The 72,089-nt window shown below is 37.7% G+C and overlaps 2 protein-coding genes across 3 annotated transcripts; both read left to right on the top strand.

Moving 5' to 3' along the window:
* Positions 1-31,658: 31,658 nt before the first annotated feature.
* On the top strand, positions 31,659-50,796 carry LOC134636495 (lysophosphatidylcholine acyltransferase 1). The gene is made up of 14 exons (XM_063486499.1): positions 31,659-32,117; positions 36,409-36,548; positions 37,599-37,813; positions 41,599-41,711; positions 41,839-41,899; positions 42,057-42,115; positions 44,211-44,245; positions 44,658-44,712; positions 44,827-44,909; positions 45,472-45,597; positions 45,957-46,110; positions 46,522-46,620; positions 46,981-47,122; positions 47,328-50,796. The coding sequence occupies exons 1-14, from the start codon at positions 31,995-31,997 to the stop codon at positions 47,549-47,551; spliced, it is 1,629 nt and encodes a 542-aa protein (XP_063342569.1). The 5' UTR covers positions 31,659-31,994; the 3' UTR covers positions 47,552-50,796.
* A 3,532-nt stretch (positions 50,797-54,328) lies between these two features.
* On the top strand, positions 54,329-68,297 carry slc6a3 (solute carrier family 6 member 3). 2 transcript variants are annotated; one of them, XM_063487182.1, is made up of 16 exons: positions 54,329-54,649; positions 55,328-55,435; positions 55,745-55,955; positions 56,820-56,951; positions 58,416-58,632; positions 60,023-60,161; positions 60,364-60,498; positions 61,779-61,882; positions 62,543-62,667; positions 62,917-63,029; positions 63,236-63,364; positions 63,569-63,668; positions 65,258-65,358; positions 66,052-66,219; positions 66,367-66,438; positions 66,535-68,296. In XM_063487182.1, the coding sequence occupies exons 2-16, from the start codon at positions 55,379-55,381 to the stop codon at positions 66,556-66,558; spliced, it is 1,827 nt and encodes a 608-aa protein (XP_063343252.1). In that variant the 5' UTR covers positions 54,329-54,649; positions 55,328-55,378; the 3' UTR covers positions 66,559-68,296. The 2 variants fall into 2 exon arrangements, with proteins under 2 accessions (XP_063343252.1, XP_063343253.1); XM_063487183.1 differs by lacking the exon at positions 54,329-54,649 and having other exon boundaries at positions 55,331-55,435; positions 66,535-68,297.
* The last annotated feature ends 3,792 nt before the right edge of the window (positions 68,298-72,089 follow it).

Raw genomic sequence — 72,089 nt, 5'->3', positions numbered from 1 at the left:
GCAAATCTATGTCACTGATCTTCTAGAACTACATTTATCAAAGAGACACAAATGAACTTTACTTTCTGATGCGTCCTGCTCTACAGTTTTCAACCTTCTCAGTAAGAAATCATGGAATTATAGAAATCATGAATTTTGAGTAAACAAATGCTGAAAATATGATTTTTACATGTAGCACTTGTTGGAATTGCTCAACTTTACACTTTGGGTAAATAACTCATTGTGGCATAGTAAAGGATTACCGCTATTACAAGCTTTATTTGTGCCTTTTCCACTGACATAAGCACGCCGTCATTTGTCATCACCAAAGGTTAACGTTCAGTTTTTCCTTTGACATCTCATTAGAATTGTTTATTTGACAGGTGCGCATATGTGTCCAAGTTACAGTTAGAATATATCATTTCGGAAAGGATAAGAAAACCCTTTTCCTTTGGATCAAAGTCAGAGAAATCCTCTAATTATGATGAGGTTCAGACTAGGTGTCTCAAGCTTACTTTTCCTCCTGCTCCCTTGATCTCTCTGTCGCAGACTCTGCCATCTATCACAAAGTGTTCCTTTGATAATTACATGCCAAAATGACTTAAAACTCCCCTGCTAGGTGTAAGGCATTACAGCCTGAATGACATGCCAACTAACCCTAAGGATTTTTAACAAGGTAAGTCAGGAGTGTGCCATGCAGTCACTCACTCCTTTGCACAACTGCTCTGCAACTTCTAATTACAGACTTTTATAATCCTCTGACTCGTTATTTTGACTAAACAAGTTCACAATGAAAGCCACTGTGGCAGTCTGCCATCTCTTTTGCTTTCCTCCCTTTCTATGACACTGTTTCTGTGTGTGTCTGTGTGTGTTCTATGGGTCTGTGCATGAGCAAGGAAACGTGCAGACATAAAGTAAGGTAGAGACAGTCTGCCACTCAGTGAAACAGATAATTAATTGATGTACAGCAGACTGGAGATTTATTTATTTATATAAACAGATTCACTGGGCAGGGAGGATACTGCCTTTGTGTTTGTCAGGCGATGGAAATGAGACTTCAGGATAAAGGGGCAGAAAGGAAATAGAATGTTGATAGGCCGAATGCCAAGCCACAGAGTCTCTAGTGAGTTTCTCCATGAGACACTGTGTGTGTACACTTGTATGTGTGTGTGTGTGTGCGCGCGCATGTGGGCGCAAACCCCCAGAACAAGCCAGCAGAGCCTGAACATTTGGCACTAGCAGTTCATGTGTTAAATGTGGGCATGGTTGTCAGCGTGTATAGAGGTGTGTTGAACTTGCTTAGCATGTCCCATGGACACTTGCACACTTTGTATACTTTTAAACAGCATGTCTGAGTTATGGAGGCCTCGCACACAGACACACACACACACACACACCTACACACACACACTTGTGTGTCCCATTGCTTCAGTCTAAGCAAAGCATACTGGGAAGTGGTTTTGTGTTTATGTCTTTCAAAGGTTGTGTTTGATCTCACTGGATCAGCTCTTTTTTTTTCTTTTTGTTCAGCTAGGCAGTAGCAAAAAACAAAAAAAAAAGAAAAAACGTACAGTAAAAAATATATTTGTGAGCATGTTATATTTGTCAGCTAGACAGGTAAATATTTTATAATACCATGGTCCCTTTTATTTGATATCATTAAAGCAGCTTATGCATTTTTTGTACACATGATCTGATAATAGTTAATTGCAAGGGCTTCAGCAGTCTTTACTGAGTTTAAGCTACTCGCCATTTGCTGAAGTAGCTGCTACTGTAATATTTTTATTAAATCTATTTGCTTTGCCTGCTGTTTTGCAGTTTTTGTAATTTGGACTTCTTGCATTTAGCTGCAAAAGAAAATTAATGTTAAAACCTATATTTTTCTTTTTGATTAGTATTCCTGGAAAACAGCAGTATTCCTAGTAGTAGGTTGAACCACACAAAGTCAGTATAAAGTGGTTGGGTTTAGTTTAAGGTTAGGCTTTGAGTACTAATGCCACCTTGCAATTCAGTCTCTTTCCAGAGTGAATTTGAAACCCAGATACCTCAGATACCTCTAATGGGATGGGAAGAGGTTTACATTGAGCCTATCAAATCTAAGTAGTATATAAAGCAACAGTGACCTCTGTGGTTTGAAAATAGAATTACATAATTGGAAGTTGGACAATCTGAATTAAAACCTGGCATTAGGTGTCCAAGCTGGTCAAAGTGCCATAATTGTAGCATAATCTTTTTAACATCTACTATTATTTTATGGAATATTTGAATATCCAAACCATGTGACAAATGTATATGCAAACTGGTTTAATAGTACCCAGATATTTATATTGAAGTCTGTGCCTTAAAAGATAAAAAGTAGGAGGCATCTTAATTCTTGTGTCTCCCTGTTTGTGCATGTGCATGTGTGTGTCTCAAGGAAATCTGTGTCTTCGTGTCCATCTCCCATCCGACATTCAATCTATAGAATCTGCCTCTTTGTCAGTTTGACCATCTCTCTGTCAATCACCGTGCTTTATTTGTGCATGTTTCTGAGTGTCTATGAGGCACAGAGAGAGAAAGAAACTGCCTGTCAGACTGTCTATCTGTCACCAGTGATACTAGCAGTTTGCTGGAGGGGAAACATCTAGATATTTCTGCTTGACCGTACAGCTGCCCAGCCAGAGATGGCCTCTTTTCCGGCTTGGCCCCTGTGCGGACAGCTGTGTGTGTGTGTGTTTGTGTGAGTGTGTGTGTATAAGTTAGACAAAGCAAGACAATGTGTGTTGGGTTGGACAGTGATTTCAGAATCTGTTTCACCCTCAGGTGACTGTCAAGCTGTCAGAAAAGCAGGTTTGTTCCAGCTCAAGATGTACCTCAGCATGTTTATATTTGCAGTTATTTTCCCCTTTGAGTGCTAACATCTTGTTGACAACGCTGTACACAGAGAGGCTGAACAGGTAAATAAGTCACACAACTCTTCAGATCAGTTGGAGTGTTTCCAAAAAATGTGGGATTAACAAGACAAGAGGAAATATGTTTTATTGTTTGGGGGATTTTTCTGTGTGCCTGAAAGAATGTGTGCCCATTATTTGTGGTATTTTTTAAAAAAAAATAGGCAAAGTTTTAATAAGTGAAACACCATTATAGGTGTTAAAATAAAACATTTTAGGCACCATAGTGTAAAAGGAAGACAAAAATCAACCACAAGTCATAGGGGTAGGATAGTTTTTACTTTACCTTAAAAGGAATAAAAGACAAAAATGTTGCAAAGCTATATTAAAAGTCCTTTTTCTGCTTGTTATGTGTATACAATGAAAACAATTATAGTTCTTTCTGAAGAAAAGTTCATGTTTAATCCACCGGAATATGTTCAGACTGAAGGATGAGACCAAACCGCACTGCAGATGTATAAGCATTATATCTGAACTATCCATGTGGTTTATCACTCTGCAGATAATAATGAGCCTCTTAGTTTATCGTTGTACACAAGACAATCTACTCTGTTCATTGTCTCCTCTCCCTGGGTGAGTGCATCCTACAGATCATTTTACTGATCCCTCCAAGGGCAAAGTGAGAAAAGGCCCCTTTCTCACAACACCTATTACCTACTGTGCGGTGATAACCATACAGCAAACAGCAAAGAATGAACACCAAATTTTCTGGCACGAGAAAAGCACGAGTTCAGTCGAATAACAATGCAAAAATGTCCATTTTTATGATCCAGGATTGTAATGAATGAGAGCATGTGAGATTAGCGTGGGGTTTTGTTCAAGCCTGTTATCAAAGAAGAACAACAATGGTGGCGAAAGATGGGACAGGCTTGCATGAAACACAAGTTTTTGTTTTTTGGGGATTTTTCAAAGCCTTCCCTGAGTTGTTTTTTTTTTTTTTTGGGGGGGGGGGGGGGGGGGGGGGGTGAACAATCGCCCCGACGCAGGTCCTTTGTTTCTGGATGGGTATAAATTCAAGTGGCCGAATGTGTCTGTTGTTTGAGATTTCTGGCTCTCAGCACTCATCATTTCCCACAAGATAGGTGATCAAAGATAGAGACAACAGGATGCCAAAGACATATCACAGAGAATGCGAGGATTTACATCTGCACTCCTCAAAAAAACAGAACCATTTACAATGGAGCTCCAATGGGCCCCTTGTGGACTGAGCAGAAATATGTGAGTGTGTATGTGTGCGCGATGGATTTCCAGCTCCAAATCACTCTCCTGTTATTATTTGCTATGTGAGAAAAACCTATGGGAACATCAACAGAAAAGGCAATATCAACAATTTCACACAAAGGACCAAATAGCAGAATTACGTGCTCAAAAACCTCTGTGTTGGAGCTACACAAACTTGCACAAACACACAGCAGGCACATGCACATCACATGCAATCACAGAGCATGGAAGGGATTACAATATTTTTCCCCCTCAGCCAGATTAGACAAGATCAAATTATTTCCCTTCTGTGATGCCAGTTTTCTGCTGTCTAATGCCGGCTTTTCAAACAACACAAGGTTTATTGTGGGCAGTGCATAATACAGCAGATTTCAAATTCCTGTCAAATGCGGTGTGACAGAATACACTAGCTCTTCCTCGTATTCAGCAGGAGGAGGCCCGCGCAGGCCACTTACACTGGCTGCAGCTAAGCTGTTTATGTCCCCCATTCAGCAGTTACACAGGGCGGCGAGTGTAAACACAACAGTATCTTTTTAATTGTGCTGTTTCAAGCCTCGCTTCTCTGTTGAATTAGAGAGCAGACCACTCTGTTTCTCCCCGAGTCTAGCAGATTAGAGCCCTCGCTGTAAGGAAATGCCGGGGTGGCTCAGTTTGGGTTGTCACCGAATCAGCTTAAACTTCCCTCAGCGAGCATGGCGAAGAGCGATAACAACCATACGCTTGTTTGCGGTGCAGATGCGGCAGTAAGGGTGACTGGGTGAAGGCACTGTGCGCATATGTTTGTATGTCCTGCAGACTTTTCTGCTTGTTGTCCCTATATTTGTTAGAAAGCCAGAGATAAGGAGTAAGAAAAGGAAAGTGAGATACATAGGTAAGTGAGTATACCTGTGTATGCACAAGTGTGTGATACAAAGGGACTGAAAGACTATGAGAATGACAATGCCTATAGAAAACAGAGTAACATGTAGTATTATGGCATGCCCTAGAAAACCAAATCTGATGGCCTCAAGAAAATTTCTCTTTATTATTTCTTGGTCAACTACAATCCTCTCTGAGAACTAGTCAGGCACATGCAGTTACATGTAAAAATAGTGAGCATACAGGATACTACACTACATGTTCAATAACTTGCACATATACACATGCAGACAAATGTATGGAATATGGCACACTGCCAGACATAAACAGTAGCTGAATACATTTCACAAGTTTAAACACATGCAACTATTTGACCATTTTACTATTGGATTTAGAAACATTTCTAATGCAAAGATGTGTTAAGCAGGAAAAGAAATAACATCAATTACACCAGCTTTATATTTTGATTCCACTTATAATAGTTTATAACTATTATAAAAGTTTCTGCTTCCTCTCCTCCCACTCTCTTGGCTCTTCTGATTCTTTCATTCATTCTCTGGAAATTTAAAGAGATGATTGGCAGATTCTCACTGCGCATATCCAGTTTTCCTTTGTTAGGTTAATTGGTGATTCAGGGTGGATATAACACTGCACAGCACATAGAATATAGTGCTGTATGATGACGTAAAAATAAATAAATAAAGTTGGCAAAATTTAATGTGTATGTCCATATGATAGTCAAACTCTTCCCACACTGTCACAAACTTGTCTGGAGGCAACCACGTGAAACTCACGAATCCCCTCTTTCTAACAATATGTTTTGATTGTTTCTCATGAACAACTGTGGAATTAAAGCACTCTGAAACCAGATGATTTTTTTAGATACACCCTATCCTTAATTTTATATGTGTATAACTTGAGTCTACAACTACAGCCAAAACACAGCAAATGTCCCATAAACGATTTGTACATTTAATTGACAAAACCCTTGTTGTCAAAGCAAATTTGACAAGTGTTACCAGTGGTAATTATTCATTATGTCAATTTAACACCCAATTCTTACCTAAAAACCTAACTGGAGGTGTTTAAGGTGTTTAATGAAGCAATACTGTCAATACTGGCATCAGATAAAAGTCTCAAAGGCACTAACTCAACTGAAGGAGTGGAGACCCCACAAACAACTGATAGAGAACGCCTAGCTGAAAATGATCTGTCACAAAGAAAAGGCAATTTTAAGTGGAGGGTAAATGATTAGCACACTGCTTTGCAAGTTCACAAAGACAGCCTGGATATGTTACTTGACACAATTTTAACAAAATCTCAGAAGTTTTCTTAGACCCCAAATTTGTAAGTTCTCCTCATTACACATCTGCTCATCCAGCATCTGTTTCTCCCAACCATTAAAAACTTGGTTGCAATGCATTTTTCATTGCACCATGTGCTTTTGTAGAATGATTAGCTGGATTTAAATTGGTTAGGACGTGTAGGTTTTAAAAATTTAAATGTTGTCTTTAAAAGATGGGGGCAGGGATATAACCCTGGCAGTTGAAATGAGGTCTGTACACACTGAAGAAATTAACCTTTTCTCTATTTAAGACCTGTAAAGAAGTGAAACTTAAGTTGTTATCTGGCATTCAAGAAAGAAGAGAGGAAGAGAGAAGCTGAGGGGATCGAATAAAGGGCAGAAGAGCATTATGGAGCAAGTGCTTTTATGTTAATTGAGCTTTTTTTTATTCACAATTTAGGTTTTAGGGGAGGTTTGTGTATATAACACTATGACACTGTGTGAGCCATTAACATTTTGATTACCATTTATGTTACTCTCACTTGGGATCCAAACTAGAGGGCCTGAATACACACTATGACTGGCATTACAAGGAGTTTGATCTTGACTGGTCTACAACACAGTCAAGATCAAACAGAGCAAATAGAGTTAGTAAAGTAGGTTGCCACCGTTTCTGTCTAGCTATTGGTAGAATTTTTACAGCTTTTATCTGGGGTTTTTGAGAAGCAAATTATTATGTTATCCTCTTCAACTGACCTTTTCTATTAACGTTCTAGAGAGGCGAGACTGATAACATTTGCTGCCCATCTCCAAATTTAACGTTATTGTTTTATAACACTGGTCTTCAAAACATAATTTTTGTGTGCTACTGAGAACATATGAGCTCTTTATCTACTGCTTTACTGATTTCAGATAATGGAATCCAGTTTAAGCTATATGTTTGAGCTATATATCACTGATGTCTTGACATTTTTGAAAATAAATATAATATATATATATAACACAATGTCTGAAATTGTAACTGTTTTCTACTAAAATTGTTTTTAATGTTTATTCTGAAAACAAACCTAAGATGATGCCATAGATAGATTAAAGCACATTTCTGTCAATTTAGCTCAAAATAAAACAATTTTTTGAGGAACTTACTTTTACACTTGTGCTCCACATCCATCTCTCTTTGTAAGAACCAACAAAATTAAGTTGGTTTTCTGTCACTTTTATATCGTGATGAAATATTTTTAAATGTTCATCGCTGACATCGCAAAGATTTGGTGGAAAAAAAAGTCAAGATGAGAATGTAAAACGTGCTTCCTCAGGGACATTACTGTAATTATTAACTGATAAAATGTTGCTTTTAGCATGTTATCCACACGTTCAGCATAATTCTCTGTTCTTTCATTGCTAATACAATTTTGGAGAACCCACAGTAATGGTTCCCATGCTGATGATTCAGCTGGCTTCAGTTTTCCTTTTGAACTCACCGTCAAGCATGTATCGATGGATTCAGGGACCAACATAAACACCTTTTTTCTTAAATGATAAAACACATTGCCATTTCTGTCACATGATCCAATACTTAAAACTTCATAACTAAAAAATGAGACATGCCAGACGAAAATGTTTTTTTAGATTTGGAGTCAGCAAGTGAAATTTATTAGTACAGATGAAAGAATAGAAGAATGCCAGTAGCAAAATGGTTGTGAATTGAATTAAATTAACTATAGCTAGTCACTACCCTAACGATAGCTAAACAGACAGCTAACATAGCTATCTGGTTACCGCTAATAGCTAAAAGGCTTATGTTGACTTGTCCACCAGTCAGGTTGAGATATATGATAAATGATTAATACTGACCTCGCAAATTGACACTGAATGTTCAGTGTTGAGTGAACTCTTGTTCATGTGTTCATTTGCTAGTGAGGCAACAGACTGTGATTCTACCTGTGTGACAGCTGGAGGAGGCCAAGATGGCGCTGTTAATACTGATACTGCTGCAAATGAGTATCTATAGTAATTTTGGAATCTGCATTTTAAACTACATTATATAAACAATTTTTATAGACACCCCCACCCTGTTTTCATATTCTGACTATCACAGAACATGTATTCTACTGAAACATTAGCAGTATATGAAATTAGTTATGGATATTAAGATTTTCAGCTTGTCTGATTGCTGCTCTATTTTACATCAGTTGCACTGGGGAGAAAAAAGTTGTTGTAGATGAAAAGCAAAAACATTTGTGTCAAGCTCACCTGTGTAGTAAAAAGGAAAAAAAACAAAAAACCTTAGTTGCCTTGATTGTTAAATGTCATAGATAAGATATCCTGTCAGTTAGAAAAGATGTTTTAAAATACATATATTCCACAGAAAATTGAATTTTCTTTTAATAATTTCAAAGGCAAGGCAAAAATCCACTCTGAGGAGCACTGAGGTGATGCCTATTAATCCCCATCTATTCGACAGCAGCGTTGGAAAAGGTAGAATTGTGAAATGACAAGCCTTAAAAAACGCGAATGAGCACACTTGAACGATTTCAACTACAGCTCCCCTCAACCATGCCTGTGGTTTTGAAAAGGAGGCGAGTATGGTGAATTCTGTCTGCAGAGTGATGCAAAGTCAAGTGGACAGGCAGGTAATAGGAGGGAGAGGTGGGGAAAAAGAGACAGGCATGGAGCAATCATGAAAATGAATGCAAATGGAGGCAAAGGCAGCCATGGGAGGTCCAGGAGCATGGAGAAGGATGTACTTTAAAAAGATCTGTTCAAAGAGCAAAGAGCCCTAACCTTTACTTGAATCGAATGAATAATTGGAATAAGCATACCAACTTACTCTGTCGTTTTCATGAACATCAAATTTCTAAATACAAGGCGTGGTCACATCTTAATATGTCCTCCTTTATTTTAACAGATAAAACACATCAAACTTCCAGCAGAAGCTGAGTTCTACTATTAATTTATCCTGGAATTTATCACACAGATCAGATGATGCAGTGGAATCACTTCTGCAGTGAGTGGGCACATACATTTTCAATGCCCTATTAACAGTAGAGGCCTTTGAGAGATGAATCCAAAGTCATATCATATTATTATTATTATTATTATTAGCCATTATGTTTTTACCAAGCATGCAGTCTTTTTAAAACTTTTTCTTCACTTCCGTGGAAAAACGTGCTCCACCCTTCACTCCATCTTTGCTCCCTTCACATTGCTTTCTGTAGCCCACTTCTCCTCCTGCTTTCAATCCATGCCCACAGTTTCTTCCAATTCCTTTCCTCTCTATCATCCCATTGACATTTCCCCTTGGCTTTCTCACTTGTATGCCTGCCCATTCCCCTCCCTACACTCCCTCTTCCACACAGTGTGGATGTAGGGTAGCAGCTTTTCTGCTCAGTCGTCCCAGACTGACAAGTACCTTAAAAAACACTGTCAGTTTAAAAACATGACGTCCCGTGACCTTCCCGGCATCCCACACCCCTGCCCGATAAATTAATGGAAATATACATCAAAGCTGTGAGTGTGTCTATATACGTGCATGGATGGGCTGTTTTCATTCCTCAACGTGTGGGTGTGAAAAATGACGCTGATGAATATATATTACTCTTGGGCCATTCAATTGTGAAGAGCCTAAAACAGCACAAGGTGTGTCATTTGCATTAGATGTGCGTGTTATGGATGTACCTAAAGTATGTGTTACCTTTTATAGATCTTTTATCATTTTTTTTCGTTTACTACATTTTTAAATTAAAAAATTATGATTATTATTATATCTGATGCACAACTTTAAGTATTTTGCTGTTTATGAACATTTCCAGTCCAGGTTCTGTGTATTGTTTACACTTCTTTAGAGTTTGATGACTTTCCTAATAACTTTGAAGACTACGATGGTAGGAACCAATGTGCTGGGAAACATCATTTCTCTCCCTCTCTCTTATTTGCCCTCTTCCTCTGCACCACAGGTCCTGGATTTCCTGCAGCTTTGAACATCTCAGCTTGTGGTTTCAGATTAATAAAACAGGGAATTAATTAATTTTGGATGAAACCTTCACAGTTGGGGACAGGTTGTGCCTCATCAAGGCCTGTATTATTGACAAGACTAAAAAGCTGCAGTTCCCCAGGAACCAAACTGTTATAGCCAGACACCCTGAACATTTCTTCCATAAAGAATGATAACTGTACAAAAGTAAAGAATTGATAGTTAACTGAACATATTTTCAGTGGCTTAACATGAAAGGAAATATCTTTAATATCAGTAGGGCCTGTCATACACTGTTAGCCTTGTACTGTGGACGAGTTCAAGAAAGTTGTGATGAAATACTTCATAAGATATGAAGATTCACCAGGGAGGAAGTATACATTCACCAACTATTTTCAGAATATATTCTTTTAAAAATAAAATTAAGGTTTTTTTCATGAACTAGTCGAATTCTTATCTACAGAATTTTCCACAATATGGCTTCCATAAGTAGCAGTCAGCAGTAATGGAAAAAGGATGACAGCAGCAGTTTTTCGTAAAAGTTCCCAAGGAGAGAAATCTTAAATTTACTCTCCCCAAAGCTACTACAGATTTTCTGTTTTAGTCCAATAAAGAACATAAATGAATAGAAATTGTGACAAAGCACTGAATTCTTTCACGTTACTACAGTTGTCCTCCTTGATGTGTGACATATGTATGTAGAAGCATCATGTGGTTCCATTTAGTTGTTTTCTCTTTGGTGACTATATTTTGTCCTTCCAAGCAGCTTGCCATGAAAAATTAAATGGATGCTAAGTGACTAATGCACTTTTTCAGTTGTGTGTTGAGACAATAAAAAATTAACAACAGAAATAATTAATTTTGATTGGTGCCAACAGTACTGAGAAACTTATGTTGTGCCCTGATAAGTAATTTATACCTCATGCAAATTCTCCTCTTCACTTACATCCAAAATAATGTCACTTCTATGTTATATAAATTCTGAAAGACTTTTAACTTATGTTCCACCATGTTGTGATTACAATATGCCCCTGTGCACCTCAGCGTGGCTTTGAAATTTTATTTGCTTTTATTTTAAAGTTCTACCCAGTCATCTAATATGCATTTAACCAGAGGTAAACATGCATCCTAAGCAGGATTTCATTTTGTAGCTATTAATTCTTACCTTTCTCCCCGGCATGGCTCATTGTCACACAACTGTAAACATCTCTCCTTTTGTTTTGCTGTCTGCTACGTAGCATATCGCTACCAGCACTGCACGCCTTAAATTTAACTGTCATTTAGCCTAATGCGGCATCCAGTTCCTCTTGTTTACAGGATGTTTGCCTACAACTACCACTGTTTGTCTGTTTCCTAAAGTGATTCAACAAATAGAGCCAATGTTACAACAGTACCTACAGTACTTCTGTGTCTTTACAAGAAGAACAACACTGTATCCCATCTAACTGTGACTTTTGTTTTTAAAGGTTAATATGATCATGATTTCAGGCTATACACAAACTTTTTGCTGTGTTTCCCACAGGTTGCTTCACTTGTGTGCTTCAGTCTACAAAGCTTTCACATAAGATTAGCATTTCATTTATTTATTGTAAAGACATCAAAATGATATCCAGTTTGGATTTTAGGTATTAACTTTCATACTTTCCAGCAGCACGATGGCACGGTGGTTAGCACTGTTGCCTCACAGCAAGAAGGTCCAAATACATGCACTTAGGTTAATTGGAAACTCTAAATTTGCCCATAGGTGTGAATTTGAGTTCAATTGGTTCTCTTTGTCTATGTGTTAGCCCTGTGACAGACTGGCATCCTGTCCAGGGTGTACCCTGCCTCTCGCCCTAAGATAGCTGGGATAGGCTCCAGCGCCCCCCGCGACCCTGAAAAGGGTCCTGCAAATGGATGGACGTTCATACTTTCCATTGCTTTTCACTACTGGGCAAAAAGATACAAAGTAAATACAAACAAAATAGAATGAAAAAAAGAAGCAAACAATGTTATTGCAATACAATAATTTATATTTCAGTTTAGTCTCCAACAAACACATTCACTTACACATTCAAATATAAAAACTAAGTCAACCCATTTGAATTACTGAGTGTACTCATGCACACACAAACAGCCACAGATTCTTCTCTGCCCCTCGTGATCCTCTTGTTATCCCCGTATGGCATCTCGCTCAGTGAGTGAATCCATCCTGACAACAAATGGGATATGAGACAAAGAATATGTTTCCCTTCACTACACCCATATTACTAATAGATAGACTGTTGGGTTGCATAGCATAAATACTTTAACCACGTCGCCTCCATTTGTAACACTGTGGCCCAAACAGATTCAAACAGGAACATATTAAATATAAATTGGCATTTTATAATGGCCTTTTGTGTGTAAGTATGCGTGTGTGTGTGTGTGTGTGTGTGTGTGTGTGTGTGTGTGTGTGTGTGTGTGTGTGTGTGTGTGTGTGTGTGTGTGTGTGTGTGTATCTGAGAGTGTGTTGGTTGGACTCTGGTCATGTTCTGCAGGGACACTCCAGTCCTTGCAGACTAAGTAAATTGAGGAGGAAGACAGACAATGTTTTTCTGTGGGGATTTAAGTTGTGATGACAATAAGCTGAATCGGGTCAGTACAAGAGAGATGTCTGTTATCCAGACAAATTTCTCCCTAGTAAAACACTACACATCCACATAAATAAATAGCCATCCATCCACCCACATATGCACAAATGTGGTAATTTTATGGGGAAGTAGACATCAAAAAGTGCCATATCAGTTTAAATTAAAGGTCAATTAAAAGGCTTCATAATGAGAAGATTTTAAAACTTTATGAGATTATATTAGCACTGCACCAAGTCAGCGAAGACAGATTGTGATAGAAGCAAAAACAAATGAAGAGTCAGCACCAAAGAAAAACTTAGGAAGCATGCCAGGGAAAAAAACGAAACCTGCATAATGGTAGGAAGTAATGCTTACCACGAGAGAAGCACTAGTTAGCTGTGCAAATGCACAGAGCATGTAGACCAGAAGCAACGTGGTTTCTTGGAGCTTGTACTACACTCCTGTTGGACATCATGTCAACCCAGAGCTGATCCATCACGCTCAGACATGCACACACTCTAGCTGTGAAGCTCTGACCACAGATCTGTCATTGTAAAGGCTGTAGAACATCTTGTCTGTCTAACACACACACTACAGCTAAACTGCTGTACGACATCTTAAATCACAGGTCCATCATTGTACTGGGGGAAGAACATCTAGTCTGTCTTGTTACAAACCCAAGACAGCAAATTGAGGCAATTATGGCTTTGTGGATTACAACACGCAAGTATAGAGGCTTAGGAATTTTTTCTTTGGCTTGATTATATTGGCTTAATTTGTGTCACACACCGATGCTTAGTGACCTAATTACACAGATATGAAAGTATGTATATTGTAACACAGCTCACCACTCTTATTTACAGAAAACAGGTTTTTATACAGTACAGAAATACACATTCACTACTAGCACAATAATAGATGCATAAAAACTAACATGGAAGCAATTAAAAGCTCTTAAGCTGCTAATTTTTTTAAAAAAAAAATGGATGTGTACTCTTAGACATTTACTACTAATGCAGTCACTGTTCTATTATTGGTTCAATGCCAAGATTTGTATTATTTTAAAATACAAATTTTTGTGTTTTTGTTATTTGCTAAATGTCTTTTGAGCTCCTTCAAGTCCCTAAGGATTGGTGATTTTAACATCTGTTAGTAGGAAATAACCTCTTTCGTTCTCAGGAAGGATTGTTAACATATAAAAAACACTGAGGAAAAGAACACTGATTTTCTAAAGACACAAACCTTTGCTTACAGTGTTAACATCAATTTTGCTCACACCTTCCTGTATTGGCACTGAATCATATACTGTTGAAAACTTGTAAATCCTATTTTTAATCCCGAGAAGTTCTGTTTAACCCTATTGTTTAACCTAGGTTGCCTTTTTTAGTTATTTTTGAGTAGATACATTTATCATCAGAAAAACATCATACCACAGTCATAAAGTCCTAATCTCAACATTTCACTAAGTCCCATATTGAGCAAGCATTAACTTGATCCATTAAAACAAAGTTTCAGCTCATCATGAAGAATTCATATTTCTGAACATGATAATTATTTTAAAAACATCAAAACACTTGGGGGGAAAGAGACAAAAGTCAGGATGAGTGAAGAGACCAACAACAGACCTTAGGAGTATTAAAAATAAAAAGACTGACAGAAGGAAAAACTGCCAGTCCATCTCACTTCACCGGTTCAGATACTGTCAGCCTTTGATTTTTAGATAATCTTCTTATCTTCTTTGTGATAAGTGGACATTGACTTATTGTTGCTCTCTGTCTATTTGTGAGGTGCCTTGTGTGACACACACACACGCACACACACACACACACACACACACACACACACACACACTCATGTAGTGGGGTACACAAAGTTTGACCAAAAGCATATGTACAGATGCGCATACATAGCTGTCAAGATCACAAATTCGTCTTTGGGTTTTCACCATCAATGGACAATGTTCTACTTTCTCTTGCTTACAGACACAAACATTCTAACATGCATGTACACACATATATTCTGGAGGATAGCTGAGCACCCAGAGGATGGATAGCATCACATGTGAACAATTTACACACCAACTGACTGTTGTAAAGTATCTCAGATGCTTTCTCTCCATCCTAGAGCAGCTGTGAGAGATAGAAAGATATTCAAGACGGTTCTGCTAATGGATCAAGAGACAAATGGGGCTTTAAAGGGGATAGCCGCTTCGCAGGAGTGTGCACAGAGGAGATAATTATAGGACATATTCTTTGTCTAGCGATATTTATCCATTGCCATTTTTATTAGCTCCTTTGAAAATTTATTCTGAAACTGTAGGAGTGCAATGTATCACAGTGCATAGCACATGTTTTATGACATTTTCTTTACCGAGTGATTTTGTCATAGTTGGCTGTCATTGTAAACAGCCATAAAAAGAGTGCATCCACTCTGTAACTTATGTTAGCAATGCACATTCATTATTATACTTTAGTGACTTGCTAAATTTGAAAACTCTTCTTTTTCTCAGTAGGAAAGCATAAACCTGAAACTACAGTGAATCTCTCCCACATCACAGTCACAGAGTCTGAAAACACTATTTTATAAACGTTAAAGTTTGGAATTTTTAGAGTCCAAAAATCTTGGATTCTGAAAATTGGTTCAAATTCAGTGCATTACCATTTATAGAGGTTGTGTGTCACACATCACATGAACAAAAAACAAATGAAAAAAACCCTTACATTTACATATTATACATGACAGAAAAAGGCTCTTTTGTCTATTTGTATAGCAATCGAATGTATATTCATTCAATATATAGACATCGTGAGCTTCTCTATCTTTAAGCTGTGTCTGTGAGAGAGTGAAAAAGAATGGGCGAGAGAATTAAACCATTAATCAAATGTTATTAATGACTCACCCATATGCATGTGCTGGACAATTAACCATTCACAGGTGAATGCAGCTGATAGGCGCTTTGCTTTCTGTGGGACAAATTGAAAGAACTTTGATAACATCAGTGGCATCCCTCTTTTTTCTATACTCATTCATTCTCATCGGTTTTTGTTTTTTTGTTTTTGTTTTTGTTTTTTCTCCCTGTTGTCCACTGAGTGCTCTTGTTGCTTTGGTTATCAAACTATCACCAAAATTTGCTTGCCCATCTACCAAAGCAGAAAACAGGAAAGCGAGCAGACCAGAAAGAGAGACGGAAGAGCCTAATTACTTTAGACTCTTCCAGTGTCAGGTCATTAATAAATCCTAGTTATCTTCCCATGATGCCCAGCCAGGAGCCTCCCCCAGCCATATCTTCTTCTTATCTAGCATAAAATATTTGGGAATTTTTCCTCTAAAAATAATTCAAGATTTTTGTCTTGGCTGGATAATAAGAAAAAGGAAAAAAAAATATCCCAAATTCCATGTGCATGGCTACATGCACATGGGTGTTCCAGGTGGATAAATGTGCTAGAATTACACTTGCCTTAGCTTCATAAACATTGATGGATCTGGGCAACCTGCAAATGCAGATAAGGACTGTGGAAAAATCACTGGGGCAGTATTTTTCCTTCTTGGCCAATGTATATTTAAAAAGGTGTATATATGTGTGGGTTACATATGCATTACTTACTCTTTTGCCAACATACATCAATGACAAGCAAAGAAAAATGAATAGTCAATAATAGCATGGTGGGGTTGTCCCACGGAGTCCAGCCATGCATATTTTACACCTGCCTCTATCAAATAGAAATAGTAACGTGATATGCAGTTCATTTCCTGTAGTGTAACCTCTCTGGCCTGTTTGCTTGGGAGTCTGGTAGATGGAAAACAGAGCGGAGAATTTGTAAATCAGGTTGGGTACATGGGGCAACAATGTTTTTTACCAGCTATCATCTGTCTAGCTACAAGGCTGAAACTAAGTTTACATTTTTATCCATGGCCAACTATATCAACTATATCAGTGCCGACAACTGCTCTCTGTTCTTGCAAGGGTAAGAGAGAGCAGTTGCTTCATAGTGGTTATTCATGGCTGTCATGCAGAGTTAACTTGATTATTATATTTTTTGGTTTGTCTTAATGAAGTAATATTATACCAGTTCAGCCATCTGGCTTGTTTCCAAGCCATGGTCTTCAAGTATCACGGTTAAGCACACAGAATGTGCATGTGTTGAGCGTGTATGATGTCCCTAAGCTTTCAGATACATCCCATAATACCCAGTTATTATCTTCATCTCTCCCTTCTGATGACAGATCATTTCCAGCTGCTTTGAAACAGTAGCACCCTCTGCTGTGTACAGACCTCTGATCACACAAGAGCTGTATTCAGTGGGAAATTGAGAAACTGAAATACTGGATCACGAAAGACACAGTTCACTCAAAATGTCTCATGTCTGATCAAATACATACCATTAATGCACTCAGCAGAGAAAGAAGGAGGGCTGGCGAGTTCAGACAAAGTGTCCGAAGAGAAGGAGAACAGGTATCTCTTTGTGTTCAGTGAGCAGAAATATATTGAGTCTATTTGACTTAGAGGTAGCACATAATTGAACATTCAACTAATAATAGTATATTATTTCTTGCTTTTATATTCAGTTGTATTCATGTATAACCTTATACCTTCAGCGTAAACAAATATATCCTCTAAACTTTGGATGTAAACACTGTGTCCATCGGTCCATGACAAATTCTGGACTTCTATACGACGTCCAAACTACGTTAACAATTTGGACACCCAACCATGACCCAACTTGGGCGTCAATATGGCGTTCAACATTTTAATTTTGGAATTTTGGATAATTTTTTGGGACGTCATGTGGATGTCTATGACAGGTGCAGGAAATTTACACGATTAATAAATATTGTTTTTTATCTACAAATATCAACATTGTTGTTATCAACATGATTCATATGAATATGGATTATTTATAAACAAACACAATTTCTTATGTCTTTATAGATTATTGATTTATTCAGTACATCTGTGTGTGTGTGGGGGGGGGGGGGGGGGGGTATTTTAAATGTTTCACTTTTTCTTTTACTGGTTTATTTATTTTAATTAATCATCTGATTCTTTTGTAACCAGGTTAAAATTGTCATTTATTAAAATGTGTTCAAATATTAAAAATATTGAAATCCATGTTAACATATATAAAATAACAATAGTTATAGTATTAGAAACATTTTGGAATTCCTTTTAAAAGGACTACAATGTGTTTAATATGTTTAAAAGAGTATTTTCATTATATATGGTTCATTTTTACAAGTAACCTGTTTTATTGTGAAGAGCTGATTGTAAAAGGAAGTGAATGTGGTTGTGTTCGATAGCAGGATTAAAAAGGTTGTGCAAGTGTGTATGTATGAACTGGGCTATCTACTCGGCAGTCTTTGTTGGTGCGCACATTTTGCAAGCTACCTGTGAGAAACTGGGGACATTTCTGCTCGAAATCCACCGTGCAGCTGCTCATTTTTGTTTTAGCGTCAAGAGCCTGCACCATCTTGGAGATGTCCACTGATCACTCTGCATTCCTTCATTTTTCTGTACATAAAATATGCCCTCCACCCTCTGGAAACATGGAAGTACAGAGCCTATTGAAGCAGTATAAAAATTATGTCTAAAATTAGTTTAAGTTTGACGTTGAAAAGCCACCCACAACGACCATTTGGATCTGTATTTGGACTATAAATACCCTGTACATGGAGGTCCTACAGACGACAACACGTCAGCAGAAAAAAAGACCAAGACCAAGACCTATTAATTTATCACTATTGATCATGTTTGACTAGGTCAGTAGTGTCTCTTTGACATCATAAAAGGGATTTGTTTGACAGTACTTGCTGGATTATACATTACTCCAAAGAATTTGGAAAGTCCAAGAAATTCAGTGAAGATCTAAGAAGGAGATTTAGATTTACACAATTTGGGTCTCTTGGATGTGTCATCAATTTCCCAAAGTGAGGAAGAAGACCCAAACTATCACCCTCAAATGAGAGGAAAATGATTAGAAAGTTTAGGAACAGTGTCACTGTCCTGCGAAGCAAGTTTTACATGGCCATGGACTGAGAGGGTGCCAGACAAGAAAGAAGCCCCTGCCCCAAAATCCAAAACATTGAAACTCTACTGAAATATGTAGTTCCCCATATGGACAAGCCAAATCTTTTATATATATATATATATATATATAGTTAGATGAGACACAGAATGAACAATTTGGCCATAATGACAAGAGGTATGTTTGGAATAAAGGTTAGGATTTCAAACCTAACAACATTGTTTCAGCTGTCAAATATGGTGGCGGTAGCATCATGCTCTAGGGCTGTTTTGCTGCGAGTTGTATTGGTACATTGCACAAAGTTGATGGAATAATGTAAAAAGATGGCTAGCTCCAAATTCTTCAACTTTATCATAATAGCTGGAGACTTGAAACACAGTTGGGTGTTCCAACAGGACAGTGATCCCAAACACACATCAAAATTGCTTTTGGAATGGATAAAGCAGGATAACATTAAACTTCTGGAAAGCCCTGACTTCAACACTATTGAAAATTTGTGAACCACACTTAAAAGCTGGTTCAGAAACCAATCATTTTAAATGAACTATACCAGTTCTGCCAAGAAGGGTTTGCTTACCATGACAATCCACCCTCACCTCCTCCTCCTCCCTATGGGTACTTTGTGGCTCTGTAACTTCACTTTACTGCCTCGTTTGTTCAAGGAAAGCTATAATCATTAGACAATAATGATAATGGTCTCGAATGACATTAAAGATAATAAACTCAATAAACAAGTGGTAATAATTTAGACTCCATCTTTTGCAGGTTGTTAAATAAAATTTGCAATTTACTGTATAAAAAGAGCAATTTGCTGTTTATCCTAAACAAAGCCAGAAACAAAACTCCATCCTCACCCATCCCTACTCCATATGTGTTCGTACAAGAGGAAAGAAACAATTTTATTAATAATAATTGTGTATTCTTTTTGTTTCTTTTAAATGGCTATGTAGATGAAGTCAATATCACATCTAAAATGCTACGTCCAGATGAACAGAATCAACTTTTGGCGAATATCACAGCTACTCACTAAGTTTGTTTCAACAAGACTGCTTTTATCTAATATCCCCTACTACCCACAAGGAATTGTAACCCAACCCATGGCTTAGGGTCTGCCATGGCCATCTCATTTGCTCTGCATTTAGGACTCATGAATAAGTAATGACATCTCTCAGTACTGACAGTAAGGCCAAGAGCTTTCACCTGCTCCAGCCCATGTTCAGCGTTAATGTTTTCCTTCCTTCTTGATCATGTGACAGACAAGCAGCTGACCCGAAACCATCATAAACAGTGGCATCCTGTAAGTGCAAGACACTGAGGAAATATGAAGCTAGAATATTTGATTTGGATCCAAAATCATTATCTAGGTAGAGTCAGTGCACAAGTTATCAAACTTAAGTAAGTGTACTTAAGTGTACACTTACTTAAGTGTAATAGATCAATTTCTGAAATAGCCAGGCATTAATACGAAATGGTTGATATTTTATTGAATTATTTTATTTGAACTTTGTTATATACATCAGTTAGTTAATGTGTGGGACCACTACATAGCACTGGCACAAATTTTAGAAAGTATACAAAAGTATTAATTAAAATACATCCCTATGTAAACGTTAAAAAATAGAGTGATACAAAACTGCCCAAAGGCTTATCATCACAGGACACAATACATTAAACATCCAGAAAAGCTAGGATTTCATTATATAGATTAGTTCTGAGCTCCAGTTTTGACCACTTTCTGTATTTATTCTTTTTTTTCTCTCGTTTTTTTCAGTATGCACCTACAGTACTGTTTACAAGTCTTAGGTCACTTGTCTTTCTTATATTTTGCTAGGAAAATGGCAAATCAGTGCACCAAATTAGTGAAACATGCAAACATAGAGTTTGTACAATTCTCATGAGCTTGAAAATCACTATTTATTATGACCACCTTTATTCAACACATCTTGAATTATCTTAGGCAAACTTTCTCATAATTTCTTTAAGTGGCCTTCATAAACAGTTCTACAGGTTTCCATCCTCTGTCAAGATGATCCCACACTTCAGTAATGTTGAGGTTCGGGGTCTGCGGAGGCCATGACTGAGACAATGTTAAGAACTGTGTGTTTTTCTATCCTGCTTTTACCCCATTGCTTTTACTGCATTGGTAGTGTGTTTGAGATCATTTGGGCCTTATTTACTAACAGTGCATATACACAAATCTGAGCATAATGATTTGCCATCATGTCATTGTTGACCATCAGTTTTACCATGTTGTCCATGTCGACAGTGAACAAAAACTCCAGATGGCTCTTTGTGAGTGCAAGACTTCAATCTGCTACTGAACCTGCAAAGCTTCTTATGATTAGTATATCTGCTGATAGCTTGTAAAGTAGCCAACTCCGCAATGCTATTGACATGCTTTCTAATTTGATATAAATTGATAAATTGTTATCTGATACATCTGATAGTTATATCCTAAGCGTCTTGCAAGAAAAAAGCTATGGTTGGCACTACAAAGTAATATAAAATCTAATAATATCATCATCAGTATAAAAAGTATGATAGGTTTTCAGACTTTTACCAGGAGAAAAGGACCCAACTACTTTGCAAGAAGAAGTGTGTTTCCTTTTTATTCGTACAGTAGAGGTGAACACCGGCACCACAACCTGGCGATAATATGCCGCCCCCCTCCTTTTATAGTTTTAGTCACTTTTTAAATTATGTTCCAGTGGTCATTTTTATCAGTACGCTAGATTTATTGATATGTTTAACAATACATTGTGATTTTGGCTCTAGTACCTCTCCCTTGCTGATGGATTTGCTATGAAGATGAAAATATGGGTTCTAAAGGTGATAATAATACCAGAAAATTTCAATCCTTTATCCCCTTGCTCTCTTTCGCTCCCTTTCTCTCTGTCTCTCCTCTTCTTTTGTTATTGTTGAAAAGGTTGCCTAATGTCCCCACATCCTTACTTGGGCATATTCATTTCATGTTAAATTGATGAATTAAGTTATCCCTGGCTCAAAATCAATTGCAGCTTGCTTTTTTACACTGGCGAGAGAGAGAGAGAGCGCGCGAGAGAGAGAGGGAGAGTGAGAGAGAGAGAGAGAATGCATAGAGACACTGATAAGGCTCAGTCCCGTTATATGTCATTTTAAACAAAGAAGCAAAGCAGCCTGTGGAGACTCCCTATCAGCTATTAAACAGAGACGTAGCACGCAGCCTGAGATTGATGATTAGCATTTTCTACTGGTAGAATAAAGATGCTGGCCTGGACCAGCGATAACAAGAGTGACTACAAAGAAAGGCATCCCTTTTCTCGCCTTTTGTTTCCTCCTTTTTTTAAAAGTATTTTTTTTACTTTATTGTATATTTGACTTTATTAACACCCATAATCATAAATAATCATTTCTTCCTGTTTGTGTTCCACTCTTTTCCATTTTCTGTCTCTTTTTCTCTCTCCGTCCCATCACTCTTTGAATTTCTGTCCTTCTTTCCGTCTCACTTTACAGAGGCAAATAAATGTGCAGGCCACTTTGCTGTCCTTTTGTCTTGCATCTTTGTGTAATCGGTTAGGACTGGACAACGCAGAATCCCTTATGTCACAGTCAGAGACTTGTAAGTCTAGGCCAGATACAAGGCAGAATGACACAGAATGAAAGCGGGTTAAAAGAGGGGATTTAAGTAAGAATTTGATAGGACCATGTAGGGGCATTGTTTTCTTTGCTGCAAGGCCAATATCAACCACTGTGCTGAGACCGTTTCAATAGCATGTAAGAGCTACAAGACAGCTGAGCTTTAGATGTACAAAGAGACATATTTCTCTTGCAAAATACTAACTGAGAGATTTGGCAGTGATAATCTGTTTTTGTAATCTTAAATACACGCTGACTGTCAGATGTACCCTTTCCTTCATTTAAACACTAATACCATTTTTTAAATGTCTTTCATGTAATACTTTATGAAACTTAGCTTTCATTACATTTATACATGGCACACATTTTTTCACCCAAAAAATTAATTAAGTAAAACAAAATTAAAAATGTAAAAAAAAAAAAAATGCATAAAATAAGAGTCAGTTCAGTCATGGTTTTATTCAGTCTCCTGGATTAAATTGCCTCACAGGCTGTTGTATTCTACTGTATGTTGTTTGTTTTGGAGGTCAATTCTGATGTAAAAAAAATTGTTAGAGGCAGGTCATTGAGGTTCCTACAGCATTCAGTTTTTGGCATATGCTTTTGATTGTGCAGCATCTTCAATTTAGAACTTTGTATTTTGTGTACATTATTAGTTTTTAGAACATCTTATTTTTTGTTCTTGTTATCAAGAAAGACACTTTCTTTTCTTTTTCCATTTCTGATTCTGGTTTTTTTTCTGTTTCAAAGATAATTTACATGAAATTTATGTTTAATGTGAATCATTTTTTTGTCTTTTTACTCTGATTTAAGTTCTGTAACACAACTGATATTATCCAGGTTTAATATGTGTTTACTTCAAATTTGATATCTGAGAATTTTATAGGATCTTTTTTTTTAATTATCATATTTATTTACTTAGAATAGACTTGTTAGATGTCAGGTCAGGGTCACTGTGACCTCACATCATTTCTATTATCACATCTATCATTTCTAGAATACAATACATGACACACAAAGGAAATTGAATTCAATATGGCATAAAAGTTCACTTAACTGAAGTATGAGCTGATGAACCGATGCTCAAAGGTTAAGATCATATGACCTCACAAAAAAACTTTTTCCATAACTTAAGAATTTTTTTTTATCACATTTACAACAATATTTAATAAGTGTAGCGATGCAAATTGGTAAAAGTGGTTAAACTAGACGAGTTAAGAAAATAGTCAATAAAGCAAATGGAGTCAAAGTTCACTTATAATCAAAGCACAAATAAGTGTTCTTTATTTTCATTGCTGTACTCAAATTTACACACGTTTGTTACCCATATGACACACATGGCCCTGTGTATACAAAAAAATATGTATAAGGCTGTGCACATTGAACACATGCCCTAACATAACTTTAATCCACAAATGCATGCATCGTCAGCACAGCAGCAGAAGTAACAAACATACAATAATAGGTACACAGTCAAGGTTTGCATGCACATGTATACAGATGCAGATGTGGTCCTTCCAGTGGTCTTTCCGAGTGATCAAAACAATATCACTAGAGCTCCTCCAATTGCTCACAGTTAGTACTGCAGCAAAAGAAAAAAAGTCCACATTGTACATACTGTAGTCCGATAAATGCATAGACATATGGATATAAATAACCTTGAAACAAGTCGCTTATTTTATCCAAATAAATTAAGTATTTCAGCCTATAGCTTAGTTTAGATTTGCAAATCTTAGAATGAAATACTAAACTTTAATCAGAAACTCTAACCTTTATATCTTCACCACCTACATAAAGATCTTAACTGGATGGTTTGAAGAAGATGAGGAACTGACAAAATGAAAAAGCAGGCATGTCTCAAAAGGAAAAATCAAAATCCCTTTGCTTTGATACCTTTGTCATCACCATAGTTAGTCAATTAGACTAAACACTATCCCTCTTGCAGAAGAGAACATAGAAAGGTAATCAGAGAGAGGACGAGAGAGAGAAAATGGGGTACATTTGTTGAAGTGTTGGCAGATTTGGAGACAGGGAAGAACCAAGAAAAAAAAGAAGGAAAAAAAACCTAACAAGGACATTTGACACATGAAATGTGACATCTGCCTTTCATCAGCAAGCCACCCACACTTCCATTCCCACTTTGCCTGGACACTTGTACCAGTCCAAGTAGAGTAATTTTGTTTCTGTCTAATCTTTCCAACCTGCTTGTCAAGAGAAGAATTAACCCTCTGTTTCTTCCACTCTCCTCTCCCAAGCGTTATCTTTTTGAATCTGTCTCAACTGTTTTAATTTTGTTTGTGGTGCCCTCTAATGTAATACATTTTAAGAGTCTGGGTTTGTGTTGTTGCTTTTGAATGAGTGGTAATGAACTGTAAATTACTGAAGATTTAATGTTAAACTGTCAGCCACAACATTAAAAAGATCTGGCTAATATTTTTTGTTCAACCTCATCAACCCTTTGGAAGAAAGTTATATTAGCATATTTAATACAAACAAACAAAATGCTCAAGCTTATTATACCTGATAATGTAAGTGATTTACAGTAAACTGTCCTTAAACCACAAACCTGTCTTCCACAGTTAAAACGACATGTCAGGCTACAGAATAAAACCATCATCTGTCCCCGCTCAAGATGTAGACTGAATATTAATTTAATATTCAGGAATTTTTTGGAATTTAATTCCACGAGTTTCGACTTCCCTTTGTTATCAGTGGTCAGTGTGAAACAAAATCATATTTGGCACACACGCACCAAATGCAGGGTAAATTGGGTTGATACAAAGCAAGGACTGTCTTATGGGCTTCATCTGAAAGTAACGTGTACGTATCAAGAAATGTGCACCACTGCACAGATGGACGTGTCATTTGAACCATATCATATACATAATCAATTATGCCATAATTTAGCAGGTATCCAAAACCATAAAGCTGTATAGTTTAGAAAGCAGAGATACACTTGTTGATCTTGTTCTTGAAAATAATTGTAACAACCTGTAGACCCTGCTTTGGCTAATAAAGTAAAGACTAGAAATTTTAGAAGTACATTTCTTTCTCATTCTTATTCAGAGACACAAATGCACACACACACACACTCGTGGTTTTAACACTGAGGTTGATCCATGTTTTCTGTCACCTGACACTTCCCCTCTGATGATAGCGCCACAAGATATGTGTACTGTGTGTGTATGTGTCTATGCGAAAGAGCAGCATTCAGGTTTTATCTGTTTTCCCTTCCTGCTTAGTATGATGCAGTCACATTCCAAATCACTGACACCCATTTGATTTCCATACTGGCTTGTGTCTCTATTTTTTCTTCTTTCTTTGATTATTCAAGTGTATGGGGGGGGGGGGTTTTCTTATTTTGGTGGGGGGGGGGGGGTATCTCTTTGTTCCTTTGACTTCATTCTAAACGGTTTGAGAAAATTATTTAATATGAAGCTTACAACAAAAAGATCAAAGCATAACCAAAGTCCAAAAAATTATCAGTGATTCAGTCACTCCATGGTCACACTGGTTGTGCCTTTCAAGGTCAAATGCTGTCTCTGAAATATCCCAGCAACATTTTTATGAGTGTTAAAAATATACTCTCACTTCCTGAGAGATCCTTTTGAGACAAAGGGAGGTTGTTTCCCCATCAAACAGGAGTGGGCACTCAGCACCATTTAGTGATATATTACAAAGTAAACACATGCACAAGCACTGTCTGTATAATCTCCCCTTACAACTCCCCACTCTCCCTTTTGTTTTTGCATGTGTAATATTACAGTTGTACAGGTGTCCAGTCGGCAAAGCATCGCTGACAGACAGGCATGCCAGAGGACAGCCAAGCACTTGTGTTCACCACAAAGATCTTTCTTGTCCTACAACTGGCTGTCTTGCCCAACATGTGGCTTTGGTTACAAAACCCGCTCTTCTCTCAGGAACTCCCTTCATCTCTGCGAGGAACACAGAGGACGATGGAAGGTGCTTTCCAAGATGAGCGGCAAAGTGGCTTCCTTTTTCAAAGGGCCGTCGATGTACACGGCTCATGGATTCCTGTGTTAGCTCTGAGATAGCACAGCACCTGGAGAGGCCAGACAGGAAAAAAGGACACGAGATGAGAGGAAAGAGATGAGGGGAAAAAAAAAAGAAAACAGCGAGAAGCCGCTTAGATGCAATGCCAGAGAAGGCACCGGCAGCTTTCTCAGATTTCAAACATTCGTTGTGTGAAATTGCGGTTTCAAACTGTAGCGATCAGACCACCTTCCCCTCCCTACCCGCTTCATCCTGCACTCATCATCAGCATATCATGCAATGTGTAGATTAGTGGTTTCACAAAAGCCTGCTGCACAGAAATGGACGGTTGTGAATTCCTCTCTTACCTGTAGGTTCTGATAAAATCCTCTCTCTGGGATAAACCTACAGCATTACACTTTTGTTTGAGGTTCTTTTCTTTACCACTTTTTGTCTTGGAACCAAATGTAAAACAAACCAACAACAAACAAAGAAAAGTCATATGAATGCGTATTACTCATGCAAAGACGAATGAAAGTAAAAAGACAGGTCTTTGAAGCAATAGAAGAGGGATAAAACAAAGGGCCTTTGGTGATTGACACTTGCAGAGTCCCCTGCCAATCTCGGGCACAATCCATTTCCTCAAGCCAAAGTGTTCTCTTTGTGTGTTGAGTATGTTTTGGAACATGCCGGCCATTGATTGACATGGGCGCAAGGGCTGGTAAAACATTTCTGTGGTGTGAAGCAAACAACGGTCCATCTGTCACTCTGCCTCAGATGTTTGGCCTGGGGGGTGGGGGGGATACTATATAACAGTGCTAAAGAAATCTGGATTTTCTTCTTATTCTTATTCCCTCTATTTAATTTCCACCTCATTCATTCATCATAGCTGTTCATTTGTATTTTTGTTCTCTAAATTTTCTGCTAACTGGTATTCGAACTTATCCACCGTTGGACTTCATCAGCACAGACTCAACCTTCTTTCATTTCACATTTGACAGAGTTTGCCTTCAGAAACTGATAGTCAGCTTTACTGCACTTTAATTCACAAATGCATGAAGCTGCCTCCGTTTTGAATCTGGGTTGAAATGTGGTGGTGGTGATGACAACTAAAGCCACTGAAATGCCTGTTTAGAAATGGAAGAATTTAAGATCCCATCAGAATCCTGTTGGAGACAAAAAAAAACAGTAAACTTAACTGGTTCCAAATTATGTTGATTGTTCACAAAACAGCAGAAACAGAGTGATAATTGTCCTGTTACAGGTTTCACTGTGCATACCTTACACGTGGCTTTTGAGTAAACACCATATGCAATTATAGTGACATATTTATACTTGTTTAGGATGTTGAAACTTCATTTTTTCTCTCCCCTTCAAACAGTTGCAAGGCAGAGTTCTGACACCCAGTGCAAGTCACCACCTTGCACCTTTCTGTTTCCAAATGAAAACAATAGAAAAAAATGCTGTATATATAAAATGTCCTGATAGTTGTGTATTTTTAAAATGTCATATGGATTGATTCAACACCGGCATTACAATTTTAATCAGTGGTGTAGAACCAGTTGTTAAAACGCATGCGGCAGCCCTCCAGGCCATAAGAAATTGGACAAGGCACCGGGAAATTGTCTCTCTTCTAGAAACAAGTGTTTTGTGATTGTTTACCCCATGTCTTTAAATTGGATTTCTTCCTTTTTAATTTAAGCACCTCAGCTATGGGATTGAAGGATGGAAAGAGAGGGAATGAGCTGTCGCAGAAATGGGGGAAACCTTTTCCCCTATTTCTTTCCCCCTTCTTCTATCTCTCCATCCTATCCAGTATTAACCCTGTCTTATATGATTCCTGTCAAATGCAAATGTCACGACCTGATACGGTCAGCCCACAGGGCACTTTGGCTACATGCTAGTCCATACCCAAATTACAATATGAAGTTTAATGGTGTGTGCTAGTCTGTCTGTGCCTGCAAAATGAGCGTTGTGTGTATGTGTTTGTGTGTGTACGTGTTTGACTGGTTGTCCTTGACATATCTGCAATTGGAAAAGCCATAAGCAAAAAAAAGAAAAAAAAAAGAAAAGAAAACAGAGAAACATGACTGCTATGAGAATGAGGAGAAATCAAGTGTCACAATAAAAGTAAAGCCTCCAACATGCATCATCATTTTTCACACTATGCTTGAGTACCTATACAAGCATGTACTTGAATCAATAGGCTTGCAAAAGGGAAACTTTAAAAACTGCTGTGCACACACAATGCAATGCAGTTCAACGCTCTGGCAAATATAAATGCGATACTTTGAGTTTTCTGCACAGTGTAGTCTATTTGTCTCGCGTCTTTTATTATGAAAAATAAATAACTAAATAAAAGTTATCTCCAAATAAACGTGTCTTAAACGTGTCAACTGCCCTGTTCACACCTTTGCTCTGAAATGAATGTGTTGAAATGAAATGAACATATTCTCATGTAGGTACTTAAGACATACATATACACACCCTCTCATATTCTGCTCTCACTAGCAGCATTTTACATCATTTGACATGGGATGGAAAGGAGTTAGTGAAGCAACTGGTGTTATAACTCAAACTTTTATTCATTTTTAAGCAATAAAGCAAGCAATAAACACTGAATTAAATAACATGTATTTATATTTTTTCTTTTTCTTTTCTGCTGCTGACTGATTTCAGTTTAATGGTTTAATGTCATTTGTCAAATCTTTGTCTAAAATATCTTTGGCAATTAATCAGGAGAGCATGATGACTGTTGAGAATCAAAGGAAATGTAATCTTCCACTAAAATTAGCTCTTTATGTTGAAAGTGACGTGTATTATGAACTACATGGGCATCAACAGCTGTGTGTATACGTAAGCATCTTTACACATATCATTGAGTGTGTTATACTAGTAAGTCAGAATTACTGTACTTCTGATGGCACTGTGAGGTTTTCACCACTAGAGGGAAGCATATAATCGGTTATAAACTGGCATTAAGGCAAGCCATTAAATAGGGTAAACAGTGTAAATATATATCACCATAAAAGTTCTCCAGATGATACAAACATTAGGACCAATAATTCCTATATTATAACGTTTCTCAAACTTGATATTTACATATGCATATGAAAGAATATGCATCTAAACATGTCTGATTTAGATACTTTCTGGAACAGAACTCTTTAAAGCCATAACAAAAAGCGGCTCATTAGATAAAGTTTTCTGCACATCTCTTTTTATTCTGACAAAAATGAGAAGGAAAATAATAAATAAATAGGAATTAATTAATTAATGACAGTTCTGTGAAACTTCCCCTGTGGGATTCTTAAATTAGCCATTTAAACACAAAATAGAAAAAGAAACATAAATAGCAAAACACCTCGATGCAGATTTTGGACAAGTTATGGAAACAAACAGACTATCTCCAAATGAATCTCCAAATGAACTAAAGCCTAAAAAAATGGATGGAAAATACTTATTTTGTTTGTTTATTTGAGAATGCAAACCATTAGTCCTAGATTTCGTTGTTTCATACTTGGTTAGTTGACTAACAAAGAGCCACTGTGTGATGAACTACGTTTGGGACAAATGAAATGTGTGTTTGTTTGGGTTTTTTTTTTTGTTGTTGTTGTTGTTGGGTTATTTTTTTGCCTGTTATTGATTACCGACTGTTTATTGAACTCATAGGATATGTTGTCTGTATGTTCAGGCCTATGTCACCTTATTCATTTAAATTCAAATCTTTTTAAGCTACATATTTACAGTTCTGCAATTGATCTCTTTGCAAAGCAGAAAAGACTGCTATCTCATACTTTAGAGGTTATCGTTTGGTTAAGTTAAGCTATGTTCAAATTCACTCTCTTATTCTTCTTCTGGCTCCTCCTTTTAGGCTTTGCCATAACGCACCATCTGCCACAATCTCACCCTATCCCTAGCATCTTCCTCTGTCACGCAAATCCTTTGCATGTCCTATTTTACTACATCCATGAATCTTCATTGTGCACTGTCCTCACCATTGTCTCACTCTCCTTATACATAACCTGCACCACCCCTCACGTACTTTTGACTTCCTTATGCAGTACCACAGTTCCTCTCTTGATACTTTGTCATATGGTTTCTCTAGATCCACAAAGACACAGTGCAACTCCTCCTGACCTTTACAACAATTCTTCTCCGTCCTCAGGCATTTTTAGACAGGTCCACACCGACACAGGTCTGTCATTCACCCTTCATATTCACCCTACATAATTTCCCCTAGGGATCAATAAAGTATTCTGATTCTGATATTCTTCATAGCTGGCCTCCCTCACTCTTACTAATCTTCTGCATTTAATGATTCAATAGCTGTCCTTCATCCATCCTCCCTCTTCATTCATCAGCTCCTGAAAGTACTCCTTCCAAATTCTCAACACGCTCTTCAGTACTCTATCCTTAATCACCCTGACCACATCCTGGTCAGGGTGATTCTTTCCTTTCCAGATCGATCTTTCTGCCTAGCCAATTGATACAAGACCCTTTATCCTTCCTTAGAGTCAAGCCCTTTTCCCTTGCCACATCCCTCTTTGCTGTACGCCTACATTCCCAGTATTCGTGTCTATTTCCTTCATCTCCCTGCCCATCCCACTTTTTCTTTGTTGACCTCTTGCTTTGAATACTTTCCTGTACTTCCTCGTTCCGCCACCAAGTGTCCCTTTTCCTCTGCCCAGAGGATACATCGAATTCCTTCTTGGTAGTTTCCCTTTCCACTTCTGCTGTACTTTTGCAGTCATGGGAAACTCTACATGCACGCTACTCTACCATTCTACAGAACACTGAGGACGTTTTGAAAACATTCACATCATGAACAGTGTTGAGATTTTTTAATATATATATATATGTATATATATATATATATATATATATATATATATATATATATATATATATATATATATAGATATATATAGATATATATAGATATATATATATATACGTCATTATATAATTTTTAACCCACAAGCACACGTGCTTGTGTTATAAATATTCATTTTTTAAAAAGTGAAACGAAATTAATAAATATCCTCCCAAATACAAATAAACAAACAAAGCGTAGGGCAAATGTATCAAATTATTAAAATTACGACATTTTTGTTCAATGTGAACGCAGCATCACACCATGCTGGGCACAGGGGATCGACATGGGTAAGAAAGATTGTCTTGCGCATGCGTGATGCAGGACGAGTGGAACAGCGGCTCCGTTAGCATCCAAAGCTAGCGGACTGGTTTGATTGGGGAGCACGGTGTGGAGGAAGGACTCCTGCGATATCGGCGACTTCAGACATCCCCAGCTAATCCTCGAGCCAGTCATCATCCCTCCATGCTGTCCAAGAAAGGGAGATAGCGTTAATAGCCCTGCACTGCCAGCTCAATTAGCCACTGTCCAAGACAGATAAGGGACGCTACGTTTTGCGTGAAGAGCCTTCCTTTCAAGCAGAATCAGTTTTCTGACTGAAGTATTAAGAAATACAGCTGCAGCCACGACTAATATTACCTCTATAAAAAATGAGGTTGCCGACTAACAGACAATGTGTGATGGAAGGAGATGGAAAGAAAATGGATCAAGCTCCACCGGTCAGAAACCCTTTTGTGCACGTCTTGAAATTCACCCCACTGGAAAAAGCAAAGGTAATTTTGTGTATGTGTTTGCACGCATTTTTAACCTATTCTTGCATTCATGCAGTTTTAGCTGCCCGTGGAACACTATCACTTTAGTGCGACACAGAGTCATACTGGCAGTTATTTAACTGATTCCCTTGATTGCATGCATTCAGTTGAGCTAGTATTAGCTAGTCAGCTAACATTAGCCACATACATGTTGCTTTTTCTCCGCTATCTTGTCGGTTCTACTGCCTTACTTGAGTCCCCATTGAAAGCGCTGGGGGTCTTTAAAAAATCGCCTTAATTGTAGAAAGAATGTCCCATTTTACACACGACTACCTGATGTAAAGCTTGTAAATCACTGTCTCTCTAATAGGAGAACGAAAGTCAGTTATTTGAGCATGGCTGCCTGTCCAAGAGGGGCCTAGCTTGTTGCTGTTTAATTGTTACTCCGGCTATTAGAAATGTTTTTTGGTGGGTTTCACTATATTGGATGACAACATTTGTGTACGGCGTTTATTTAAACATGCTTCTCTTCTTTTTTGCTCTGGCTTCGTTGGTTATCGCGGTTCAATTAACACGTGAGGATTTGGAGAAGGGGGGTTGTAAACCGGCAGACACGTTTTTTCCAACCCCCCTCCTGTCTACAAATAAAATGGATTTCCCCACAGCTCTTAATGTTCAAACAATTTGCCTTTCTCGTTGAAGATGGAGCAAAACTTTATAGCAGCTATTCGTCACTGCTGCTGCACGTAATCAGATTTTGGAGCTTTCGGGCTTCTCTGCAAAAGGTGTTAATTGGAGAGCAAGTCAAGTTTGCAGCCACTAGGCTTACACTGATCAACTTCACTCAAAGTCATGAAACTGTTTAAGTGGGAAGTACAGACATCATTCAGCGGAAATTTGAACCCTGCACAGATTTATCTCCTTCCGAATTGTCTTGTCCACTTTTGCGACGTGTTGCATTAGGCACAGATATTGAGAACCTGCAGTCATCATCTGTAAGCTTGAGTATTACACTGTCATGTTCTTGAAAACTGGGACTGCTTGCGAATTAAAGGCACACGTGGGCCCTTTGTAGTTAACCTCATATGATCTCTCGAAATAGCTGACACAGAGATGTGTGTGCATCTGTGCGTGCATTCTAAACAATTACTTGCAATTAACTGCTTATTCTTAGCATAGATAATGTAATATGTGCTGTGTTAGTAAACAATGTGGAATTGCAGCACAGCTATGTGTTAGGTATTTTCAGTAACACAGCTCAGTGGAATGGGAAGGCCACAGTTTATGAATGAGGCAGCTCTGCCATTCTGTAATAGAGTATGGTGTTACAGATACACATAGTGACTAGGGGAAGGTCAAGCACATCTCTTTATTTGTTGCTTTTTTCCCATAGAGACTGGAGGGAGAATTGAGAATGTGTGGTAGATAGGTGGATCAAAGCCAAGAGAATAGGCTTACATTTATTAGCTGTTCCTCAAGACTAAAACAAAAGTGTGGTTTCTCCAGCAAGTTTAATGTAAACAAAAGGGGAAGAAATAAAAACTTGTTCATGAGACTTTGAGTCTAACAATTGGACAACTGATAAGTGACACTCAAAGAGGCTACAGAGAGCATCGTGCTCAGGTCTTGCTTTCACATCCACAGCTACTTGCGGAAGACACATTTTGGACTTTAAAATGATCAACCCGCAGAGTCTGTTTTCACTTCAGAGAGAAAGGGAACTGCAGTATGTTCTCTTTATTGTAAAACCGGACATTGTCACAGTCTTTCTAGTGAAACACACAAACTGAAGAAGTTTTTGTGTTGCATTGGTGTTTCACACATGCGAAAGACTGGCTCAGTTGTATGGTGATAATTTAATTAAGTAATGGACAATAATAGCAGGATCAGAGGAGTTGCTGTCAAACCATAAAGCTTTAACTTTATATAGTTTTGCAGGCTAACGGCTTGGGAACTGATAGGCTGTTAATGAATTGAGAATTATTCTGCTTTTGCATATTTTTAAAAGGAATAAATTCTTTTCAATGCTTTGCTGATGCTCGAAGTGGATTTCTATAAAAAGAGGCAATCGTAATAAGGTAGATAATTCTTACTAATGGGGCAAATTACTAATGTGGCTAAATCTTGGATCAACTTTAGAGGCTTTGTAATTCAATACTTACCCATTCAATCCACATAAAGTTGCTCATGCAATGTCTGCAAACTTTCATATGCAAGTTAATTGACTTAGAGCTGATCAGTAGGGCGACTTTATGGCAATATTTTGTGATGTTCTTGTTTAGATTGTGGTCAGCCAGTATTCTATTCCAAAAAACTATTCCTGAGAAGCTTCAAAAGCTGGTGAGGTGTCACAATGCATTCTGCTAATCTTAGGAGTCTGATTTTGACAAGCCTAACCTAAAGGCCCAAATCTGTCTTTGTGTAGTGAAAGTGGAAACATTTACAACTTCTCATAATTGCACAAAACCACACCATTAAATAATATTTCCTACATGAATGCCAAAACACAGGGTTCCCTAGCAAAATGCTGTCCTGTATATGATAATCGCTGTGATTCACTACCCGATGAGCGATGATATTGTGGTAACTTTTTAGTATAATTAGAAGTTTTATGTGGTCTGACATCAAGAGTGGGCACATCAGTTGTGTATAGTGCTTTGGAAAACAATACCTCCTGCCCCTTCATAACTAAATGGCCTTCAGCATTTGCTCTATAGTATCCAGCATCTACATCCACACTGAATAATAGTATGAGGGGTATGATCCTGCTCATGTAAAAGTTGTAGTTTATAAACGTTGAACATGAAATGATTGCAACACGGAAAAGATTGCAGACTGCAGGTCTGATAGAGCATAGATTGATTGGCAGAGCACTGCGTACTGTATTAGTGTTGGCATTAGCATTGTGAGGAACCATCACTGTTCTCTAAACTAAATCTCAGCTTCATTTTTTTTTTCTTTTTTTGAAAGTCCACTCCCAGAAGCACTGTCTTTTTCTTATACTTTTGCACGTTAATATTTCCAAATCAAGTGAACATTAAGGGTTTTCTTTTTTCTTTTTTTTCCTAACTTATCAGCGCTAAAACGAGAGGGAGTGGTTAAACAAAAACCCTCTGGGCATATGCAATTCGCTTGGATTTTTATTTGTCAATGCTGCTAATTCAGAGACATGTTTTACTATTAATTTGTTGGCATCTCCTTAAACACAGGCTAAAAGCACTCTATTGTTTTTGTATTTTTGCTGATATTTAAAAATGGGAAAAAAAAAAAACCCAAATGCACAAAAAAATCATCTTTGAGGTTAGTGTGGAACTGCGTGTATAGCTGGTGTTTAACACAGAGCTCACTTTCTAACTTAGCCTTCTGTTACATATGTATGATTATGTGGTTTAACAGTGTAGATTGTTTTCAGCCTCAGGACAGAAAAAAGATTCATACAGTCTGTTAGATAACATTTTTATATTTGATTACATTATAAGCCCTAAAATAAAGTTTTTTAGTACATTGCTATACCTCTTAAATTCCAAAGAGTCCCTTTACTAGCATTGCCTGTTGACATTCATGTATTCCTGTGCTTTGAATTGATCTTTCAACAGTGCACAGGTCTAAGACATTCTTAACAACAGGAAATCCCACCCCCCTTTTTTTTGAGAATGTGTTTGGCATTTTAAAATGCAGTTTAAACTGAATTTGCTGTTAGATAAGAACTCTCTCCTGATAAGCTAGGCCACTTAGACTTGATGTTTAACAGCAGTGCTTGCTATCAGGACAAATATTGACAAAAGATAAGGTGTGCTATCAGGGTCATGAATAGCTTTTAAATAAACAGTCATAACTGAATCTTTAGAGTGAGGTGCAAGGATTGTCAGAGCCTCTAAGAATGCACAACTTGGTATATAACATGTCAGTTTTAAAGGATATTGCTTATGAGTATAGGAAGTAAACCCATAAGACAAATTTCTATTGCGTAGTCTTAAATTATAGGAGCTATGTTTAGAGGCCATGCTACAAACTCGCTGCCATTTATACTGTGTAGGACACGCATATTAGGCACCAGTTTGTATGTGTTGCTTATTTTACAAACACATACAGTCATTTTACTTGTTTGAACTGCAGCCTGAGACCATTGTTGTTCGACCATTACAGCTCCAGTTTGGCAACCTGAACAGCTATGAAGTTGCTGACATACCCATCCTGCAAGAGATCACTTCAGTCTTGGATTCATTCTGTAGGCTGAAGTCGTCCTTTTACAAATAAGAACTGTAGCAGTATAGAAAATAACTGATCTTTTTGCTTTTTCTCTATTTCACAGATTGCGTTAATGACAGTCACGCTATTCCCCATCCGTCTACTCATAGCTGCATTCATGATGTTGCTGGCCTGGCCTTTTGCCTTCATTGCCTCAGTGGGGCGCTCCGAGACCACCGTTGAACCCCAGTGCCTCTGGAGAAGGTGGGTGTTTTTTAATGTATAGCTTTCAATAATTAAAAAAAACAACTGGTAGAACTGACTCAAAGTTCAGTAATTAAGCTGGAGTGGCTCCATAGTGTAATGATTTGCACATTGGCCTAAGAAATAAAAGATCCCTGGTTTCCCTTTGGAGTTGTGGGCATCCAAACATGGAGCTATGGCGACCCCTCTTGAATGAGGGAGTTTAGAATGCAGAGTCTAGTACCGTTAAACTAATGTGCATTGTTATGTAGATTTGTGATGTGCTTCCCTTGCATTACTCATTTTATGTTTTCGAAGGAACTGCAAAATGAAATTTGTCGAAGTATGTGACTTCCTATGTTTGTTGAGTTTGTACGATAGCATCCATGTTCAAACATGTTTTAGCCAATCCAGCACCGTCTTTCTATAATTTAGTTGTGGAGGTGGTGCCCACTTCCTCCTGACAGTAGCCAGTATAAACTGAGGAATTTATTGATTTGTAAGACAAGAAACAATTGCATAATCATGAGCATCGTTAATATCAAGTTTAGGTTGGCTGCTGACAGCAGGCCCTGTAGGGTTAAAGCACACAGTTCCCCAGCTAGTCTTTGCTGTCTTACTCACTTTATGATGATACCAACCAAGCACTTTTTGTTGAATTTAAAGCTCTGATGTACTTAAAGTGCTGTGTGTCAAATAGAAATTTTGTGATACTTTTGGTAAAAGGTGGCCTTGACTGGAAAGATGACGGATATAATTCTGTCTTAAGTTGTGAGATCTCACCGGTAATGTTAGTGAAGAAACAGCATGAGAAGTAATACATTTGAAGAACTAGACCCCACACTGTGCGTTACAGGTGGTTATGGTGTCAGTTCCTTTCTGGTCACCACTTATTGACAGTTTTTATTTTCCATAGCAACTTATAAGAGTCCATAATCCTGTGTCCCTTATGACTCTATTGTGAAGATTGGTACTGCTGTTTTAATAAACTATGCTATATCATTTAAAGTGTTTTCTTTTATTTGCAAGAAGTGAAAAGTGCTTCTCACACATGGATGATCTTGTTTCCAGACTGGTGGACATCATTCTGAGAATAATCATGCGAGTCATGTGGTTTGCGGGAGGGTTCCATTGGATGACTGTGAAAGGGCGAAGGGCATTGCCTACAGAAGCACCTATCCTTACCCTGGCACCCCACTCTTCTTACTTTGATGCTATCCCAGTCACCATGACAATGTCCTCAATTGTCATGAAGGCTGAGAGCAAGGATATACCTCTCTGGGGAAGTAAGTAACCCCACCACCACCACACACACACGAACACACAGGCACACACAAAAAAAAAATCTCATTGCTCATGACAGTGAGTTACTAGATGCATTTCAGCAGCACGTGAGGGAAAGATGATATTTGTGGTATGTGGCTTGTACAAAGGGGAAGATTATCAGTACAGCATCAGTAAGACAGTTCCCATGACTTTGCTGCCGTTACAGTCAACAGGGGATTGCCCACTCTGATTTGCATTTAATTTTGATAAGTTAAAAGCAAGTGTAGCTTGGTTTTTGTTCAGCCTAGTGTAGCTTGGTATAGCAGTGCTATACCTCAAAAATAGACAAAGAAAATACAGATGCTATGCTGTAATGAAAGCAGATATTATACTCCAGAACAGTACGTTTGAGTTTTCAACTGTGACTAAACAAGGTAATTTTGTTAAAATAAAAAAAAAAAGTCAAACTTGAATGCTCAGTGTTACACTGTACTCACAACATTCTTTAACCCACAAACATGTCAAAAGGAGCCAAGTCAAAATATACGTGTCTGGATAAAAGACACTCAGACTAATGATTTTTTAATTTTATTCATAGCCAGACATAGATCCCACAAAGCCAAATGCTTATTTAGCTAGCCGTGTGGCCTTGTCTTTGCACAACCTAGAGTAACATCCAGAGGTCAGGCAGGACTTGCTTAGACACACTCAGTACAATACTATAAGTCAGATCCTATCAACTAGGCTGCAAGTTCAACAGTCTTCTCAATTGCCAGTTCAGTCACCGGTTCTTATGTCCCCGTGAGCAGAACATGCTGTGAAGGTGTTTATGTGTTATTTTTGCCTTCCTTTCTCCTCCTGCTCTGCCTGCTGAGTCAGTAATTAGCCACATTGTTAGCTCCAGGCTGAGTGAAGCTCGGCCAAGTTAAAGCAGCTTTGCTTGTGTTGCAGGATTACGACCATATTTCAGCATATTTGTTTATTGGCAAATTGTCTGTTTAAACAATATGCAGTCAGCTATTATGATTTGGATTAGCTGGGCTAAAGTGTAAAAAATGCAAATGAATGCATTTGAAATTGTAAAAATATATTGAATTTTATGCTGTTATTCTGTTGTTTCTACTATCTCAATATTGGCTTTCCCTAAAATGTTAAAGGGCCTCTAATGTTCTTTAGGGTGACAAGTCCTTTTGGACTTGCAGTAGGAACCAAGCACAAGTGCATGGCCACGTGGAATCCAGAATAAGCATTAAGACCTGATCAGCCAGAATGACGTGTGCAGAGCGACTTGTAGGGTTCTTGCGAGAGATGTAATCCCTTCCTGTCAGCAGACAGCTCACAGTTGAAATCATTTCTTCTTCTTCTTGTCATGGTCTCACCTTCTTCTTTCTTCATTTTGTTCCCTTACTACTCTCAAACTTCTCTCTTTCTCTTGACTTTCTGTATGAGCAAAAAGAGGCTTTTTTTTTTTTTTTTGTCTCGGTAAAACGAAAGATGCTTCTGCTCTGCAAAGTCTTTAACCCTAGTCTTTGTCTACTCAGTTTCCTGTTTGTCATTGCACGTGTCCCTTTGCACGTCTACTAGTGCACAGATTGCACATATATTGGACGAATATTTAAATTTGTTCTTTCAGTTATTATGCACCAACAATAATTTCACTGCATTAAGCAAGAGTACTTTTTTGGCTGTGAAATGAGCAGTTTTGTTGTTACGGCACAAAGAGCGCTGTAGATGCGATGTTCGCTTTGAAAGTGTTGAATTGTAGAGAAGGTCAGAAGGAGCTGCACTGTGTCTTTGTGGACCTGGAGAAAGCATATGATAAGGTGCCAAGAGAGGAACTGTAGTAGTATATGAGGATGGTGCAGAAAGTGTATGAGGACAGCAAAACAGTGGTGAGGTGTGTAGTAGACGTGGCAGACGGGTTCAAAGTGGGGGTGGGATTGCATCGGGGATCGGCTCTGAGCCCCTTTTTGTTTGCAGATATGATGGACAGGTTGACAGATGTCATCAGATAGGAGTCTCCATGGACTATGGTGTTCACAGGTGACATTGTGATCTATAGTGAGTTGAGGAGAGCAGGTGGTAAAGAGCCTGGAGAGAAGAGGAATGAAATTCAGTGAATGAGAGGGAGATAGGTGTAACAGTGAAGCTATGAGGGTAGATAAATTTACACTCCAGGGGTTAACCAGCCAAAGCAATAGACAGTGCTCTATAGATGTGAAGAAGAGAGTGCAGGCAAGGTGGAGTGAGTGGCAACAAATGTTAATGTTCTCATTACACCTTACATTTTAGTGATAGGGCTTAGAAAAACAAACAAATAAATAAATGGTCTAGCATTACATTGGACAGTTGCTCTGTAGCTGATAATATGCACACAGTTAACTGGTTCAGCACTGTTGTTGTAGATTGTGTCAGTATGTAAAGGTTAAAGTTTCAGTTTCAAATGCAGGTGATTATCATCAACCAAGCCAGCAGCAGTGGACTGACAAAAGCTCCAGCGTGTAACTACTGCCAGCACAAAAACTGTGTCACTGTCAACAAAATAAAAAGAATCATATCATATAGATGGACATAACAAATAGTCATACAGCCACCATTGTCCCTGGTTGTTTTTCACAGATCGATAGTTGCACTGACCATTACTGTTGTTTTGTTGTGCTCTGAACTGACATCACAGCCGGAGGTGTTTCAAATCAGTTATCCTATCATCTGACGATGGTCTCATGGTCATGAAAACAAACTGAAAGGGCTGTAAGTTATGTCCTGTGTGTTTTAGTGCCACCTTCTGCCTGCTCAGAGTTCCTACAATGGAAAGGTGGCTTATATTTAAACATTAGACGAATCAGAATACTTAATTAATCCCAGGGGAAACAGTTGCTCAAGGCAGTAAGAAAATTAACTAGTTAAAATACAATATATTACAAAATGGTTCTTATAAATACAAATAGCTCTAATATATAGATATCCCAATATATCAAACAAAATTGAATATGGATAAAGTTTCAATTGAGGTCCCTCTCTTATCATACTTATTTTGTTATTGTCTCTGTACAGTATGTGCAGATCTTAAAGGTGTGCAGCTACTGCATTGTGTATTTGTGCTTTAGATGGAGGAACTGTACATAAAGATGACCACAGGCAGCAATGATTTCTTGTGTCATTCAGTGGTGGATTTGGGTAATCTCAGTCTGTCACCGACTGTGCTCCTGTGACTGGCCAGCACGTCACTGAGTGGGTGGGGGTTATTGTACAGAATTGGTTTCCTAATCTGTCATCAAAAGGGGAAGTTGACATCAAATGGAACACGACTGTGTGACAGTTTTTGTTCCTTAATAGCTGTGTTCCTTGTAATTGTGTATCTCCTTCTGTATATTTATGAGTTATACTCACTGAATAAAGTACACCATTAATTTTTTTTTTTACAGCAAAAGGAAATGCAAGTACAATGTAAGACATATTTAACAATGATTTAATCCTGCAAACTTTTTGTGGATCTTACAGATTTTCATAAAATTATGTGTTTTTGCTTCAAATGTATCTAATCCCAGTCATTATTGGATACTGTTTTTCCTTTGTTGTGTTAAAAACTTTAGACTTTTGATTGAGTTTTGTGCTAGCAAAAGATTATATCTCTGCCCGATTAAATTATTCTGTGTAGTGAAGCATTTGTGCTTTTGATGTTTGACAGTTCTACATTTACGATTGTGATATTTATTGCGGAAATAGAAGTATTTGTTGTTTGCAGCAATGGCTTCTCAAGTAATTTCTATCTGAATTTTCTCCACTGTCTTCCTTCTGCTTCAAGCTTTGATTAAGTACATCAGGCCGGTGTTCGTTTCCCGGTCAGACCAGGACTCCAGGAAGAAGACTGTGGAGGAGATCAAACGCAGAGCCCACTCTGGAGGAGAATGGCCTCAGGTAAGTTGGTGAAGTTATGCAAGAGTCATCATGTTGCACCTATTAAATGCAAGAATGCCATGATCTGTTTTTACCAGACATTGCAGTAAACATCAACCACTAACTAGTTTCCCTCTCATACATACAGATCATGATTTTTCCAGAGGGAACGTGCACCAATAGATCCTGCCTAATCACCTTTAAGCCAGGTAAGTACCCATGTTTTTTTCTTTTCTTTTCTTTTTTTTAAGTGTGTAATTGCTATTCTAATTTTGTCTTAGACCAGCATGTTTCCTTTACAAATATAACAAATGAAAACTAGTCTCCTGTCTTGTTTTTGTTGTTGTTGTTTTTAAATCCTTGTAGGGGCCTTCATCCCAGCTGTACCAGTGCAGCCTGTGGTCATTCGTTACCCTAATAAACTGGTAAGTAAATTGGCAGAAAGTTGTTTTATCCCCCCTTAGCCTTTTTGTCATTAGGTGATAGATTAGAAATAGGAGTTGTGAAATGTAGAAAAAACAAAACGAATCTAGAATCGTGTCCTGTGGCCTTAATTCATTTTATTCGGAAAAGCACCCATCTAGGGCTGTTCGATATAACGATATATATCGGAGGACGATATAAAAACATCTATCGTTTCATTTTACGCTATCGTTTGTTTCGTGGTGTCGCAAAATAAACTGTTTACGGCAATATTTTTTTTGACCGTTTTGATGGTCAGTGTAGTGGCTATATTAATTTCTTAAAGTTCTCTTTCTCTTATATTTAATATAACCACACTACGGATGGACAAGCGCCTGTTTTTATGTGTTGTCATTAGCAACAACGACGGTAAAACCATTGCGTGTCCGCTTGTTTATTTTCCACATTAACCTTTCAGAATAAAGCTCAAGATCCTGTTGACTTTTCAAAATAAACTGAACCACGTGAAAGAGTATGCAGAGTATTTACGGATGAGAAGCAAAAAAGAGCCCTCAGGTGCTAAAAAATAAACCTTAGACTCAAACATTAGAACAGACTTTTCTCCGCAGCACGCTGTGTAATAAATACTCATAAAAAAAAAAGCGGCCGTTACAACTTATGTCTAAAAATGTATCGTTTCATGCATCGGTTAAAACACTCGACTCCAGGTACACGACGCCCAGCTGGAAACACTTCACGCAAGTCGAGCTGCCCGAGGTTCACAGAATTTACAGAAAATGTAAAATTTTTGTGATTTATATCGTTATCGGGACGTTGGATGTCTTATATCGGGATATGAGACTTTGGTCATATCGCACAACCCTACACCCATCCCCCTTTTTGTTCCTCAAACCAATTGACTGGTTAACCATGATGCTTTTGTTATGGAATTTTCAAAGATACCTAAAAAGTTTTGTTGATTGATGCCAATTTGTTTTGCCATTTTTCCTCATGATGGCACTATTGGCTTTACTTTTATGATGCCGAAATTCATGCACAATGATAATAACTGTGCAGTAATGCAATGATGCACAGCAAGGCTACACAGCACCATTTTCTTAGAGTTCTGCTGATATCACAGCAAATTATCTTACTATGACTGCAGAATTTAGTCATTCAAAAGCATAACAGCTTTCTGAGACATAATTTTACATATGAAAATTATGTCTGATGAAAATGAAGTCGGTGTCCACAGCTAGAGGAAAGAAAAGGGGGTGGGTTCCACAGCTTTAAAGAATTAAAAGCGATTCCAGAAGAACTTAGTTTTTCAGCCATATGAAATCACTCTAGCTGAGAAAAAACTCTAGTGATGCCCATTTTGCCCATCTGTATTCAACCGCAAAGCATTAGAACGAAGTACAGAAACCAATTTTTAATAACTTCTAGCTAGTCTGTGTGAATATTAATTCCTGGGAATTAATATTTGGATTTGGATTTAATAGGTGTCATTGCATGAGAACAGTAGACTTTTTAATATAATGGTAATAAAAAAAATTCAGTCTGCCATGAAGCATAATGGATTTTGAATTTTACTGACACACATTATCTTACAGTGTTTACATTTAAGGGGCTAAACATAGCATTTCCATTTTTTTGGAGCAACCTTATTTTGGAAATGTCCATAAAAGGATAGAAGCCTTTCAAAATTTAAAAGGCTAAAGAATCATTTTGTTAGCACAATGAATCTCTTAGCTTTGGAAACCTAAGCACGTATCCAGGTGAAATCTAAAGCTAATAAATGTTTTCGCTCTGAGTAAACACATCAAAACTGTAACATATTGAAACCTGTATGAAATGCTTGTTGGGGGTGTCTGAAAAATGTTTGTCCAAACTGAATTTTAATGTGCTAGAGTTGAGTATTTTATTGCACACTTAACTTACCATAAACTAATTACACTGTAATCATTTTTAAACTGATTGAAAATAAGCTGCCTGTGAGAAAGAAAGCTGGAGCAAAGTTATCATTTGAACCAAGAAATAAAAAATAAAGGTGTGTTTGAGAGACTAATAATTTGTCTCTTCATGTGGTTTATTCATTTATTTATTTATTTTTAACAGGACTCAATCACATGGACATGGCAAGGCCCAGGAGCGTAAGTACAGAATTTCACAGTTTCTTAATTTAACACTTTGTGCATTCTTTACATACTGTAACTAACATTGTTTTAAGTCAAAATCAGACATAAATAAATCAAGAACTAAACTCAAAATGACAAATATGGAAATTGCATAATATTTACACACAATCTCACATGACTTGATAATTTGACAGTGTTTTAATTTATTTATTTATTCTCGCACGTTACCTTAAGCTTTCCCAGCTGGAACTTAGATATTAAAGGGTTTGAAAATCTGTGCATTAAGAAAATTAAATAAACAAGAAAAAAGTAAGAGGTTTTCAGTTGACGTGTTGTCTGTGCAAGGCTCTCCTTTTTTTTTTTTTTTTTTTTTTTTTTTTGGTTTGTTTGTTTGTAATTTTGTTGTTGATGTCCTGTTATTATCCAGATTCCAAATTTTATGGCTGACACTCTGCCAGTTACACAATGAGTTTGTGATAGAGGTAAGTGTGCATTACTGTTAATACAGATAATTGTGTATCTACCCGTATAAAAAATATGACAGAGAGAGATGCTAATGATTTTAAAAAATATATTTTTGGGGGGGCTTTCTACAGTTTCTTCCCATCTATACACCCTCAGAGGAGGAGAAGAAGAATCCTGCACTCTTCGCCATCAATGTGAGACGTATCATGGCTAAGTATGTTGAAATAATTGATCATATTATATACATTTCAACAATTTATGTACACAATTATGTACACAACACAAAGTTGACTGAGGTTATTCTATTATTCCAATTTTGCCTCTTCATTTAAAAACGGTAAAACAGCATACGTATATAGTTTGTCTGTCTCTAGCTGTAAAGTAAAGTTGTATTAATCCACATCTTTTAGATTTCCATTGTCATCTAATCATTAAATAAAGTATACACTGTTTCGAAACTTTGCATTTTTCTTTAAAATTATAATAATTATATATAAAATACAATCCTAAATGAATGTGAACCACCTAGTTATCATTGTCTTATGCTGTGTAAGGGCTATACTTGCCTACTAGATTCCTACATTTTGTGCATTATTGCTTTGAGCTACAAATGGGAAACTTCAGCTCTGCAGATTCATGGAGGAAACTTGGAACATTGTTCTCAACTTCAAAGGAGATGTATCAGATACTTTCTCTGCGTTATTGGCCTTAAGCAAAGTTCATATTGATTTGCACAAACTGATGTCCCATCATTATCTCTCCTGTGTGGTGCACAGAGCCCTGGGGGTACCCATCACAGATTATTCATTTGAAGACTGCCAGCTGGCCATGGCAGAAGGCCAGCTGAGGCTGCCAGTCGACACCTGTCTGCTGGAGTTTGCCAAGCTTGTCAGGAGACTGGGGTGAGTCATTCAAACTTTCCAAGGCAATAAACCTATCAAAGATGACTAAGTAAGGGTGAGGAAGGCAAAATATTCTCCCAACACTGCAGGGACTCTGCAGGGATTTAGCGTTTTGCCTAGCAGAGAATGAAAGAGTCGAAACAATGAAAAACATGTAGCTTGTTGGGGGGAAAATGCAAATGAGTAGAACGGAGCACATAAATATTATACAGTATAACTGTAAAGTCTATAGAGTTGTCATAGCTTGCTCATTCTCAGGAGCACAAGTCTTCTCATTTTTTTCCCCCTCTCTCCTTGCTTACACTGTTATTCTTATGTTATTATTAAAAGTTACCTGTTTCTCCCTCTCGCTGTCCCAGATTGAAACCACAGAACTCCGAGAAGGTTTTGCAGGAGTATGGGAACAGAGCCAGGAAGCTTGAGGGGCAGAAGCTGGGACTGGAAGACTTTGCACACTTCCTTGATGTGCCAGTTTCAGATATGCTGCGAGACATGTTTGGTCTTTTTGACGAGGTAAAAACTGCAGCGACCTTTTACTGATAACCATGATTGCTCTGCAGTCTTTCACAGTGGTTACTGCTGCTACTTGAGTGCATTTTGTTTTATTATTTTCACATTTTGTTTTTGTTATGCAAATACAGAACAGCAGTTTTAGAAAAATGCACAACTGAAGCAATATTCGTTATAGTTTGGTGCGTGATTGAAGTAGTCTGATGAGAAAGTGCTTCTAGAAAACTGGATTGTATGCGCTTTCTTTAAACTAAACCCAGTGTGCATATTTGCATAATGGAACCTAAACAAGAAAAGATTTGTTGCTGCAATGTGTTTTTGACCTAAATGGCTATCGGCCAGATGCTTCTGTGAAACATAGCAGTCTTGCTCACAGTCTGATTTCATTTTTATTGTGGTCTCTTGTCTTTTCAGCATGAAGATAACAGAATGGATATTAGAGAATATGTGATAGCCTTATCTGTTGTATGCAGACCTGCCAAAACTCTGGAAACAATGAAATTGGCCTTTAAGGTAAGATTTATGCTTATCTGACCAACTGGCAGAATAGTTTTGTGCTTCATAAGCATCAGCATAACATTTGCTCCATTAACGCATCTTCTGGGTAGTACATTTATCTTTGTCCCATATTTCAAAGCCTTTCAAAATGCTCGATGAAGTGTGCATTTAGGGTTTCACTGAAGCCGATCAGTTACTCTGGGTATCTATAAATCAGCTTGATGAAGTAAGGTGAGAAGAGCATAATAATCTTCTCTTCTTACTTGCTTGATATTTGAGTTGAGCAAAGACTGTCACCTTATATGCTGTTCAAGTGACCCTAAAGCAAAGCCGAGGAGAATATGTTTTAGTCTTATCATATTTCATCTTCCCCAGATGTTTGAGGCAGAGGAGGATGGTGCCATCACAGAAAGCGAGTTAGCAGTTATACTTAAGACAGCTTTAGGCGTGAGTCACATCAGCGTGTCACATCTGTTTACCGCCATCGACGTGGACGACACAGGGAAGATCACATTTGGTAAGAGATCGAATAAAACAGCCATAAAAATATTTCACTGTATTCTTTTGAGCTATAATTAGTTATCAAAGTGAGTTTTTTTTCCCCTCGTGCATTGGATTAGATTTGGCAACCAGGACACTTTATTTTAAGATGCTCTCAGTCTCTTGGCAGTTTTTCCTAATGCTGCCTTTGTCTCTGGCACCCCCATGTGGTCTTTTCACAGACAAGTTCAGAAACTTTGTGGAGCACCACCAAGACTTTGCTGACGACTACCTGTACACAGAAAACACAGACCTCCACAGTGCTCCCTACAATGATCACCAAACCCAACCCAGTCTGTCGACACTGAAAGTGAAAGGAGCCGCCACCAGCAAAACGGCTAATGGTATCTGTCCCGAATTCAGCGACCACGATGGCACAATAGATGGACTCAAGAAACACAACTAAAAGAGTTTAGAGAAATTGGATGGGGAAAGCAAACCCCTCTCCTGGTGAGAGGAGTGTTGTGTAAGGGGAGCTGTAAATTGCTGAATAAGAAGGGACTATCTTTCATTAATCACAAATACAAAAATCAAGTTTACCATACCCTTTTATTACCATTGTATCCGTGAAATTTATGAGATTTTCAGCCTCTAAAAAGTTTATTTTGTTACTTTTTTTCCCTCTTCCATAGTAAGATTTGTCAGAATGCCAAACAATGGCTGTTAGGGTTACAATACTTGAATACTTGAAGCGCAGGCACATATTAGGATTTCTAGGGCAAATTCTTTTCCCTCTAACAGAGTATGGACTGTCCTTTTGTTTGATTTTTTTTTTTTTTTTTGGATTATTTTTTTAAATATATAAATGAGGGGAAACTGAACAAAATGAGCCCCAGTCATCTGTATTTGGTTATCATTGATTTGTAACTTTTATCCATTTCCTCTCTTTATGATAGCTGCCTTTTGAGTAGAAAGTGCAGAAAGGATGGGCTCAAGTTAATTTAAGCAGGACTGAGGATTAAGTGTTGAAAAAGGAAAGCCTGAGGGTACCAGTGACAACTGTTGGACTACTTGAAGTATTTAGCTTCAATAGCCACATTTGAGGTTAACTCGGGTCTCTGCAAGTTTGCAGTGAGCCTGGTGTGTGTGTGGGTGTGGGTGTATTTGTACATAAATACAATATTTGATTTCGCTCAGGGTTCAGAGACAAAATTGAAAAACTTGTATGATGTCACAGTTTTTGGCGTTCAATGGATCATATGCATGTACATTCCACAGTTTGGTCATTTCTCACCCGCATAAGTTTTTTTTATGTTTTAAAAGAAATTACACTTGGACCAAAAATGCATTTGATGATTTCACGTCACCTTCTAGGTTTGTACTGTCCTTTTGAGCTAGTTGTGTAATGTTGAAAAGAGTGGAAAAACATCACTGTACGTGACCGCTGAAAGCACATTCAGTTAAGTAGCTTAGTTGGATATTTTAAAGGCAAAAGTGTATTTTCTGCATTACACTGTTATCCTTGTAGGACCATATTATTGTCAATTAATCTTCCCTAATAACTTCCAGGATGGAGTTTGCTCCTTAGTCATCTGTAACATTGTGCTTCATACACCCCAAGGCATGTTTTAGATCCAAACACCTTTGCATTTAATGACATTTGAGGGACCAGTCTGTTGTTTGAAATGTCTGCCTGTAATTTTACTTTTGGTACTCCCCCCCTCCCTCCCTCCCTCCAGGGGGTCTGATTTAGTCACTCAGTAAGGGGGTGAGGTTGTGATTTCAATTTTAATGACAGTGAAGGAATTTAATACAAATTAAGTTTAAGGTTAAGTAGTCCCTCATTTAGTTCTTTGGTCAGATTTTTTTTTTTTTAATTTTATTTTGGAAACAAATAAAATGAGGGATTTTGGGAGATTATTTAAATCACATTCCCATCTCATCTGTGATCATGCATAGTGTATATGTATCCCATTATGGCTTTCAGTGAAGCAATATTTCACATCTCTTAAGCCTTCTCAAGATGTATGCTTTTGAAGAGTTCTTATATGTATTTTGAATATTCCAAATGCAGGACATTTTGTGAATTTTTGATATACGTATATGACTGATTTTTATTTTCACTGCCATGACAAAGATCTGTGATCTTCTCTGCAGATTTTATTGATGACAAATGAGCCACATTTTATTTTTCTTTGTGTAATAATGCAGTTGTTTTTGTGCTGTATTCCTCCTACACTATGAAAGGTTTATTGCTATATTATTACTATTCGTGATGATAGCCTTGAATCTGTAGAATTTTTATGCGAAAATCAAGAATGTATAGACAATCTTGTCACAATCGGAAGCCACTCGGCACTGATCTCCAGTGGACATTTTCCTAAGGAATTAAGGTTTCAAAGGTTTTGTTTTCTGTCTTTTTCATTCCCCCCCCCCCCCCCCCCCCCCCCCCCCTGTTTTACTAATGTGTGATGTGTGCAGGTTGAACTAAGTAAAGTGTGAGTGTGTACATATGTCGAGCCCTGAGGTGAAGAACCGCCACATGACGGGCCACATCATACAGACACTCCAGACTGCACACATGTCATGACAATCTTTTGGTATTGTCTCCATACTTTGTCTTTTGAAGTTTTATCAATTTGTGCTTGCACTTTAGTAGCTTTTTCTTCTTAAATATTTCACATTGCTCTAAAGCATGTTGCATTTGTAGACAACAGTATTGTAGGTCATTTTAATGTGATTCTTTTTTCTCATGTATTTGTTACAGTAAAGGGAGCACAGAGAAAAGTATAGATCACAAAGAAAGCTGCCCCCCCTTCCCTTTTTAGCCCTACTTTTCTGCAAGATCTCAGGATTGTGGAAATTTTGTAGCCTGAAATTGAATTTGTGAACTTCTAGGACTTGGCATCAGTGTAAAGATTTGAATGACTTAAACCTGTTTGCACCGTGAAATGGATAAGTATTAAATGTACTTCTTAGTGATGTGATTTTTCTAATGCATAGTTAACAGTTCACTCTGTATGTTTGAAACCATACTGTTTTGTATATAAATGGGGAATCTTATTTTGAATTACGGCTGAAACAGGAAGTCAATATTTCAGCACCTGACAGAGAATGCGATTTATTGAGCCACAGTAACCCCTCCTGCAGTTTTATTTTAAATGGAAAGCTCCACTGGACGGTCAGAGGATGATGATGTACTATGATATGTATTCAAGTCAAAGATGTGCTTTTTATATAGTCAGTATTTATATTCAGAACAATTCTGCATTGGGGCTATATGAAAATACTATTTCAATTTCCTTTCATGACTTTTTTTGTCTCTCTCCACTCACATATTTTCATTTCAGGTACCTCAGTAGAGGCAGTTTTTTTTCCTGACTTTGTATCAGTCTGAGAAAATGTAAACCTATGAGAGAACTTGTATGCTATTACTGCCTGCTTAAACAGTTTATCCAACAGTGAGCCTAAGACGAAAGACTTGTGTACTCTGAAAGAGCGATATTATCTTTCTGATGGCTCACTGTATATGGACCATGAAACTGAACTACTTTTCTCCTGTAGCTTTACTTCAAACTTTTTTCTGAATAAGTTTTTGTTTTTATTTTGTTAATGCATTTTGATGATTGAGAGTTTTGAATTTGTTCAGGACTGCTATGATATAACTTGTTAATGTGACTCGCCGATGGAATTAAAGAAGCATCAACACTCCTCCTGTCTCTGTCACAGTGTTATTGGGTCATTCTGTAACATAGGTTTTATTATGTGAGGTTGGGGTGCAATGACTTCTACATCAGTGCAAAAAAAGCCTTTGCAGTGAAAAAATTCTATTTGTAATTATGAATTTAGCTTTACTGTATAACGCATGTTAAAGATATTGAGAAAAGTGTAATTGCAGCATCAATTTTTAGATTGTTTTAATCTTCCATGTATGCCTTACATCTATAACCATGAATTATAAGGGTGATAGAAAAGTAGTTAGGCCAGATGTTCATCTATTTTCTTGACCTGTTATTGCATAAATGCCTCCCTCTTGAGGGGAAACAGAGAAAATGCAGTGGGTTTTTGTTTTTTTTGGTTTTTTTAAGTCAAGTCCAGCATGTTGAGCTGCGTAGTAGGCTGCATGACGGAGACTGGGGTAGGAGAAATCCATAATGGTACAATTTAAGTTAAATATCTAGTAAATGTGACTCACAATAAGTTGAGGTCATGTTTATGAAATGATTTGCACAAGTATATTCAGCCATTTAATTTCCTTCCAGCTCTGTTTTTTGTCAGACATACTTTGGTCACCTCTCTATAGACATTAATCTCTGTTCTGTTCACCCAGTTCCACCACTTTGAACCACAGTGAAATGTTTTGTCATAAATTATGTGCATGTGACACACTATCCATGTACATAATGGGTTACATACAGACATTCAGAGTTCACAGGGGATGGATAACAATACTGGTTGTCCCTTGACTTTTCCTTTTGTTCCAGGAGTGTGTAATTCAATGAATTAAATTTATTTTCCATGCACTGTTGTTACTTAGGGGCCTCTATAGTGTGACCTCTAGTGTGTAGCAAAACTAAGCAATTCTCTCTGCCATTCTGTAAAACATCCAGCAACAATATGCTACCATGCTTGCATAAACATTTAGTACAAAACCTCAGTGTGTATGTACTCCCTGAGCAATTACCATGGCTGAAGACTCTTCAGTCAGTTGAAACCAATTGCTTAATAACTGTATGTAAGACTTATTATTGTTACTTTGTGGTTACCAGAGGCTTTGTATGTAACTGAAAAGTGCTAATGGCATTTTCCCAATTAGAGAACACAAGTAAGTAAAAAAACTGTTTCAAAAATAATTTATTATTGAATTAGACTTTCAGGAGTCCCCACTGTGATGCTCAGGAGGTTAAATAGGTTAGTCTGTGGAGGGGAGGAATGTTCTTATTGTCTGAAATGAGTGCTTATGCTCATGACTCAATGGGTTAAGAATTTGTCCTCATTCCTTCTCCTGTGTTTCTTTTTTCCCTCCTTTCATGATCAAGCAGACGGCGCTCACAAGGAGAAAACGGGCTTGTGCGTCTACTAACCCTCTCAAATCATCATCTAGATGTAACTGCTTATTCAAAGGAGAAAACTCATTAGAACGAAAAGGACAGTTTCAGGTTGTAGTAGTTACCAGCCAGTAATACTGTATAGTCTTCTAATTTTAACATTTTCTCATTTTTTTTTTCCTTTTGCATTGCCTTTCATTTCCTCCTCTGCCATTCTTTCCTCACCCTCGCCTGTCTTCTGCTCCTGCTTGCACCCCTCCTCCTCCTCGTGACCCTTCTCCTCTGGGTCTCAGCTGTTGCATTTATGAAAACAAGACACTCGATTATGTTCAACTCATCGTTGTCCAAGCTCTGTCGGAAACCTCATAATTCCAGCACGGCTTACATCGACCCAACAACTTCTGATACGAGGCTTGAAGGATGATTGCACTTTAAAGGTGTGTGCGTTGTGTATTGTGTCAGTTGGTGGACAATTGATCACCACGATTGGCTTGCAAACAGCAAGTTGCCATTCTAAACATGAGTCATACGTCCGTCCAAGGGGAGCAGGCTGATTGGGTTATTCAATGCCCTGGTCCTGCTGTGGTTAAATCTGAAATGGAAGGGGTCTAAGTGTCAGTGCTGATTCTGTTTTGCCTGTTGAACATTACAGGTAATGACATTTTTGCTTGGACACAGTGTGTCACTTGGTCACTGAGATCGTTTTAAAGGTAGAAGGGGGGTATCAACTAAGAAAGACCTTTGATGTTAACCTTGGGTTTTACACATAAGAGGCAAAATTATTAAAACCATCCCAAAACACCTTACTTCTAACTCCGCTTCTTACTATTAAGCCCCAAAGCAAAGTTTCATTTATTTCAATTAGTATTTTGTTTGTGTGTGTGTGTGTGTTGTTCTTTGTGCGACTGACACTGATTTCAAGTGGGATAGGGTTCGATGCATATTATTATTAGATACAGTTGTCTTTTCTTGCTGCTGCTCACAGTGTTTCATTTCTTTTGAGGGTTTTCGCTAATGCTAGCTACTCCGGGAGACAGGTATTGTTATAAGCTAGTTTGAATCTCAGGTGAAACCAAGTTAGAGATTTTATTTTGAGAGACTGAATCATTGCAGTTTGTTGCATAATGGTATTCTGTGTTCATGCTGATTCGGCCAAGCCAACCCTTTTGCGTATTTATTTTTGTTTTTTAGACATTTTTTAAGACAAATTAAAATACATTTTTACTAATTATATATTAAAATTGTTATTGTTATGGCAGCTTATTCAAATCATATATTGGTGATAATGCCTCAGACCCACTGCAAATTAATTTACTGAATAATTTTATTTTGGAGGTTGAAGGAGCTGTATAGTTTTCTCGTTTTTCTACCACCGTCTTTCTTCTATCACCTTAGTACTTTGGGTATTGAGATTGCAATGAATTGCTGCCAACTGTATTGCTGTTAAAGGTGAGTTCCCTGAACATAAAACCAAGAAAGTCTATGAACAGCTTTAACCACAACCACTCTACCTTATATAAAGGGTGACTGTAGCTCAGGAGGTAGAGCAGGGCATCTACTGATTGGAAGGTTGGTGGTTTGATCCCTTATTCCTTCAGTCTGCATGCCAAATATCCTTGGGCAAGATACTAACTATGCATCCATTGGAGTGTGAAGGTGTGAATAGTGGATAGAAAGAATAAAAGAAAGTGTGAAATGGTGAATGTGGCATGTCGTATAAAGTGCTTTGAGTTCTCTGGGAGAGTAGAAAAGCACTATATAAGAATCAGTCCATTTACCAATACAGCTGTAGGTTAGATGCAAAATTAAGGCTTTTCAATGTAATTAATAAAATTATTATTTTAATTTATTTATGTTTTTTAAAAATTTTATTGCACTTTATTTAATAAATCTTTAAGCTTTAAGCTCTCACTGCTGTCTTATCCGTGGGCCAGAAAAGATTAGGTGCTTATGTTATACAGCTATAATGTATCTGAATCAAGAGGATGATAACGATGCTGAAACTGCATGCATCTGGGAATAAGTGTTGCAATATTGTATTTGCTTTTTATCCCCTCACACTTACATGGATATATGATGGGTGAGAGAGGAGGAGGAAGACATGAAGCTTGATCGAGGAGGGAGGGAGGAGAGTGACGGTGATGGGGGGGTGTTGTTGATTGTTTCTCATATTTCAAGAGTGGTCCCGCAGACAGATCTCCATACAAACCCACAGGGTGCTCGGGGCTCTGTGTGTCTGTCAGTGGAGCCAAGGAGGGTGGGAGGGCTTTCTATAACTCATAGATTGCCAGTTCCTCATTTTTTTTCTCTCTTAATTATCATCTAATATCTTCCTGTTAATCTTAAAAAGCTTTTTCCCCCCCTTCTGTTTGTGCTGAACATCTCTTGCTTTGAGTCTAACTTATCAAGGAAGGTCTGCGTAAATATGATCAGCATCAGTTTACAGCACACTAGAGAACATCAGCACTGGAATTGAATCCAAACTGACATCGGGGTTCAGCTATTATTTCTAAAAGGTAAGAATATCATTTTGTAGTTTAAAATGTTTTGTGCTTTGTAACTCTGTATTTCCCTGTATTAATAGCATTAAGTTATATCCTGTGTTGTTAGTAAAAAAATAAATAAATTTTGCATTTTAGGCAATTTGATTACAATAATTTGATGTGATCCTTTTGAAAAGATTTAGACAAAAACAAAAAGAAAAAAAAGGCAATTTTGGGCCTAATATTGTGTTTTATTTCACATAAAAAGTATTTTTGTGAAATAATTTTTAACCAAAATTAAATCTGGAGCACAACATGTTGGTAGATAGTGTGCATCATCAAGATACTAGGCCATTCTGCAAGTAAAATGGTTATCAGCACTTATGATAGAAATAAAACGAGCATGCTGTGATGACCTTGTAGACATGCTCCCCCATCCCTTCTTGTTACCCTCAGTCTGAATCAAATGACTCTCAGTTGTGTTTTCTCTTTCTCTTTCTTATGCCACATTTAAATTTTTTTTAAATATATATATTTTTGCTACAGTTTCAGTGTTTAAAAGTATCTCATTATATTGTTCTTAATCCTTAATTTTCATCCCAGTGATCCTTTTGATGATTTTTATACTTGCATCAAAAACCTTATTCTTCACAAACGGAATTTAAAAAAACCCCAAAAAACTCCTTTTTTCTGTCTCATTTTGTGCTCAAGACTTGTCAGCTTTACCTACTGAGATTTCAACTATTACCATTTTGCACCGTGATGTCCTCAGTTGTAGCCCCAGAAAAACCCACCCCCAACACGATGGGTCCAAAAGAGGTCGGTACACATCTAAGACACACAGTGCTGTTACTGTGCAAAGGTCTCAATTTATGAAATGACTGCATTTGCTCTCTCATCTGTGTGACTCTTTATATTGTACTAAACTATATAGTGCTAAAGATCAGCATTATACAAATATGATGCTTTTTTAAAGAATGACAAAAATGGTAAAAATAGTACAAATAATAGTATTTTACAGTACATTTTTTAATACATCACCATGAATAACATTTCTTAAGGTGAATGTGTTTGTAATATTCCATTCTGCGTTATGCATGATTGATTTTAAACTTGGTGACCCTTCAGGTGGAGCTGATACTTGTAAAGGAACAGAATGGGGTTCAGTTCACATCGACCACCTTAGTGACTCCAACTCCGACTCAGACTAACCCCAGTGGGGAGGAAGAGAGGGAGACCTGGGGAAAGAAAATTGACTTCCTCCTGTCCGTGATTGGATTTGCTGTGGACCTGGCAAATGTCTGGAGGTTCCCTTATCTCTGCTACAAAAATGGAGGAGGTGAGACTGATGAAGAGACTGACGTGAGGAACTGTGTTTTTCTTTCTTTCTTTCTTTCTTTTTTTTTTTTGCCCCAGTCCAGGGGATTAGTCTGCCACATTGAGAGGGGTAGGAGGGCATAAACATGGTGGCTGTGTTGAAAGCAAAGGCAAATAAGAAAAATAATGAAACAGAAAGAGAAGAAGGCGGAGAAAAGGAGGAATTAGTTACAGGCTAGAGTACTTTATGCATGCATGTACTACATGCACATGTTTGTGTGTGCTTCAGATCTGTGTGTATGATGGCCGCTGTTTTCGTCTTATTTCAACCCTTTACAGAGATCAAAATAGGGGAAAAACCACCACAGCTGTTCTGAATAGATTAGCTCTAACAATCAGTGTCACTAATTATGGCTGTTTAACATAGAGCTCTCATTATGTTTAAGAGCTGTAAATGATACTGCAGCTATGGTCAAGGCTAACACACAGCCTTTCACGTCGCTAAGTCTAATATGTATGTAAGGAAATATGACAAAAGTTCTGTCAGAGGCATAAACTTTATCTTCAAAGACAAACTACACTTTTATATATGAGCCCCCTCTTTTGAAAATTGTGTTTTCATTTTATTAGAATACTCAATTATTGGAGTAAAGAGGGCAAAAGTAACCTGTCAATCGTACAGTGGCAGTTTAACATAGAAAGAAAAATTTAAAAATACTAAATACTACATTTTCAAAATCTGCGTTGACACTGCATATGATCCTGTAAACTGGCACTAAACTGATGCTGTTCTTTGAATTTACAGGTGTGAACATGTCTGCAAGACATAAGTAAATAAATGTATTTATTTTTAAAATTGTGTGTGTGTGTGTGTGTGTGTGTGTAGGTGCATTTCTGGTGCCGTACCTGTTTTTCATGGTGATAGCAGGCATGCCACTCTTCTACATGGAGCTGGCTCTGGGTCAGTATAACAGAGAGGGGGCAGCAGGAGTCTGGAAGATATGTCCCATATTTAAAGGTAGGAAAGTAAAATGTATGAAGGTAAAATCAAATGTGACAGACACTTACTCACATATGCAAACACTCGAGGATATACGCACACCCTCTTAGGAATATAATAAATGTATCATGGGACGAGTTGCATTTTTCTGTATGTCCATCTGCCTACATGGCTGTCTGTCTGCTAACATTCTCCCTTTAATCTCTACGTGTCTTTCTGTCTGCTTGCCTGCCCACATGCCTGCCTGTCCACATGCCAGTCTCTTTTGTCTGCTTGTCTCTGAGCTGAGCAGCGACAGGCATTGTTTATCCTCCCCGGAACATCAGGTTCTGCTGGCACTCACATGGAAAGCAAATGAAAATTGGGCTTTTAGACTTTTATTCTGATTGTCCGCATCCTTTTGTGTCACCCAGTGGCAGGTAACACTGGTTGACGCTTGTTCTGGGTACTTTTCAACACACCGTTAAGCAAAGCGCAGTTCAGGAGAAATGCCATCCAAACATACACTAATGGAGAAACAAACATGAAGTCCGACTCACGTTTCTAAGCAAAGTCATGTGTTGAAAATATAATGATACACTTTACTTGGCTCTGTTTTTTACGCTTTTTAAACAAGCTTTAATTTGTGTGCATTCATCCGTCGTTTTCTCTGAATTCCCTTTGATTTTTTAGAAGAAGTTACCTCTGATAACAGCAGACCATCTGTTGCTCCACAGTGAGAAGCCATAAGGCTGTCTTGTGTGGCATCGTGCCCTTGTTGGTCTGAAGGTGGCCCGCAGTGTGTACGTGTTGCTTCATGTTTTTCGTCTATGTGTGTTCCTCGGAGCATGTGCCGTCTGTCAGGGACCACACAGAGTACGTTGACGTTCTAATCACACGCTTCACTCTCTCTCTGTCTCTCAGCAGGGGGATAACAGTAATTATTCAAATACACGTACACATGCCCGTATTGACAGTAATTATTCTGATCAAAAAGCTGGTTTCCTCCCAGGATCAATCCATTTGAAGAAAAAAGGACTTGGAAAGGGTTGGTGAAGGGAGATTGAGAGATAGCAAGGCCGCATGTGGCGCTAATAAGAGACATGGCTCCCTGGACAAATATCACATCCACATTACAAAGAAATCAATAAGGCACAGTTGCGGTTATGCTTCCTAGCAAAGGTTAACAATTAAATACAGCCTTAGAAGAGTGGACATTGTTTCGGATTTACAGAAAGGGTAGATGGATTGATAATTAAGGCATAAAGAGGCAGCGTTTGAAGGTTGTTTCTTTTTTTTTGTGAGACTGCAGGCATATAGCACTGGCTACTCTGGCTACTGTATACTCACAGTGAACCAAAGATTGTGCTTTATGGTGTGCACTAACAATATGTTATGTCTGGTCACGAGAAAGACAGTAATATTATTAGTATTAGTAGTAATATTCTTCAGTATTGTATCTTTAGTGTCTATGATATTCATAACTTATGTTTCCCTCAACAGGCGTAGGCTTTACAGTGATCCTCATCTCCCTCTATGTTGGTTTCTACTATAACGTCATCATCTCATGGGCAATGTTCTACCTCTTCTCCTCTTTCACTGGCGAGCTACCCTGGGTTCATTGCAACAACACGTGGAACAGTCCAAACTGCTCCGACTGGGCTGACAACGGCTCAGTCAGTGACATTTACAAAGCCACCCCGGCTCAGGAGTATTTTGAGTAAGTTGGCCTGATCTTCAGCTTTAGCACACTATTTGTAAGGAGTAAAAAAGGTTGCTTTGATAGTCCTGCACATGTCTACTGCATGAGGTACGATGTGTTTGGTTGCAGTGCAGTAATGGAATGCCTTTGCAGCCTAAATAGCTGAGATATATTATCACAGAGAATCAGAAATGCACAGTTTGGCTGCATTTAGCCATTGTTGCCTTCCTTCATGAAGCTGACCAGGTGTCTCCTATTTCAGCAAGTGAAAGGGGTTGTTCTGCTGTGACAGATGCAGTATTTCATCCACGTTAGATAAAATGGCAGTGGGCTATTTATGCAAAACCACCTGCAGACAATTTGACTATATCAGCTGAAAATTGGCTGATCTTATTTAGTCTCATCTGTTAGGCTGCCTCTAAATTTATGGATCAAGGCAAAAACAATATCCACTGAATTTAGTCTTTAACGTGACACATGCTTGGTAACTATCTAGAATAAAGTAGGCTTTGAACGTTGTCACCTTTAGGCAGTTTTCCCATCTTAGCTGCCATTTGTGATAATGTGATTTATTATAATGCATTATTTTCAGCACTTGCAACAGATGTAGCGACACTTGGTGCAGCATCTGGTCAGACAGCCTGGGGTCTCAAATCTCCCTTTAGGTGAAGCTCAAGTATCATCTTTCAGAAACAGGGACTGGATGTAAAGCCAATCTTATGAAGGGTATCTGGAGCCTGGTTTATACTTCAGTTTCTGATATGAATAATAATATTATAATGAACTTTAGTCATTTTTATCTTAATTGCAGCAGTTATTATGATTGCATCTGGAATCAGTGAACCCTGAATATCCTACTCAGTACATACTGTACTGTATGTACTTTAGATGTGTGTGTTGTAGTAATGGTATTTTACATCCTGTAGTTTATATGGAACATATTTAAACATATATTTAATAGGTGTTAATACATTTTCATGACAGAAATAATAAAATAGGTGATTTTTTTTTCTTTTTAAATGTCTGGAGAGAAGTCAACAGAGGTGTTGCTTTACCTTCTGTTGCATATGTTCTTTTTATTCTTTTTTTTTTAAGACGCTAAGCTCTCGTCAGAAAAAAGGGGAACCCTTTGGATTGAGTGCAGTAACTATGGTGACTAAAAAACTCAGAAATTAGCTACAATGTTAAGCCCAGTGCAGACGATGGATTGGTGTCAACAACATGTGACATGAAATTATGGTGACAGCTTTTTAGGCCAGTATTCTTGAGCTCATCCTGTCACTTCACACCTCTGTTAAATGAAGTCTTTCTAAATTTGAATGTGCTCATACATACAAGACAGTCAGTGTACACTAAATGGTGATTTAGGAGTCACCATGCCTCTTGCTTGAATGTTCTCCTTTCTCAGAAGGGCAGTACTCCATATTCAGGACAGTAACGGCATTGACGACCTGGGTCGTCCACGTTGGCAGCTGACTTCCTGTCTAGCTGTGGTTATTGTTCTGCTATACTTCAGTCTCTGGAAGGGAGTCAAGACTTCTGGCAAGGTAACATATAAGATAGCAGACATTAATTACTGTTATATTTGAAAAACTAAAAATTTAAGTGAGTCATGGTGCACAGTGACTTTAACAGCATAGCAGTAAAATGCAGCACCACCTTTAAATGCATGATTGTTCTGCATGCATGTATCTTTTCTTGTGTGTATCATGTGTGTGTGTGTGGGTGTACCTTGTGTGACTCTTTCAGGTTGTGTGGATCACAGCCACCATGCCCTATGTGGTCTTGACTGTGCTGCTGCTCCGCGGAGTCACCCTGCCTGGAGCCATTGATGGCATTAAGGCCTACCTCTCCGTGGACTTCCTAAGACTCTGTGACGCCAAGGTGAGCGCCAAAAGAAGAAAGAGGAGACACAAGTGAAGTGAGAGTGACAGTGTTCCACAAGAATAAGATATAGTATGAGGGGAAATACTGTGGCTTTATTTACATTTTCACTTGTATTTCCTGTATTTAATATTAACACTTGCATGTAAAGAGACTCCAATACTAAAAAAGGAAGAATGCACAACTACAACTATTTTTTTAACATATCATACTAATGTGCTTAACAGGAGTTATCATGGCAGGGAATTGTAACTTGTACATGTTGCTTGACATCCAATACAAAGCCAGTGTATAGGTCAAAACCAACACATACTGCAACAACTAACGCTGATAAATTTAGCATTTAAAGTCCTAGATCTTGATGAATGATATTCTTATCAACCCAAAATGTGATATAACATAATCCAAGAAAGTATTTTATAGCTGTAGATTTGTTGGCATAGTTATAGATTTTCTGAGATAAATAACCAAAACAGAAAAAAACAAAACAACAATGAACTCAGAAAACAGGGTAGAAAATACAGGCTGTATATAAAAGATGGAAGTGGCCATCAATAAAAGAAAGTCTGACTCTCGGTTTTATCTTAGTTTATTTTATTTTAGTCTAGTTTAGTTTAATTATGGTTCCACAACAAATGTTGACAAATAAAATTCTGAGCTCAAGTCCACAGATTAAGAGAACCTGAAACAGCGATAACAAAAAAAAAGCATAATGAAATTTTATTTGCTTAACAAACAAGAAGCATAACAAGAGCATTGGGCTCTACTATTGCTATCCTCCATGTCTACTGTTAAATTAACCCTTTAATTTTATTGTGCCAAAAGCCTGAATGTGGAATTATTTCAGTGCAAGTAAACACAGCATTGTTTTAATTGCTACCTTCCCTGGAGGCAATAAAGATATGAGAAAAGTACTTGTGTCACTCATTTAAAATATTTTTCTTATCCATGAAACTTCCTATCACAATATAAATATCTAATTTAGCTTAACACTAGGTGTTGAGGGTCCCAATAAATACACATGCGTGACTAAAGGATTCAGTTATGATAGCGAAAGCAAGAAGGACAGAGATTGAGAGATGCACGGGAGCAATTGGAGAATTAGATTAGATAGATGCATGGAGCAGTAATTTGCAAAATTACCCCCCGTATTCACAAGCGTCTTTCATCTGCTGCTGTTGAATGAGTTTCCTGCAATTATCTCTAATAATGGCTTTTTTCCTCTCCTGTGCCTTTTGTTTGCCGCTTCACACAAGTGCGCTTGTTCTTTCTCTCCCCAGGTCTGGATTGAGGCAGCAACGCAGATCTGTTTCTCGCTGGGAGTGGGGTTTGGTGTGCTAATTGCCTTTTCCAGCTACAACAAATTCAGCAACAACTGTTACAGGTACGGATACACGGGGAGAGGCAGGTGGGAATTCACGGAGGCACACGGAGGTGGGGAAGCTGATTCTGCAAGCACACATGCAACATAAGCAGGTGAATTACAATAACCTTTGAAGCTCCTTGAAACCCTCTATGTCTTTGACACCAAGCTGCGCAGCAGACTACTTTAGATGTTACACCAATCAAAACTGTTGCACTCTTTGAAAATCATCTGCGTCCCACAGGTGGCTTTTATCTCCCCCTTTTTGCCCTTTAAAAAAATGCTTCTGATAACTAACACTTCGAGGATTCCATAAAAGCATAAACTCGCTTTTAACGTACCATTTAACCTTAAGAAGGTTATTACTGTTTTGATTTTTGGTTTTTTAATGAAAAGAACAACTCACTAGTTTGTCACATGATGCAAGATACTGAAAATCTGACAGAGCAATCTATCTAGATCTGGATCAGTCAAAGGTTTCCTAAGCTGTTTCACTTCCCAGACTAATTGCAGATGTCAAGCCTGTACTTTTTTTTTTTTTTTTTAAAGTGCATCCCTGACTCACAGCTGGTCTGGTCAGTTATGTAGATATTGACTGTGTGCTGGCTGATGATATATTGACAAAGTGTTTTACATTCTTATTATGGACTATCGTGTTTCCGCCTTCTTTTATTGATCCAGGGACGCCATCATTACCAGCTCCATCAACTCTTTAACAAGTTTCTTCTCTGGCTTTGTGGTTTTCTCCTTCCTTGGGTACATGTCCCAAAAGCACAACGTGGCTCTAGACAAAGTTGCAAGAGACGGTATGATTGTTTATTGCTGATTATGCAAAGCTTTGTAAACTGTTTAATTTTGAGTTTAAAATTTCATAAAACAGACGGGAAGGCTATAGGCTGTTGATTTTGGCTTATCCACAACATCCATTTTTGTTCCACCTCCTCTTTTACTTTTATTTTATATTTGCTACAAGGGGAAATAGTTTGAGCACTACATTTTGTTTTGCTCTGCCATTCACCTTTACTCTTTTTTTCATGGTTTTTGTGCTCTTTTAGGCGCTGGATTAGTGTTTGTCATTTACCCCGAAGCCATTGCAACACTACCCGGGTCATCAATTTGGGCAGTTATCTTCTTCATCATGTTGTTGACTCTGGGCATTGACAGTGCAGTGAGTATCCACACAGACACTCACAGTTACATCCCTTTGGTCAGCCAAATAGCATACCTTTTCTGTGCCAAATTACTGTTTTTCATTACTCTCAAATATATAGTCTAGGAGCAGTAACCATCCAAGCATCGACGGGCATCTTCAGTGACTTAACAGCTCAGGACTGACTTTTTCTTTCTTTCTAACTGCTGTGTTTTTTGTTGTAGATGGGTGGCATGGAATCAGTGATCACGGGGCTAATTGATGAATTCAAATTCCTCCACAAGCACAGAGAGCTGTTCACCCTCTTTATTGTTGTTGCCACTTTTCTCATATCCCTCTTCTGTGTTACAAATGTAAGTCTCTTAGTGGAGAGTCTGTGTTTAATGGCATGCACATCATGTTAGTGTGCTAGTTAGAATTTATCCTTGCGCTGTGGTTAAACACTAGTGTTTGCATACGTACAGACATAATATCTGAAAAACTGTTTAAAAACAAGGTAACAATAGAAAACTTACAGGCATTATTTTCTTTCTCTCCTCTGTCCTCTTCCTCTCCAGGGAGGGATGTATGTGTTTACTCTGCTGGACCACTTTGCAGCAGGAACATCGATTCTGTTTGGAGTGCTTATTGAAGCCATCGGCATAGCGTGGTTCTATGGTGAGAAAGATGGACTGAAGAAAAGTGGCAGGGGGATGATTTTTTTTTCATGGCCAACAAAGCTGATGCTTTATTAAGGGTTTGATGAGAAATCTGTTCGCATAGGTCATCTGTGCCTCAATGCAACATATTTCTATTAGATGTAAGAATACTGCTGCCAGACGATCCATTCCTACTGGCCACTTCACTCTCTGACCAAATCTCTACCCAAGCCACAAGCATATACAGTACCTGTGGTGCTTGCAAGATGAAGCCAAATTCTAACCATTGCCCGTGTGAATCTTTGTGCTCACTCAGCAGTGATGAAGAACTATATAAAGAAAATTGTATCTTGGGAACCAGCAGGAATCAGCTGCCTGATATCTAGATCGCAGGCTCTTGTGTGCAAGTCAAACTCTCTCCATGTGACCAGATTCTTATGATACTCCATTTAACATAGTTTTTGTCAATAACAAATTAAATTATTTGTGAATGACATCAGACAGAGGAAGAAAATAAAGAAATTTATTATATTTACAGGGTAAGAGGCACTGTATAGAAAGACACCTCTAGTTTTGGTAGGAGCTCATGAAGACAAATATTAGACCTCTGTGTGCTCTTTAGTGACCTCTTGTGGTTCTGTAGATAATTGCAGTAATGATAGCCATCTGGGTCCCCCCCCCCCCCCCCCCCCCCCCCCCCCCAGAAGGAAGGGGTAAGTCTATGTGTGTTTGATTTTTTTCATGGATTTTCACCTACAGCAATAACAGCTTAAAAGAAAAACAAGCAAATTTAAAAAATAACAGTAATTGAGTGGAAATTCTAGACCCTATTCGGAAACACCAGCAGACAGAAAAACAATTTAAAGGTCAGAGACTGAGTTTCTTGTCTAATATCTAATAAGTATGACTATGAAGAGGTGCATAAAGGACTAAATACTAAGCAGGCCCCAGGCAATGAGGTCAGCATATTGCCCCACTTTGGTGGGTCCTGACCTTGGCAAGTCAGATAAATCAAGCCTAAGGCTTTAGGGGGCCTTTTTCTGGCTCTTTTCCCCCCAATACTCATAACTGCTGACAGAAATGCTTGACCCCGGCCACTGTGGTCTTTTGATCTGCACTCCACTGCATAAGTACATCTAGCAGTGCGGAATACCTGGCAGTCGTTCCGGATCTATTCCTCCGCGGTGAGAGATGCCTTCAGGACAGGAAGGCACAAAGGCAAAATGCAGCCAAGGAATAAGAGAAGCAAAATCATGACAAAGGTGAAAAATGGTGCAGCAGCTCATAATGGTTAGCTTTGCAGAATGACGTTGGTTAATGCAAATAGTTTAATGGTATGCTGTATTTTTGCCATTTTTACTGATACCTGATAACCTCTGGTATTACAGGTTTTTTGTATTAGACTTAACTTTCAATTTAAATGGATACACATGGAGCATGAGCACACACCCTGCTTTGATAATGCTCATACTAAAATTTCTCTTGGAATTGTGCAGAGAGAAAGACAGAGAGATTGTTCTTCTTATGCTCCAAGCTAATATACAGTATTGTAACTATGCTTTTCTTTGACCATGTCATGGTAATATTGAGTATTTCTATGTGTTTTAGGAGTGGACCGTTTCAGCGATGACATTGAGGAGATGATTGGCCACCGACCAGGCAGGTACTGGAGGCTATGCTGGAAGTTTGTCAGTCCCTGCTTCCTCCTGGTGAGTCATACTAACCCCAGCAAGTGAAAGTTAAAAAAAATGTGAAATCAAAAGATGCATAAAACTCAGACTGTAGTTTGATCTGATTCTCCTCTCATCAGTGAGTGTTTTTTTTATCATGATAACCAAACAAAGTTTGACTTTTAAACAGAGAATTTAGTTTTCCAGACAAAATGTGACCTCAATACCAGAAATAAAATCCAAAAGGGAAAAAAGCATGTTTAATTTTGCATTAAAAAAAATCAACAGACCTGCTGAATGAATAAAGTAGCTATTCAACCCCCATACATTAACACTATCATTATCTCACTGCTTAGCTTTTGATTCACATTCACACTGAGTATAAATCAGATTGTTCATATCCTTTTTTCTCACAGTATCCCCTCTGCTTATGTCTAGCAGTACACTCACACGACTATATGTCAGCAGCAAAACACTGTTACTACAGCATCTTCTTCCAAATACGTACACAAAGGAAACCATTTCAATGGATATTATTATTCCCTAATCTCTCATCTTTCCTGGGGTGGCTAAGACATGTGATTCACTCATCATGAGAATGAATGATTGAGTTCATTTCTTACTATGCTTTCCATTTTAACATCAGCCACAAGTGTTGTCTTGCAATAATCTTACCTCCTTTTAATCAGTGGTTTTTCAGGTCATGTGTGTTCATAAATCTCTTTCCCATAGTTCATGGTTGTGGTGAGCTTTGCCACATTTAACCCTCCAAACTATGGCTCCTACATGTTTCCTGCATGGGCTAACATGCTTGGGTGGTGTCTGGCCATGTCCTCAATGACCATGGTGCCTCTCTATGCCATCTACAAACTGTGCACACTGCCTGGAAAGTTTTGCGACGTAAGTCTATAAGCTCCAAAATCTTTTCAGATGATTCTTATCCATACTAATCTTCCATCTTTAGCTGCCTTTGTCATGATGGAGCTCTTTCGTGATCAATTAAGTGGAGTGTTTGACAAGAGTTAATTACTCTTTTCCCTTGAACAGAGATTGGCTTATGCCATCACCCCAGAGACAGAGCATCATCTGGTAGACAACGGGGAGGTCCGGCAGTTCACTGTAAGAGTTAATTCAATCATACTTTATGGTAATTTGTACGGGAGCACAGTGCTGTAATTTATTTCTTTGACGTATTGCACTTTTTCCCCCCCGCAGTTGCATCACTGGTTGGTGGTCTGAGGGCTACAGAGAGAGTGGGAAAGAAAGAAAGAGAGAGAGTGCGAGAGAGAGAAAGAGAGAGGATGACTGCATGGACACTAAGTGAATGCATGCACAGTAAATGTCCAAGGAACAAAGAAGAGGAGAGTAGTTTATTTAAAAACAATGATAATGGTGGTGGGAAGTTTAAAAGTGCCAAGAAAAAAAACATACACACACACAATGAAATCGTAGTGTTCTTTAATTTTGTGTGAAGCTGTGCATTGGACATCTCCACCATTTAATTACTGCTAGTGAATGGGATTCAGTTAAACAGTTCATGTGGTGTTCAGCCTGTTCTTTTCCATAAATGCAAAGGTCCCTGAATGCAGCTTGCGAAGTATCAGTGTGAGAAATGTTCTTGGATTTTTTTGCATTAGCCATTCCCAATAACGACCAATGAAAGCTCCAAGAAAATGAATGCAGTATGTTTTGATGCCCATGGATATTTGTCAACATGACAACTGTGGAAGATGTTGAGGTGCTACACACAACAATGTCACGTTTTATTTATGTTGGTTTGTTTCATTTTCAGTTAACTGATAAAGTTCAAACAGCATGTGGCCTTTATTTTCATTACCTTTATGTTTTTATTGTTGTTATTGTTCTGGGTGAAAAATCTTCAAATATTCAGCGCTCAGAAATAATTGAAATGCTGAGCGCTCAAAGTTTTACTGAATCCCAGTCCATATTATGTTAATGTCGTTATATATCTGTTTGCTGTTTCTGTTAAAAGACTGTTATGAAGTTAGGATTCCTGCAGAGCATATTTCACCAGGTCTTTACTTTATTTCCACTTCCAGTATTTCATTAAACTAAAATGACATGAGAGTAAAAATAAGCTTTTACTCTGAGCTCATTCACTTCTCATCACAACATAATTCTTTAAGTTAAAAATCACAAAATACGCTGAAGATGAAACTGTCATTTATTACAGCTGCCCTGGAGTCACATGAGCTCAACACCAGTTCTAAAGTTTAAAAGAACGTACCGATAGACAAAAAAAAAAAAAAAAGCATTTGCCACGCTGCTGATTTAATCGACCAAAGAGCACAGTGAGTTAAAAAAAATTTCAGATATCTCGTCATCTAATGAGAATATTTTGCCAAGGGACGTACTTTCTTTTAAACTGTACACAGCTCATCTTAGAAGATCATTAACTCTTTACACATTGTAACAAATCGTGTCCCCACCCCTTCCTCAAAAGTTTCAGGTTGTGATTTGGCGACAATGACTGTCACATTTCCTCCAGAAAGCATAAAGCTTTAATTTCACAGTGTACACAGTCTTAATCAGTATTTCAAGACTGTTTGAAAGCTGCTTTTTATTGGACTGCAAATAAATAGTGTGTAATGTAACAAACTGGTATATCTGTGTAAGTAAATGTAATGTAGAGAGCCTTGTATTGTACTGTATGATATTAAATAACTGCAAACACACAAACACACATATATCCATATAAGATTTACATACATTTTCTTCCTCTTGCAAACTCTTTCTGTTTAATCAGAAAACAAGTAATCCTTCCCAAACAGGTCAATAATGACTTGTTATCACTCCTTATGGTACATGTAACACTATGTCCCAAATTGTATGCCTGTGCTGCTGTACTGTGCCTTGTGGTGTTTACAACTGTATAATTTTGTTTTGTACTGTCAAATAAAGTATAATTAATTCCATTTAAATATACCTCATTGTTTTCTCTTTTAACCAAAAGCAACAACAATAATGATAATACTTTCTTTTCCTTTCTTTCTGGCACTGTGATGGCTTTATAGAAGTCAGCACCTATATAAATTTTTTAAGTAACTGCTGATCAGTGAAGCTATTACTTTAATATTAAATAAAAATGATGTAATCTGGTATGATCATTAGGAGCACAAATGTCAGGGTTCCACTCGAACAATTTTGTGCACGAAAACCAGAAGGTTTATTGATCCCTCATAACGTTGTCTTCGGTATTCCAAAAGAGACATTTTAGCCATCTACCCTCCAGGCATGTCTGTATTCAAGTGATTTATTCTGACTAAACAGATAACCACTTAACTGAAAAACATAAACACAGCCCGCATGTTGTGAAAAGCACCGATAATTGAGCTCTTTCAAGATTGGTCAGCGTGACCCAGACTCTGTGGTGTTCATTACTGTAACAAGTGCATTAGACAAATGGTTTTAGAGGCAGTCCACAGAAACATAATATTCCTTATCCACCAAGACAAACATTTGGGTACAATTGATGATTAAAAAGCACGATTTCTCAAAAGAGATCAAAAGTTTAACTTCCTGGTTATTAAATGACACTGTAAGGGTTGATTTGTCATTCAGAATGAAAAGATGATTAATTCACTGCAATTTCATTGTTAATTAGACTTTACTTAGTTACTTACTGTTTGCTAATTGATGTGTACTAATGATGGGAAGCACTAATGTAACATTCTACATTCTGCATTTGTTAAAGATTCCCAAATGTTGTTGTTTTAAAATAAAGGTTTCATAAGTGCTCAGTGCATCTGTCCTCATTTCCAAGGCATTGTATATCATAGTTTTATCAAAGCTTAGCATGTTTTAAAATTATTCAATTCATTTAAATGAGGAAATAGATCACCAGAGTACATGACATTTTACAATGTGTCATTATTTATTTAAAAAATCTAAGTCAAAATGCAAAAACAGCGTGTGAAAAACTAAGCACCTCACTCCTACTTACCGTCTTAATTTCTATGGAAGCTGCAAGGGTGTGCTTAGTTTTTCATGCAATAATTTTGCATTTTGGCTTAGTTTTTGTTAAATAAATGATGCTGTTGTTATGTATTGTTATTATGCTAAGGACAGATGATCTTTTTATGATTCCTGATATGTAAAATCTTAGAATCGACAATGGGTACACTTTATTCTTACCCTGAGTGTATATATAAATATGTATGGGACACTGAGCATAATGAAGAAGTTCTGGGAATCAGAATATTTATCTTTAAATATTTAAATTTGGCTAGTTTGCCTTCAAGGTTATTTTCTCAGGCATGTAGAGAAGTCCTGTTCGTTAAGCAATTTCACCACAGACCTCAAACTTGCACCAAACAGCTTTTGCTCATGAAGAAACTAGATCATTAACCATTGCTGTCCATAAGAAAGTAGTGATCAATAGCACTATCACTGGTATTAATTAACTTCTACACATTATAGCTGGGTAAACTGAAAACTACTACTAATAATAATGATAATAATAAAATCAAAAAATACTAGCAGGTACTATATATTCATGACATTGCCATCTATCCATGGGAACACAAGGCGGTAAATGACAACCAGCAGGTATGACAGCGAAATTGAGGTAAGAACTGGTCCTCAAATCCACAGCGGTAATTTGAAGATGGGAAACAGGTGTAGTAACTGAACCCAGGTGGCAAATGATTCAGCCACACCTCCAGCCAGAGCAGTTATTTAGGTTCTTGAGAGCCCTAGTGCACCATCTGTATGGGCAGTTCCATATTGCCTTAAGGGCAATGCAGGCGATATGGACCTGTAGGGCAAAAGGAGGTCTGCACAGACCCTCATGCTAACCATCTCATAAAAGGAGGACATTTACATTGTTCCTGATTCTTCCTCAGTTTCAAGAGTATTTAAGACATGCTGAACTGCTGTCACTGGCTGAGTAGTAGACAAAAGTACAGATATTCTTTACTTGAGTAGAACTAAGTAAAGAATATCTGTACTTTTGATACCCGTGTCAAAAAATACTACAATAAAAGTTGAAGTGCTGATTCAAGTGAAGTGAAAAAGTACAGGCTCTGAAACATACTTAAAATAAGAAAGTAGAAGTAGCTTCTTGAAGAACATTTCTACCACCTATTTTTATGCAAAGTTAGCTGAACCTTTTGCTACATTAATGTAATAGTAATGTAATATTAATAGATAGGAATACAAACTTTATTTTACTCTATCTGTAGCACACAGTTTTGCCTCTTTCATCTCTTTCTATGTGACATACCCTGGTGATTAATACGTTACTGTTTAGGCTCAAATCAGTTTGATGTTTGATGGCTTCCTTAAATCCATTAAACCAAAAGAAATGAGCCCCCTTTGAAAACGTTAGAAGTACAAATGTTTGTATAAAAATGTAGGGAATAAATGTAAAAAGCTGTCAGAAAAACAACTACTCAAGTAAAGTACAGATGCCTGAAAATTCTACTTAAGTACAGTAACGAAGTATTTGTACTTCTTTACTTCCCACCTCGAGCAGTAGATGTGTGATGGGCCAGCACATTGGGGCTCTCAAGTTATAAGTAGTCCTAATGCTGTGAAAATTTCAAACTAAATGCTCCTAGGTAATTTTAGAAAATGAATTTGATGCTTGGAATACTCTCAGTTTTTTTTTTTAAATTAAATGCCCCAAGATATTTGTAGAAATTCCTATAAGTATCACTTTTTCAATATGAAAACCTAAAATTGCTTTAATGCTGTGAAATTTTAAACATAAAACTCCCAGTCCGTCCATCCATCCACCCATTCTCTTCCGCTTATCCTTGTCAGGGTCGCGGGGAGGGGGGGGGGCTGGAGCTTATCCCAGCTGTTAAAACTCCCAGTTAACTTAAAAAAAATGAAATGTTATCCTCAGAAATTGTTCAGATTTTCAAAAATAAAAGCCTTCACTTATTAATCATTTTATTATGATTCCTTAATGTGCCAGGTTTTCAAAATAAAAGCACACATTTTTACAGCACTTAACTGTTTTTGTATCAACTGCTATCTCTACTGATCCTTTTTAGCCAGTCTATTTAAGGTTTTAACAACAAACAAGCACTTTTGTACATTTACATTTTATTTGATACGGAAGTAGATCCTTAATATACCTGAATTTCTACGTTTTCATGATGCCACCCTACCTCAGTTTCTCGCTAGTGTTATCAGGCAATGACAGATATTTGCCATCACGTTTTTTCCAAATGTTGTCAAGCAAGGGCAATTGCAAAGCAATTTTGGCTGTGCAGGGATAGGGTTTAAAAGGTGCCATTATCACATCCGATAAACAACAGCAATTATGTATAATTTCATGTCTTGCCACTGATGTTGAGATTGAAAAAAGACATACATATACACAAGGAAAGGTGGAAGAAAATGGAATTTTCTTGTTTTGATGTGCACTGTGCTTATATTATTTGGGCTTATTCTTGATATTGTGTCTAATGGGATATACACAATCAGCAACTTTCCAGTCACTTTAACTGAAAACTGTGTAAACCTTGTGCACTGAAAGTCTTGAATAAACATGTCTTTTGAAAAAAATATGCTAGGAACATAATCATTTTTCCAAATTAAAAAGAAGAGGTACTTTTAGCTGCTCCCTTATTTCCAAAGGTTTGTTATTTCCTGATGCAGCCCTCTCATTTATGTAGGCTTGGAACCAGCATTAGGAGTATACTAGCTTGTGACCACCCGAGGCTGGATTTGCATCTCCTCCCAGTCTCAAACTGAAGGTCTTTTATGTTCAAAGAATAAATGAATCAATTTAATTT

The sequence above is a fragment of the Pelmatolapia mariae genome, linkage group LG10_11, assembly GCF_036321145.2.
Source record: "Pelmatolapia mariae isolate MD_Pm_ZW linkage group LG10_11, Pm_UMD_F_2, whole genome shotgun sequence".
Taxonomy (NCBI): Eukaryota; Metazoa; Chordata; class Actinopteri; order Cichliformes; family Cichlidae; genus Pelmatolapia; species Pelmatolapia mariae.
This window is presented reverse-complemented; position numbering and strand designations above follow the sequence as displayed.

Bases quoted from the DNA above. Each gene is read 5' to 3' on its own strand.
- LOC134636495 (XM_063486499.1), top strand. From the start codon at position 31,995: ATGAGGTTGCCGACTAACAGACAATGTGTGATGGAAGGAGATGGAAAG. The intron at 37,814-41,598 runs GTAAGTAACCCC...TTCTGCTTCAAG, and splicing joins GGATATACCTCTCTGGGGAA to CTTTGATTAAGTACATCAGG. The intron at 41,712-41,838 runs GTAAGTTGGTGA...TCATACATACAG, and splicing joins CTGGAGGAGAATGGCCTCAG to ATCATGATTTTTCCAGAGGG.
- slc6a3 (XM_063487183.1), top strand. From the start codon at position 55,379: ATGTCCTCAGTTGTAGCCCCAGAAAAACCCACCCCCAACACGATGGGT. The intron at 55,956-56,819 runs GTGAGACTGATG...GTGTGTGTGTAG, and splicing joins CTGCTACAAAAATGGAGGAG to GTGCATTTCTGGTGCCGTAC. The intron at 58,633-60,022 runs GTAAGTTGGCCT...CTCCTTTCTCAG, and splicing joins CCGGCTCAGGAGTATTTTGA to AAGGGCAGTACTCCATATTC.